This window comes from Camellia sinensis, chromosome 1 (assembly GCF_055761805.1).
Source record: "Camellia sinensis isolate YWXY chromosome 1, ASM5576180v1, whole genome shotgun sequence".
NCBI classification, from domain to species: Eukaryota; Viridiplantae; Streptophyta; class Magnoliopsida; order Ericales; family Theaceae; genus Camellia; species Camellia sinensis.
Genome location: NC_138961.1, coordinates 67,619,719 through 67,691,807, shown reverse-complemented (window position 1 = coordinate 67,691,807; position 72,089 = coordinate 67,619,719).

The window sequence follows — 72,089 nt, the reverse complement described above, 5'->3', positions numbered from 1 at the left end:
TGAGTTCTAAACATTGAACAGAATTATGGATATAGATTCTGTGGTGGGTCCACAAAACCCCACAGCACACTCTAATCTAATTTCAAACTGAAGACAAGCCTGAATCTTTCCTTATTGATTAAATACACAAGTTGAATAAATAAATTGAGTCAAACACCTTCTCCTACTCTTTTTTTTTTTTTTTTAATTTTATTTTAACTATCATCTTAATAATCTAACTTAAAAATCTGTTTGGATGGGTGTGAATTTTAAATAAAAAAATTTGAGATTAAAAATATTCAAGAGTTAGCAATTATAGATGAATTGAAAAATTATAGAAAAAGATAAGTTGAGATAAAGAGATGTATTTCAGTAGGATTATTTTTTTTTATCAAATAGTTATTTTTTAGCTACTTCAAATTAATCATTATAAAATTATTTAATTTATTTTTAGAATTCACGTATCAACCTTAAAGAATTATTAATATGAAATTCATATATTTCAAATTCAAAACAGATTCTAAAAAAAAAAATTGTCAAACCGAACAAAAAATTATAAGTTCAGAGTCAATCTTTTAGTGAGATCAGTTTTGTTAACTTTTTTTTTAAAGGGAGAATTAAATATCAGTAGTCCATTTCTAAAATAATTACAAATTCATGATACAATTTAATATTTTAATTATTAAATTTTGTCTTTAATCTTTTTTTTTTATTTATCAAATTTACACTAAAATGTTATTTCCCCTTTCTAAAATAAAAATTATATACATCATGGCCAATGGTCTTCATTCCACAGTGCTGAATTTTCAGTCTGAATACTTTTCTCATTTTTATTATTATTAATGTAGTGCTTGGTTCATGAATTTTGATAAAAATTTAAAAAGAAAAAAGAAAAAAAAAAAAAGGTGGATGAAACATGAATCATGTATAGCTAAATTTCATACACTTTTTTTCCTTTTAATTTCTAAATTCTGACCAAAATCTATGATCTAAACACATGGTAAGGGTAAATCACACTGAACACTTATAAGGTTTAGAAAAATTATAATAAGTCCTACAATTTTAACATAATTATATTGACAATTTTTTGATAAAGTTAAAGAACCTAGGATGATGTGAAAATACATTAATCAACAATGTAAAATATACATTTTGTTGACTGGTTACCCCTTTCTGGTCGCCTTTCGTTTCAGATTATGGGCTTTACAAGCGCTGTTTGAATGCGTTCAACCGTCAAAGTATGCTCCTGTGTTTAAGGAGTTGGATTTTCCCATAATTGGGTATATAGAATTTGAGTATCTTTGTGGAAATCTTTATAAAATTCAGAAATATAATTGAGACTCCCTAGGAACCTTTGTAATTATGTTTGTATATATGTTTACTATGTTGGGAAACAGAATTCGAGTAGACCAATACGTCATCGATATACACAATTGGGGTTTGTAAGAATAAAAGTGATATATTTTTATAATTGAAAAGGTCAAAATGTACATATTCATAGATTGAAGGAGTAAAGCGATATTCATTAATTATTAAGATCATTTTGGTGTAAATAACCTCAAAAAAAATGTAAAAAAGGAGGATTTCAAAGTTCAATTTCTCTGTTATGTGCAAAATCATCATTATCTTTGTGAAAGGTAATATTTGTTTTTATAAAAACAAATATTATAAAATATTAAAATTTTGTAGTCATATATATATTATTAAAAATAGTATTTTTTTCATGTTTAGGTGACACATTATAAGGGCCTTTTTTTTCCTAAGAAAACCAGGTTAGCAAGTATTTGTTTTAATTACATATAGAATTCTACACAAATCGATACCTAATTTAAATTATACTAACTTTACTTATTATATATGGACTCTATTTGATAAATATTTGTTTTTCATATATTTTTCATGATAAATTGAGATAATCCCTCTAACTTTAGAATTTATGATCATATTAAACCTTTTCAAAGAAGATTTGTCCCTGGTTGGTACACGCTTGCAGTCTCAGAGGCACTTCCCGAATATCTTCAGATTTGCAATTTATACTTCCTGCAATTCATAAATTTTGTTCTCTCAGAATGTAATTGTGTTCTGTGAAGTTGGTCAATATTTACCTTCGCAATGTATAAGTTTGAACCAAATTATTCATGATTGTTGCATTTTTATAATCTTCTCAAGGCTCAAAAAAATTAATATATAATTTAGATTCATTTTATTAATATATAATTTAGATTTATTTTAATTGTAGATTTTGTTATATAAGAGTTATATTTAAACCGCAAGTAATATTTCTCATAAAATTTTAAATATAAATTTTGAACCATTAGCTTTATTGTTCTGCTACAAATGAAAGGCATGTCTATTTTGGGAAGTAGGTTCAAAATTGATTTTTTGATTTTTTTTTTGACTTTTTTATGAAAAAATGCAGGGAAAAAATAGAGAGATGATCTGACCCAGTATTAGGATTTTTTTTAATGCTAATTCCCCCCCCCCCTACTAATTATATATTATTTTATATTATGGATTTGTTGTTTAAATTTTATAGTGATTCTATTGTTAGCAAAATTTTGGTTTAACCCAATCGACATTGATTGATTGACATGCTTCAACCAATTTTAATAAACACAAAAAGATCAAGCTTCGTGGTTGAGTTTTATGACTTAAACAGATTAAGGACTTCCCTGAAGGTAATTACGTAAAGAGGGATTTGAACATAAAAGAATATGTATTTATTCAATTAAATTGTCACTTGCTATCAGTTATAAGAGCTCAAACAAGAACAAAGAACTGAAAAATACATCAATCGACGAAAAGAAGAGAAGTGGGGATTGGAAAAAAGCTATTTCTAATCTACTCCTAAAATAGCTAATTTAGAACTATTCCCAAATAATTCTTCACTAGTCTAATTGAGGGTTGTTGTTCATTTCTCTTTGTATCTCTCTTGGCCTATTTATAAGCTCAACCACATGAGAGAAAGAGGTAACCTAAGTCCACGATTTCCATAACAAGTCTATGATTTCCTCAACATTATCCATATCCCATGTTTGATAGGAACCATCTTGTAGATTTGGTGCTTGATTTGATCTTAGCTCCTTAATCTCAGCAACTAACTCTCAAATTGCTACAATTGCAAACTTTTTGGCCCTCCATTTAACATGTCATCATGCCATGTCCTTAACACATCTATCATGTCATGTTAGTATGTCTGTCGACAGAATAACAATAAAAACAAAAGTGATCAAAGTTATTCTTTGAAAATAGATTATGATTTCAATCGACATATCATAAAATCATAATCGAACTTGGCCACAATTAATAGACCACAATCGACAGAAAAATAAAATGTGGTGCAAACAAGGCCCCCCCCTCATTAAATGGATTGAAGAATGAAATCCAATTAAATGATTTATAAGGTGGTTTACCACAATTGATAGAAAATATTTTATGATACAAATAATTCGAATTCTTGAAAAGTTATATTATACCCATAGTAATCTATCACTGTCGATTTGTGAACACTCCATGTTTGTCTCTATTGAGTGACATAACAAAGAGCCACATCCCTTATTTTTAAAACAAAACAAGTTTATGTTAACCATATTTTGGCTAATTAAAGAGAATTCACTACATATTGCATTTTTCAACCATTGTTGTTTTTCAAACCATGTTATGAAAATTAATTTTTGGTGTGATCCACAAATCCAAAGCGGATGTTGGATCCCAAAACTTACATAATTGAATGTTATGAAAACTTCATAAATTTTGGCACTTTGAATAATGTCAAAAAATTCACATTCAATAAATGTGGGTTCATAATTTTCAGCCATCTTTGGCTTAAAATCATGCCCCCCAAGTGAATTTTTATCATCATTTTCCGATGATCTTTTAACATTTTTCGAGAGAAGAAATTGTTTTTCTAATGACTAGTCATTTTTTGCCACGTTTGGCACAACATCATGCCCCCCAACCGAATCATAATTCTCAATATTTTTTGAGAGAAGTGGTTGTTTTTTAATTTTAGTCATTAATGGCCTATGAAAATTCTCTAAAGTCATATTATCTTTATGACTTGGTGTGCTAACCCTCCAAGCCGCATACCTTGGCTCTTTATGAATGATTGGCTCTTAAAAAATATGTGAATTAATCGTATGAGCCATATTATTTTCATATATTAATTTTTTATCGGCTATTATGCCTTCTAATTTTTGCTTCCAATATAGAATCTCTTCATCAATTACACAAATTTAGCTTTCAAGTCGATAAATTTTTCCATCACAGTAATTTAAATCACTTTGCTTAAAATAATACGGGGATGATGAAATTATTTGAAATCTTTGCCTAGAAAGAGAATTAATTTTTTTAGGGCTAAAATTTCCCTCCTGCACCAATAAATTTCATTGTCACAAAGACAAATAATTTTTTCACATCATTTGTCATGCCATTATGTTGACATTAAGAGGTAGAACCACTACCATAACACTAGCAATTTTCAGAATATGAGGCATTCTACTGATAATCTATTTCCATGGAAACATTGCCACTCCATTGATGGTTTGTATCCATAGGTGCACAAGATGTAAGCATACCTGTTGAAGGCATGATTTCATAAGAATAAGTCTACTTTTTCATCATCATCACTCCAAGTTAGAATTGTCCCACTGGACGTGCCAATTTATGTTAGCAAAAATTCGGTTTAACCCAATCGACAGATATGCTTCAACTAATTTTAATAAACACAAAACGATCAGGTTTTGTGGTTGAGTTCTATGCCTTAAACAGATTAAGGACTTCCCTAGAGGTAATTAAGTAAAGAAAGATTTGAACAAAAAAGAATATGTACTTAGTCAATTAAATTGTCACTTGCTATCAGTTACAAGAACTCAAACAAGAACAAAGAACTAAAAAATACATCAATTGACGGAAAGAAGAGAAGTGGGGGTTGGAAAAAGCTATTTTTAATCTACTCCTAAAATGGTTAATTTAGAACTACTCCTAAATAATTCTTCACGAGTGTGATTGAGGGTTATTGATTCATTTCTCTTTGTATCTCTCTTGGCCTATTTATAGACTCAACTACATAAGAGAAAGAGATAATCTAAATCCATGATTTCCTCAGCATTATCCATATTCCATGTTTGATAGGAACCATTTTGCAGATTTGCTGCTTAATTTGATCTTAGCTCATTGATCTCAGCAACTAATTTTCAAATTGCTACAATTGCTAACTTTCTGGCTCTTCATTTAACATGTCATCATGCCATGCCACGTTAGCATGTATGTTGATAGAATAACAATAAAAACAAATGTGTTTAAAGTTATTCTTTAAAAATAGTTTATGATTTCAATCGATAGATCATAATCAAACTTGGTCATAATTAGTAGACCACAATTGACAAAAAAATAAAATGTGACGCAAACATCTATATATAAAATTATACTTCATTTCCTACATTATTTATATAATCATGACTTACAGGAGGAAAAACCTGCACAACAATGATACTCTCGAGAAACCTCTAAAGTTCGGATTTATTGCTTGAGATGTATCTATCGTTTGAATGTTTTAATTATATTTTCTTTTTGGATTTTGATGTTGTTATGTGACTTTTTCTTAATTAATCGTTGTTGAATTTCTTTTATATAGTTGATATTTTAATTTAATTAAGAGTGTTTATTTTATAATATTATAATTTGATACATATCATATAAAATCATTATATGATCATTTAACTGCAACATATTTATATTTAATTTTTTAATAAACTTTATATAATTTCTATTTCTACATATTTTTATTTTTTAAATGAATATAAAATAAAATTAAATAATTAGAATTACTTTCAATTTTATGTTGCTAATTCTTCTTCTAATTTAACTATTATTTTTAATAATGAGTATTTATTGTACTATTTTATAATTTAATATATATCATACAAAATTATTATATAATAATTACACTTTTATAATACGATAGAACTAAAATTATCAAAATACACAAATAATTTAACTAAAATTAATATATATAAGTATTCAAGTAACAATTTTATGGAACGATAGCTCCAATATTATCAAAATAAATAATTAAAATCATACTTTAATTTTAATTTTAAATTAAAATTAAAATTATTTATTTATAACACACATTGTACCATCAAATATTTAAAAAAAAATAAAAAATAACATGTGCATTACACGGGTCAACTATTAGTTGAGTAATATATAGCCAAACATCTTAGATATAATTGAGGAAGCGTATTTTATATCTTAGGTGCATTTTTTATTTAAAAAATTTAAAATAAATAAATTATATGTGTATATGCATATATATATATATATATATATACATACATAATATAAAACTCATATGGTATAATTTAATAAATAAGTAACTTAGGCTACGCTGCAAGTAATATTTTAAAGCTATTCTAAAAAGAATGGCAATAATGCGTAAATGTAAATCGTGCATATCAGTTTTAAAATTGCGAATTTTATTTTGCAACTCTTGGATTGATAGTGTATTGAGAGGAATTGAGACTTTATTTACCTTGTCTAGAACATCTTTCAAATTATATATATCATATTTTAATTCTTGGACAATGTTTCATGATGTAGTTGCATTATGTTTGGAATTTGAGTATTTAAACATAGCTTGTTATTTTTTCTCGGGATCATAAAAATTAACTGTCTTGCAATATATAGGAGAGATAGCTTACCCCTTTCTTGGTGTGAATACTGTGCAAGTGTGAGACAAATTTGTGATTGTTTCTATGTCACGCCCCGAAAATAATCCCGACATGAGTAATACATCTACCACATACATTCATTAATTACAACCATCCTCCATCTTTTATATCAAAAAAAAAAAAAAAAACAAACTCCATGGTTTATACAAGGGCTCCACATGCAAATGTACATTCAATGATGAGAAGAAACCTGAATCTATAGCATGCGATACATATAGTCTCAAAAGTAAAAGAAATGCCCTTATGGGCTTACATCTTCCAAGGCAATACCCCGGTTGCACAGAATGGCCTCTCGGACCCATACCAAATTAGCCCTAGGCTTTACAAGGATTACAACAAAAGAAAGAGTGATCTACTCTTCACCAAAATATATCCACACCCTTAGCTTGGCGGGATCATAACATCTTTACCTGCACCAAATCCCATAGGGGTGAGCATAAAGCCCAGTAGTGAAACCTTAACAAAGTATATACATTTATGTAGGATGCCCAATGTTAATTGCAATTGTAATGTATATGCCATTTAAAAATAATCACGAGCCATGCCTTTCATGTAAAATCTCCATGTTTTTCAATATCATTTTTGTAAATCCATTAATTTTCAAACTTCCAATTTAATCATAGGGGCGGTAAATACGACTCTGGTAATCCCTAGGCTGGTGTCTTCAAGTAGACTATACAAGTACTACCAAATTATCATTTTTACCGGTATTAACTGGAAGGCTCGACACCTATTCGCACGGTTTCTGGTCTTTCACCATGGATACTCAGGCCAACTTAACAAGTTCAACTACACCCCCTATCCGGACTTAGCATGTATTTACCCCGTATACATTATCATAATTCCCATTACAATATAATCTTTCTCAAAATAAATGTTTTTCCAACACATGTTAAGATGCACAATAATGATAATAAGTCAACTGAAACATGATGGCATAATTACCATTTCATAGAATTTTCTATTCTCAAGATATCCCTACAACAATATCAATCAATCCCATTTCTCATTTCTACTCTTCAAAGCCATTTCACAAAAAAAAGGAAAAAAAAAAACCCCATGTGTCCTCAGCACACAATAACAATTTCCCATCATGCACAATTCTACTCAATTTGTCTCTTCAAGGCCATATGTGATGTTTCTCGAACATGGATCTCCAATGGTTATAATTTTCACAGTCTATAGTGCACAAAGATTTACCACTCCTCAACTATACATATTCAATTATTTACTAACAATGCAAAAATAATTCTCATAGCTCATATATGAAGAAGATTTGTTATTAAACAAAAAAAAAAAAAAAACACATAGCACAATCTACCTTCCATCATTCATCCTCCCATTTCATGGTGAAACCCAATCAAAATCACAATTTCTTGAGTTTTGTCAAAGAACATTCTCATAGATATGAAAAGATTGAGATCAAAACCATTTCTTCAAAACTTTCTCTATATTTGGAGTAAAATCAAAATCAACCCAAGGATTACAAGAAAGCTTTTAAATCAACAGGTATATATATAGTATCAACATGAAGCTTCACCCTCATTTATTTAAGAAATCCCCAAATTTCTAGATTTTCACACACAACCCCAAACATTTTTCTATCTCTTTTGTAAAATCTCATCTTACAATTTAACCCTCACCCATATTATCCAATACTTCAAGAAGATCTTTAAAAAAACACAAGATAAAGATTATTTCATAAAAATCATTAACTTTCTCGAACCACCAAACCCATTTTCAAAATAGCAAAGGAAACCCACAAAATCATCTTAAAACTTACATAAATATATACATATAACTCAAAGGAAACCCTACCTCAATGTTTGATAAAGAAACAAGAGATGAAACCCTAGCTTTGATGGTGCTAAAATAAGATCTCCACCGCACACAAGGAAGTTCTTGAGATGTTCTCTATCTTTGATGAAGGAGTCAAGGTTGGATCTCAATGGATGGAAGAAGATTAAGGGTTTTAATCTAGCTTTGAGGTTGAAATGTAGAGAGAGGGGAGAGAGATATATTTTTATAGAGAGAGAGAGGTGTAATGAAAATGATATACAAATAGCCCCAAAAGAAAATAAAAACAGAGCCTTGGATCTGGGCTCTCCCGCAGGTGAGGCTTCCCCCTCCCGCACGTGCGGTACCTCCCCGCACCTCCTCACGTACGTGCATTTATTTCAGTATGCACTGGCCAGCCTCCCCTGTTTCCCGCACGCGCAGCCTGGCCTCCCGTACGTGCAGCCCCCATCTCGCACGTCTGGCCCTCACTCAGCAGCTTAGAAATTCCAGATCCCACTCTCGGGCACTCCGAAGTCAACCGTGCACTCCCCAGAGCAGGTGAAATTCCACACCGAACATGACGAGACTAAGAACTTAATTTGAAATTTTTTTTCTAACATTTTCAAACTCAACGAGAGCAAAAGAACGGAGTGAAGACGAAGTTGCAGACCTCTGCTTCCCATTCCCAAGTTGCTTCCTCAATCCCATGGTGTCTCCATAACACTTTCACTAACGGTAAGGTCTTACCTCATAACACTTGTTCCCAGGTATCTAGGATTTGAACTAGCCGCTCATCGTAGGAGGAATCCTCATCTACCTCCTAATCTATCCAATCTAACACATGAGAAGGGTTGGGTTCGTACTTCCTAAGCATAGACACGTGAAACACGTTGTGAACCCCTGAAAGTTGTGGTGATAAAACTAACCGATATCCCACTTCCCTAATCCTCTTCAGTATCTCGAAAGACCCAATGAATCTTGGAGACAACTTATCACTCTTACCGAACCACATCAAGCCTCACCTAGGTGAGATCTTAAGGAACACATGATCACCCACTTCAAAGAACAAAGGTCGTCTCCTCTTATCGGCATAACTTTTCTGTCGGCTTTGAGCTGTGGCTAACCTCTTCCGAATGAGAGCAACTTTCTCGGTTGTCTCTCTAACGATCTCCGGACCCAATAACGGTGCATCTCCCACCTTGGCCCAACAGACTGGTGACCTACAAGGTTGGCCATACAAGGCCTCAAACGGTGCCAAGGAAGACCCCCCCCCCAACCAAGGAAACACAACACCAACTTTCGGCCACAACCAAATTTGGAATACTACCCCGACTCTAGGAACGCCAAGGATACCGAATTAGTCAAGAACACAAGGAAAGGGTCACAGACTTTCCCTCAATTCACACCACACACTGGGTCTAGAGACAAGAATAACAAACAACCAACGGCAACCACACGCATGCCCCGGGTATCCACCACCACTAGCCCAAACACTCTCCACGCTTAGCACTCCAACAAGATGGAAACTAGATTTTCACCATAAGATCCTTGGTTACCACATTTAAGGAAAATGTTACAACAAAACTCGGCTCAAGACAAGACTCCGGTCTAACAAGTTTTTGCAACGCCCATCAATCCACATAACCGAACATACAATACTCAAGCTTTATAAATACAATTAAAGTGGTTACACCATCACAACCATAAGGGTACAATAATTAACAACTCAATTCCAAAAGAAGGTTTTCATTTCTTTTTTTTTTTTTCTCAATTATTGGTAAAAGTCATCTATTTACATGCAAAACATTTTCTCAAAGGTATTCCAAACTCACACCGGTCAGATGTCAAAAATGTATTTTCTTCCTTTCAAGCAAAAATTCAAAATTCGTTCATTTTAATTCCCGCTCCACCGTAACAACCAGCGGATCTCTGCCGTTAACCAACAACACCCATCACCCACATGGTGATGCCACAAACTTAACAACATAACATAGCATTTCCACAATATTAATTAACAGAATACAACAATTATACCGTTCCGTTCGGCCAATGACATTATTATTTCCGCGCAAGTTATTATTCACAAAAGATAGCGACATGATCACATAAACTAGTTAAAAAAAGGATTGTTCTCGTCATCTTGAAAGAAAATCTTTTTCTGATTTATACATTTTCTCCAAAATTTTACTTGAATTCGTGCTGTTTTGCAATGAAGGATTCATGTTTTAAACTTAGAGTAAAAGCAATTTATTTTGTAATTATTTTCCCCAAAACAAGCTTTAAAATCTCACCCCATGAGTTTTAGTTGAAATAGAAATGCCATGAAAGTTTTCAAAAGCCAACAATCACTTACCAATTTATCTTCTCAACAACACCTAGTGAATTCCCACCATCACCCAATGACACTTACAGTGTTTTTCACAATGAGACAACCACATCTTCCAATACAACAACAATTATAAATAATCACGGTGTTAAATGGAACAATGCAACACATATAACTTTCCAATCTCCGAAAGTTCCGTACCAACACAAACATTAGCCAAAAAGAGCATCGGTACCCAAAAGCCTATGAGTATTCCCAACCCAGAAGCTAACACTCTACCTCGATTCACGACTTCAAAAACTTACATATAGATGCACGCACCGATAACCATGCACAAACGCAAGGCCCAACGCCCTAGGCACAACCCATGGCATTACGCCGCCTTCTAGCCAAATTGTACTAATTTTCCAGAAGCTCAACTTTACAACCCACATCTAAACCATTCTAAAGTGACTATTTGTCACCCACCTTGATACCACTCAACTTAACTAATCACCCGAGAGTTTCCCCTCCCTGTCTTTAAACACCTACATATCATTCCCAAAAGAATTCTATTCACACGAATAAATGGTCAACACACTCTTACACCCAACACCAGATTGAGTAGGTCAACGGCAATCACACAATCCGAGTTACCCAAGACAATTCTTACCAATGGTACACTCGTTACCTCAAAACACCAACCATCCATCACTTCCCTGAGATGCGGATCTCACACTCCCTAGACATTCCCACATCACTTCCACCAATCTTCACAAAACTCTAAGGTCTTACACTTCCTCAAACTTAACACAATAAAACTTTTAAAATTTTGGCCCTCATCCGAACACTACGTTTGTCGCAAAAATTCCACAGACTTCTCAATCCCCGTCAACAATTTCTAAACTAGTCAAGAATCAAAGGCCATCACAAGACCATCACAAAATTCAATAGTTGATATACAATAGTACTAGGATCACCAATTCCATTTACACATACATAACAAGGAATTCAAGTTTCATTAGCAAGCACCAACACGTGAGGGTAACAAACAACAATACATTCACAACACATAACCATGGTGCCTTAGCATCCTACAACACACCGATTAATCACAAAAGTTTCACAATTTATAACATAGATGCCTAAAACAAAAGTCCCTCTCAAGGGTGATACTACCATGCTGGCTTAAAAGTCGACTGTCGCGAAACTGCTGAAGCTTGGCTCCTTCGGGTCTGATACCGATAACGTCCCCGACTGGATTGATGGGACAACGTTTGACTGGATTCTGAAATATCGGAAGGATCTATACGTAAAGGGAAAAAACGTCTAGCATGGCCCCGCTAACCATAATAAAAAAAACACAATGACCTTCCAATTCTGAACCCAATTCGGAGCCTGAACCTTACTGAATCCCCCAACGGATGAGCTCGAAACCCCTAATGTAAATAAGGACTGAGTCTGGGAGTGAGCATGCGCTCGCCTCCACCTCTTACTAAGCCTAGAGTGCTTACGAACAGTAGGAGTTACCGAAGTGGCCTCCTCACTAACCCGACCAACACTGCTAGCTGTGGTCTCCACATGGGCCGCCGCCTCAACTAAAGTAAAATAATTCTTCTACATAGATCCAATCACCTTCTCCCGAATATCATCACTTAATCGCCTCTCAAACTCGTAACAACGACGCTCCTTTGTTGCCACCAACTCTGGAGCAAACCGTGACAAACTAGTGAACCTCATCTCAAACTGGGCCAAAGGAGTAGTACCCTGGGGCAACTCAACAAACTGTTCCCTCAACCCTTCCAGAGTAGAAGGAGGAAAATACTTGGCCGACATGGCCTCGGTAAACGTAACCCACGTGGCACCTACAGTACCCTTCACATACTTCCACCAATATTTTGCATCTCCTTTCAATTGGAAGGTCACCAAAGAAACCCTCAACCCCTCGTCCTCGACTCTGAGCATATCAAGAGTCTTGGTAATCTGTTCCAACCAACTCTCCACCTTCAGTGGTTTTGCCTCCCCCAAAACTCCAGTGGATTGGAGCAAAGAAACACCTTAGTAAGCTTGAGGGTACGCCCGTTGTCCCGCTCATTGCGAGCTAGAGCATCTTGCAACACTCTCACAACCTCGCGTGCAAATTCCTCGCCGATAGCCGATGCTGTAACAACAAGTGCTAGGGGAACCGCCATGCACCTATCGACACTCCTATTACACATCCATCCTCTATTTCCTCGTGTGGACATCCTAATTAAAGAACAAAATATATAACTTAGCACATAATTCCAAATGTGCTCGCAACTTGCCTCACACGTTGGACTAAAGCAATTACATATATCCTACCACACAAACGATTTAATTCACTCCACATAAGCACGTAGTCACATAAGCAAATACGAATTATCCTTTCGTGAAGGGATTCGTCCCATGAGAAACCAAGAATTCTTAGTAGAATGAGTATTGATCAAGTACCCTTCTAATAAGACCTCAAGGAATCTAAAAGGCACAAATAACAACCCAAAAGTCTAATCCTATACCCACATAGTCATGTAAGCATGCTATCACACAATCACAATTTAAACAAAATATTTCCTAAGCATGCGAAATAAACCCATTGTGGTATAACAACCACTTCCCGTGAGCCCCAAGTATTCAAACGCGGTAGCTCTAATACCAAGTTGTCACGCCCGGAAATAATCCCGACATGAGTAATACATCTACCACATACATTCATTAATTACAACCATCCTCCATCTTTTATATAAAAAAAAAAAAAAACAAAACTCCATGGTTTATACAAGGGCTCCACATGCAAATGCATATTCAATGATGAGAAGAAACCTGAATCTATAGCATGTGATACATATAGTCTCAAAAGTAAAAGAAATGCCCTTATGGGCTTACATCTTCCAAGGCAATACCCCGGTTGCACAGAATGGCCTCTCGGACCCATACCAAATTAGCCCTAGGCTTTACAAGGATTACAACAAAAGAAAGAGTGATCTACTCTTCACCAAAATATATCCACACCCTTAGCTTGGCGGGATCATAACATCTTTACTTGCACCAAATCCCATAGGGGTGAGCATAAAGCCCAGTAGTGAAACCTTAACAAAGTATATACATTTATGTAGGATGCCCAATGTTAATTGCAATTGTAATGTATATGCCATTTAAAAATAATCACGAGCCATGCCTTTCATGTAAAATCTCCATGTTTTTCAATATCATTTTTGTAAATCCATTAATTTTCAAACTTCCAATTTAATCATAGGGGCGGTAAATACGACTCTGGTAATCCCTAGGCTGGTGTCTTCAAGTAGACTATACAAGTACTACCAAATTACAATTTTTACTGGTATTAATCGGAAGGCTCGACACCTATCCGCGCAGTTTCTAGTCTTTCACCATGGACACTCAGGCCAACTTAACAAGTTCAACTACACCCCCTATCCGGACTTAGCACGTATTTACCCCGTATACATTATCATAATTCTCATTACAATATAATCTTTCTCAAAATAAATGTTTTTCCAACACATGTCAAGATGCACAATAATGATAATAACTTAACTGAAACATGATGACATAATTACCATTTCATAGCATTTTCTATTCTCAAGATATCCCTACAACAATATCAATCAATCCCATTTCTCATTTCTACTCTTCAAAGCCATTTCACAAAAAAAAAAAAAAAAAAAAACCCATGTGTCCTCAACACACAATAACAATTTCCCATCATGCACAATTCTACTCAGTTTGCCTCTTCAAGGCCATATGTGATGTTTCTCGAACATAGATCTCCAATGGTTATAATTTTCACAATCCATAGTGCACAAAGATTTACCACTCCTCAACTATACATATTCAATTATTTAGTAACAATGCAAAAATAATTCTCATAGCTCATATATCAAGAAGATTTGTTATTAAAAAAAAAAAAAAACATATAGCACAATCTACCTTCCTTCATTCATCCTCCCATTTCATGGTGAAACCCAATCAAAATCACATTTTCTTGAGTTTTGTTAAAGAACATTATGATAGATATGAAAAGATTGAGATCAAAACCATTTCTTCAAAACTTTCTCTGTATTTGGAGTAAAATCAAAATCAACCCAAGGATTATAAGAAAGCTTTTAAATCAACAGGTATATATGTAGTATCAACATGAAGCTTCACCCTCATTTATTTAAGAAATCCCCAAATTTCTAGATTTTCACACACAACCCCAAACATTTTTCTATCCCTTTTGTAAAATATCACCTTACTCTTTAATCCTCACCCATATTATCCAATACTTCTAGAAGATCTTTAAAAAAAAACACAAGATAAAGATTATTTCATAAAAATCATTAACTTTCTTGAACCACCAAACCCATTTTCAAAATAGCAAAGGAAACCCACAAAATCAACTTAAACCTTACATAAATATATATATATATATATATAACTCAAAGGAATCCCTACCTCAATGTTTGATGAAGAAACAAGAGATGAAACCCTAGCTTTGATGGTGCTAAAAGAAGATCTCCACTGCACACAAGGAAGTTCTTGAGAAGTTCTCTATCTTTGATGAAGGAGTCAAGGTTTGATCTCAATGGATGGAAGAAGATCAAGGGTTTTAATCTTGCTTTGAGGTTGAAATGTAGAGAGAGGGGAGAGAGATATATTTTTAGAGTGAGAGAGAGGTTGTAGACATCCCATTTTTGACCGACCTTAAGACTCTGACGTCATCGATTGAGCGCTCGGTGATGGTGCCTGTTGTGGTCGTTCTGAGGTTCCAGAGTTTTGGCTGAGAGCCTTGCCTCCAGGCCTCTGAACTTTTTGTGCTTTGGCTCGGTTTGTGGACCGAATCTTGTTTTCTCTTCCTTGAGGGAGGGAGAGGTCTTGTAGACCATCTCTTTGTGCTCATAGACCAGTTTTTGTGGTCGTAGGCCACTTTTTCCGTTTGGAGATTAGTTTTCGATTTTTGGAGCCTTTGGTCGCGCCTCTTGTCTCGGGACTGCTTAACGTTCTCTGTTTGGCGTGGTTTTTGAACCACACCTTGTTGCCTCTACCTAGAGGAACAGTGTGGTCCGGGAGACCACTTTTGTGGTCGCATACCACTTTTGATGCCCATAGACTAGTTTTCGAGGCTTTCGGTCATGTGCTTTGCCTCTTGATCTCTCGTCTTTCATCCGTTTTGGTTTGTTTTTGGTACAAACCTTGTTTTCCTTGTTTGGAAGGTGGTGCAAGGGTGGGAGACCACTTTTTCTCCTTGGAGACCACTTTCCTTCCCGTTAGCCAGTTTTCTGGTCGGATAACTGGCTTTCTTGGTCTTTGGGCCACCTTTTCTGGTCGGCCACCTCACCACTTGCTTGTTTTCGTGCTCTAGACCTCTCCCACCCATGGCCGGCCTGTTGTCTTCTTGGGAGACCACTTGAAGTGGTCGGCCGACCACTTTAAGTAGCTGGCTGACCACTTTAAGTGCTCGACTACTTTTTGACATCTTTTTGGAGATATTTTGCTCCAGCTCAGCTGGAGGGCACTAGAGCCATCCTCCATACACGTTTATGGAGGGATTGCCTTGAAGCTTAGCTTCTCCAAGAAGCTTTGGCTTTTGTTCTCTATAAGAGGGAGGCTCCTCCTCCCTCCTCTAGGTTCAGAAAAATTGGTTTAGAGTTATGCATATAGCCTTGTATCTATATCTCTCTTTTGCTCTTGTTTTGTGCCTTAAAGTGTAGATTTGTCTTACTTTAACACACAAACACACATTTAAACACCATCCTTTTGTTGCTGAGGTGCTTAGGAGCTGGTTTTGGTGTTCTTGGGCTGGTTTGAGCTTGAAAAACATGCTGGAGTTGCAGCCTTGAAGAAGTTCTACAAGGGTGAGCTTTTAACCCTTTAAATCCCTCTTTTTGCTTAAGCTTTTAGACCAACTTGCATGCTGTTTTAAGCTTAACTCTTAACTGGAAAACGTTTTGATTTTGTATGCTTAAGATCTTTGTTTAAGGTCACTTTTGTGTTGGGGGTTGTTTACCCCCTCTTAGGCCTTGTTCGGCCTTGCTTTTGTGCCTTCTTTTTAAGCCTTTGGGACCACCTTGTTTTGGCCTTCTGTAGACGTCCCCGAACGCCCTAGGAGGATGAGTCCCGTTCTGTTCATATTGGGTTCACTACGGTTTAGGACTCTCAAATTGTCACGGTTCTTAATCTAAACCAAAGAGTCCAAATCCGGCAAATCGTTTTTGAGAAAAACAGATTTTTAGAAAAGAAGTGCCAACATGGACTGCTTTGCCAGATACAGAGTCGCCACCTAAATATTTTATTTTGGAAAATTTAGGAAACTCTGACTCGGTGCCAAAGGCCACGTGTCCGTCATCACCAAAGTTGCCTCGGCTCGGGAACTTGGGTACGATTGGGGAAGGTCAGCTATGAGCACCCCCTCTCGCCCGATCAAAGATCGGCCTCTACTAACCGTGATATCTTGTTTTGAAAGCATTATGTGTTCCTATTCCGGTTATTAGCCTAGAATTACTATGTTATGCGCACAGCAAACAAGTATAGACTAGATCGCCTAATTTGGAACAAAGCATCGCATATCCGTTTGTTTGGAAAATGTTTTGAAATTTGCTACTCGCGAGTAGGCTAAAACACGGATTTTGATGAGTTGTTCCAACTCAAGCAATCCAACCTTCACCCACAGGCATTCAGGCAGTTCATATCACATAAGCATCTAGCCACATGGTAAGCATGCTGTCATGTTAACATTCACACTCGTGCGAGATGCTAAAGCACAAAATACTTACAAGGTACTCCAAGCCAAAACAAAGAACTCGTTAGCAATCAATGTATGATCCAAGTCCATGTTAAGTGCCGAATGCAACGCATACAGAATGCAATTAGGATAGGCCCGGCTAATCCTAGGATGTCATGTGAAATGCAACCATTTGATGCACATATTCAAGTTTAGATTTGAAATACTACGCAGTTAGTATGGTGCGCCGAGCCCGATGTATGCAATACTGATGAATGATGCATAGCATAAGGATGCTAAATTAAATATGTCCTAGTACAAACCATCAAAGCAGGTAAGTAAAAGGGAGAAAGAAGTGGGGGTTGGAAGACATGCACACACGCACCCACACTTATTACAAATTTGCCCTCGCTCGGAGGGACCAAAAGAATAATACAATTAATTAACCTACAAGCTAATTAAATATTACAGACCACCTAATTAATTAACAAATCAATTAAGTAAAGAAATCGATAAAAGTCCTCGGGAAGAGGGTCCAATGCATGCGCGCTCAGTTTTGCTCGGGAGTCCATTGCCATGTACAAGTTGCCTCTATTTTCCCTGCTCTGCTCCTCTGAGAATGGCACAATTCCCAAGGAACACTCTCTGGACATTGGGGAACACCACCGGCCAAAAGGAATTGTCACCGGCCATGGGGAATGATCACCGGCCACTGGTTAAGCTCTCGGCCATCCATACTTGGTCGGTTGGCACTAAAGATGGCCAGCCGGCCAAAGCTTCCTGTAGAATCCTGTTTTGACAGCAGCAGAGGGCAAAACAAGGCATGACAATGCATTCGAAGCTAATGTGTGCACCAGCACATCCCTTATCATGTTTATGACTCAAAGGGACATGGTTCTTGGTTCTCGGACCACCAATTGCGCATTTCAATGTGTGATGGCCCAAGGGACCAAGTGTGCCATTTTGATTTCAAATGTAATGCAATGCATATAAACATACAAGGGAGCCTTCAACCTTTATCATGGCTTGATCAAGAGGTGAGGCATGCATGCCAATGTAATGCAACCTAGGCATGTGAACTAGGAATGCAATATGAACATGCAAGCAAGTAATGATGCTAGACACACAACCTAAGGAATCAATCATGCAAGGCATGGAAAGACAAGCATACAAAATGTAATGTGGGCATGCAAGTAGGCAAGGCATGTGACAACATGTTAGGCAACTTAACCAAGATAAATGCATGCCAAATGCAAAGCCATTTAAACATGCAACAACACATGATAAGCCAAGTATGCAATCAACACACAAGGTGAGCATGCCACAACATGCGAGAATGGACTTAGACTAATTTAGGCAGCCCTCAAACAAGCCTAAAACAGTGGCCAACATGCTCAAGGATGGAAGCCAAAACACATACAAATAGGCATGCATGCAAGGTCCAACACTTAGGCACGTAGAGACAACTTTTAAGCACACTTAAAAGAGAATAAACATGGACCAATGACATGCATTATAAGCTCTGAAATTGCATGGAAAAGAGGTGCCAAACCGACCAATCAACACAAGCAAAGCATGCAAGCATGGCCAAAACTCAAGGCAAGCTAAAAGGGTACTGAGCTACACTTAGCAAAACCAAACATGGTAGGATTTAAACAACCAAAATCAGTGTCTTAGCATGTTAGAACAAAGCCAAAAACACATCTAGATGGCATCTAAATGGTCTAAACATGTAAGCATGCAAAAGAGGCCAAACATGGAGCATATGATGACAACCTTATAAAGCATTAAAGGGACATCAAACGCAAGCATACAAGCATGCCATGAGGACTGAAATGACATGCTAAGCGGTTCTAAACCACTGAAATGATGTAAGCAATGCATGCTACACACTCACACACCCAAGGCCTACAAACCAAAATGCAAGGTGGCTATACTAAGCATGTCATGGTCGACCAAAACAATCAAAAACAGAGCTTAAGCATGCTAGAAACAAGGCTCAAAGCACAAGGCATGTTAAGGCAATCCATGGCATTACAAGACATGTATGCAAGGCAAGCATGGTGTGTCCAAAACAAATAAAAATAGAGGTAATATATGGCAAAACACTACCAAATAATACTTAAGAAATGGCCAACATGCACCTAGAAATGATGCTCACACATGAGGCTATAATGGCTATTATTGAAGACAATAAGGAGAGGGGATGGCCCTTTTCTTCTTAGGACCTCAAGGCACCATCCTCACCACTGAAATCCCTCAAGTTTTCAGTGGTGAGGAGGCCCAAACAAAGTGGTCCCAGAGCTCACCAAAATAGCACAAAAGTAGGGCTAAACAAGGCCTAAAAGGGGTCTAATAACCCCAAACAACAAAACACTCTTAAACAACTATTTAGAGCAAGAAAAAACAAGACTTTTATATGTTATAAGCTAAGCTCGAAAACAGGTGTAAGGTAGTCAAAAAGCTATGCAAAAATGGGGTATAAAGGGCAAGGACACTCACCCTTGAAGAACACTTCCAAGATCACAAGACCAGACCTCTTCTTGGATCAAAACTAGCTTAAAAAGTTCAAGATCAACCCTCTAATGCCTCAGCAACTAAGGAAAGGTGTAATGGTAGGTGTTTGTGTGCAATAGTAAGAACAAACACACACGAATACACCAAAAGGAGGAAGAGATATAGAGATAGAGTATACGTAAACCCTAACCCTAAAACTCAGAGCTCTGGAGCTTTTTTTGTCAACCCTAATGGAGGGAGAAGAGGCTCCCTCTTATAGAGCTCACTCTTGCAAAGCTTCTCAAGTAAGCTAGTCAAGAGGGAGATCCCTCCATACACGTGTATAAAGGGGAGCAAAGTGGGTGCCAACTATCACAGCTGGCACAAAATATCTGCCAAAAGCAGATGCACAGTAGTCGGCCGGCCAGAAATGCAATTTGACCAAAATAGATGGCTGGTCGACCATCCAGAGTGCCGGTCGGCCAAACATTTGGCCAATGGAAACAAAACACAGCCGGTGGCCTCAAGCCATGGCCGGTGGAGTGTGGGGATGGCCAACAAGCCATTCCCTGTACCTCAAAGGCAAAACATAAGTGTTTGGTGCAAAACCAAGTACAAAATAGTCGAGTCGAGAGATCATGAGGCAGGGTGCGTAGCCGAGACCTCCGGGAACTCAAGACGAACACAAACAAGGATGATCACCGAGTGTTCAAACGGTGATGTCCAAGTCTTGAGGACGGTCAAAAATGGGGTGTCTACAGTTGCCCCTCTTTGACAGAACTCGCATGTCATAAGAATGACGGGAGTGAGTCTCAAAGCCGAGAGACGATCTATTTTTGACAAGGCCGAAGACTTAGACAAACATGTAAGACAATAAAGATATGCACCCGAAGGCAGGGGCGAAATGCAACTGAAAATGCAAGAAGCCGAGCATAACTTATGATTATACAAAGAAAGCTGTAACGAAGCACATAACATGCGACAGTTTTAAGCTAACAAACACAAATCCAACTACTTACAATGCAGAAAGGATGTAAGAGAATTATGTAATTCTCGATACGTCTCACTCAGAGAATACAATACCTGTGCGGTTCGTCTGGTTGCACCCGCTTCAAATGAACCGTTCAAACAATATCATGCTTGTAAAAGAAAGCAACTTAACAGGTACAATATTGTTAGCAACATGCATAACATGCAAAATGAATGCAAAATGATATGCAATATATACAAAACTATGTATAATAATGCAAATGAAAATGCAATGCAATTGAATCATGATCAAATCATGAGCGGTTCAAAACCACACAAATGTCAAAAGGATGATGGAGATGCAAAGTCTGTCTACCATAGAAAAGGTGCCGCAACCCTCAAACCAACATACCAGTGTGGAATAGGCGCGTACACATGCAGAACTATGAGTGATGTAGACGGACACAAGAATAAGTAATTGGGTGGAATGACATAAGTGGGGAAGTGTCCCACTAACGAAAGAACATGATCCTAATGCTGGATGCAAAAATTACACTACAATGTGATATATACAATGGATATGGCATGCAGCCAAACCAAATCTTGCCTAAGAAAGGCATGGACACATACAAACCGCGTCTATCACAGATACGGTGCCGTCACCCTCAAATCAACATAACATGGAAAGGCGCGAGCCATAGATGGGGGTGATGCAATGAACGCATGCAGGCTACAATGCAATATATACAAATATGCAATGGAATGGAATATTTACAATGGATAAGGCACGCGGGCCAAACCAAATCTTGCCTAGGAAAGGCATGTACACAAACAAGTCACATCTAACACAGAAACGGTGCCGCAACCCTCAAACCAACATACCGGCGTGGAATAGGCGCGTACACATGCAGAACTGTGCTTCGATGTGAAAAGATATGGGCACATACCAGACCAAGCTCAACATGGAAAGGCGCGAACCATAGATGGGGGTGATGCAATGAACGCATGCAGGCTACAATGCAATATATACAAATATGCAATGGAATGGAATATATACAGTGGATGCATGACATATGCAGTATATACAATGATGCATGACATATGCACTATTTACAATTGAATGCATGACACATGCAATATATACAATAAAATGCATGACATATGCAATATTTATGATGAAATGCATGACAAATGCATGAAAATGCGTAATAATGCATGCTATTTACAGTGCATGACATATGCATATATTTTTTGTTGTTTGTTGTTTGTTTTTGTTTTTTGAAATGCAAATGATGCATGTTGTCTGGAATGCGTGACAACGCAAGTTGCTTGAAATGTATGACAGTGCATGTGAGGAAGATACATAACAACACATGTAAGGTGCGTGTAGCAACGCGTGATGGGGATCATGCATGACAATGCAGACGCCAAAGGTTTTGCACCTTCGAAGGATTTAAGGTCTCCTAGACCGATAAGGGAAAAATGCATGGCGATCCAAATTGTGCATGTTACAATGCGTGTAGACATGCATAACAACAAATGATAACGTGTGCAATGCACAAGGTGTGTGCATAACAATGCGAGAGAGGGATGCATAACAAATGTCGAAGGAATTGCACCTTCAGAGGATTTAAGGTCTCCTAGACCGGGCGTATTTAAGGTCTCGCCAGACCGTCTGAAAGCATACAATGCGAGCACAATGACGTATAACTCAACACGCGTTCACGTCAAAACGTTGTAAAGCAACTATAGCACGTCCGCGAGGGGGGACCTCGCTGCTACAGCTCGGACTCGATTTGTGTCGCGGTCCTTAATCTGAACCAAAGAGTCCAAATCTGGCAAATCGTTTTGAGAAACAGATTTCTAGAAATGAAGTGCCAAACATGGACTGCTTTGCCAGATACAGAGTCGCCACCTAAATATTTTAAAATGGGGGAATTTAGGAAACCCTGACTCGGAGCCAAAGGCCCCGTATCTGTCATCACCAAAGTTACCTCGGCTCGGGAGCTTGGGCACGATTGGGGAAGGTCAGCTATGAGCACCCCCTCTCGCCCGGTCCGAAGACCGGCCTCTACTAACCGTGATATCCGATTTTGAAAACGTTATGTGTTCTTCTCCCGATTATTAGCCTAGAATTACTACGTTATGCCCACAGCAAACAAGTATAGACTAGATTGCCTAATTTGGAAATAAGCATTGCATATCCGTTTGTCTTGGGAAAATGTTTCGGAATTTGCTACCCGCAAGTAGGCTAAAACACGGATTTCAACGAGTGTTTCCAACTCAGGCAATCCAACCTTCACCCACAGGCATTCAAACAGTTTATCACATAAGCATCTAGCCACATGGTAAACATGCTATTATGATAGCATTCACACGCATGCGATGTGCTAAAACATGAAAATACTTACATCGTACTCCATGCCAAAACAATAAACTCGTTAGTAAACGATGCATGATCCAAGTCCATGTTTGAATGTCTAATGCAACACATACAGGATGCAATTAGAGTAGGCTCGGCTAATCCTAAACATGGTATGTGAAATGCAATCAGTTGATGCACGTATTCAATTTGGATTTGAAATACAAATGCAGTTAGCATGATGTACCGAGCCCGGTGCATGCAAGACAAATGTATGGATGCACGCATGCATAGCATAAGGTATGCTAATTTAAATATGCCCTAGTCTACCATCATAAGCAGGTAAATAAAAGGGAAGAAAGAAGTGGGGATTGGAAGACATGCACACACTCACCCACACTTATTACAAATTTACCCTCCCTTGGAGGGACCGAAAGAATAATACAGATTAAATAACGAATTAACTAACCTAGCTAATTAATTATTACAAATCACCTAATTAGTTAACAAACTAACTAAGCTAGGAAAAACAGTAAACCGCTTCGGGAAGAGAGTTCAATGCACGCGTGCTCGGGTCTTGCTCGGAAGTGCACTGCCATGCATAGGTTGCCTCTGTTTTCCTTGCTATACTCCTCTGGAGACTGCCAAAGTCTTAGGATTGCTTCCCTGGACATTGGGAGACACCACCGGCTGAATAGAATGGCCACCGACAGTGGCATGTGATCACCGGCTGTGAATACCTCCATCGGCCATGGGAAGATTGCCGGTCGGCACCTAGCACTGTCGGTCGGCAGAAAGTTCCTGCAGGATCTGCAATTGACAGCAACAGAGGGCAAGGCAGAGCATGGCAATGCAATTTAAGCCATATATGCACCAATCATGTCTCTTATCCTGTTAGTGACTCAAAGGGGCATGCTCCTTGGTTCTCGGACCATCAATCCCGCATTTCCATGTGTGATGGCCCAAGGGACAAAGTGTGCACATTTTGATGTCAAATGCAATGCAAACCAACAAACCAAAGTCCAATTCCTATAACTAGATCAAGGAACAAGACATGCATGCTAGATGCCATGCAACCTAGGCATACAAGCTAAGGATGCAACATGTAAATGCAAGATGTACATGAAAGCATGCAAACAATCATGCAAGGTAAGCATGCAAGCAAGCAAGGGATGGATTTAAACATGATTTGGACAGCTCTAAATAGGCCCAAAACAGTGGCCATAGTGTCCAAAATGGAGGACTAAAACATACACACACATGCATGCAAAGGATGTCCAATACTTCAAGCATTTAAAAGCAATTCTCAAGCACACTTAAGAGGATGCCAACATTGATGAATGACATGCATTAAGTTCTGAAAATTATGCAAGAATATGGTGCTAAACCAAGCAAGCAAGATAGGCTAAGCATGCAATAAATGGCCCAAGTACTTGAAGCAAGTCAAAGGGATTTGAACCATGGCTAAGCGAACCAAGCCTCACAAGGCCTAGAGGGCCTGAAACAGGTCCAAGGCAGACCTAGACCATGTAAAGGGGCCCCCCTAGATGGCATCTAAGTGGCTCAAATTCAAAGGTATGTACAATGGCCCAAACATAGAGCATATAACACAAGCTCATAAGGCATCAAAGAGACAACCAAGGCAAGCATACAAGCATGCAAAGGGGACTGAAATGGTGCTATAAATGATGCCAAATCATTAAATCAAAGCAAGTAATACATGCTATTCCCTCACATACTTAAGGCCGACAAGCCAAAAATGCAAAGGGGCTATACTAAGCATGCCAAAGTCGACCCAACCAACTATGGACAGACCTCAAACATGGAAAAATAAGCACAAAAGCTTCACAAGGCTAAGCCTAAAACATGCTAGAACAAGGGTTTACAACCTAAGGCATGTTAAGGCAACAAAGTGGCATTACAAGGTAGGTATGCTAAACATGCATGGTGTACCAAAACCAACAAAAAATAGAGGCATATTATGACATAATAAGCCCAAAAAACAGCCAAGGCATGGTCAACATGAAGCTTAGGTAGGTGCTCCCTCAAGAGGCCAAAAATAGTCCATTTCAAGGACAACAAGGAGAGGGGGTGGCCCTCTCCTTCTTGGGACATCAAGGCACCATCCTTACCACTGAAATCCCTCAAGATTTCAGTGGTGAGGAGGCCCAAACACCAAAGTCTCAGAGCTTACACAAAAGAGCACAAAAATGGAGCCTTACAAGGCTTAAGAGGGGTCAAACAACCTCAAACAACAAAACACCCTAAACAAACTATTTAGAGGGCCTAAAAACAGAACTTTTTTGTATTATACACTAAGCTCAAAAACAGTTCTAAGATAGGCAAAAATAGAATGCAAAAATGGGGTAAAATGGGACTAGTTTCTTACCCTTGTTGACTTTCTTCAAAGATGAAGCTCCAGCAGCTTCTATGAGCTCAAAACAGCTCAAGAACCTTAAGAACAACCTCTGGCCCTTCAAGAAACCAAGGAAAGGTGTAACACTACGTGTTTGTGTGCAATAGTAAGACACAAACACACTTAAACACACACAAAGGCTAAATGAGAGAGAGGTATAGAGATAGAATATATATCAAACCCTAAACCTAAAACCAGAGCTATCACAATGTTTTTCTCTCTCAAGTGTCTAACCTAGAGCCAAGAGAGGAGGGCTCCTCTTATAGAGGAGCCAATCTTGTAAAGCTTACAAGGTAAGCTAACAAGGAGTCCATCCCTCTATACACGTGTATGGAGGGGAACAAAATGCCATACAGCTGTATTAAAATATCTGCAAAAGCAGATGAACAGTAATCGGCTGCTCAAAATTGCCATTTTGTCAAAATTGAGTGCCGACCGGCAACAAATAATGCCGACCGGCAATATACATTGTCGATGGCACCAAAACACCAGCCGGTGGCCTTTGGCCATGGCTGGTGATGTATGGGGATGCCTCACAAGGCATTTCCTGCCCCTCCAAGGAAAAACACAAGTGTTTGGTGCAAAACCAGGCACAAAATAGTTGAGTTCGGAGATCCTGAGGCAAGGCGCGTAGCCGAGACCTCCGGGAACTCCAAATGAACACAAACATGGATAATCACCGGGTGTTCAAACGGTGACGTCCAAGTCTTGAGGACGGTCAAAAATGGGGTGTCTACAGTTGCCCCTCTTTGACAGAACTCGAAAGTCATAACAATGACGGGAGTGAATGTCAAAGCCCAGAGACGACCCATTTTTGACAAGACCGAAGACTTAGACAAACATGCAAGACAAACAAGGTATGCGCCCGAAGGCAGGGGCAAAATGCAAGACAATGCACGAAGCCAAACATAACTTATGATCATGCAAAGAAAGCTGTAACGAAGCATAACATGCGACAGTTTTAAGCTAGCATACACTAAACTGCATTACCATGCAGAAAGGATGTAAGAGAATTATACAATTCTTGATACTTCTCACTCGGAGGATACAATACCTGTGCGGCTCGTCTGGTTGCACCAGCCCCAAATGAACCGTACATACAATATCGTGCCTGAAAAGAAAGCAAACTTAACAGGTACAATATTATTAGCAACATGCATGACAATGCAAAAATGGATGCAAAATGATATGCAATATATATACAAAACAATATACAAACAATGCAAATAAAGATGCAATGGAATTGAAACAATGCAAACTATATGCAAAGCAATTGAATCATGATCCAATCGTGAGCGGTTCGAAACCACTCCTATGTCAAATAGATTGATGGAGGTAACAAGTCCGTCTACCATAGAACGGTCTACTGGACTATGAGTAATGTAGACGGACACAAGAACAAGTATTGGGGGGGATTGACACAAGTGGGGAAACGACCCGCTGGGGAAAGGACTACGATCCTAATGCTGGATGCAACAATTACACTACAATGTAATATATATACAGATAATGCTGGGGAAATGGCAATGGATATGGCACGCGGGCCAAACCAAATCTTGCCTAGGCAAGGCATGTACGCATACAATCCATGTCTAACATAGAACGGTCCACTGAACTATGCTTCGACACGAGAAGTATGGGAACATACCAAACCAAGCTCAACATGGAAAGGCGCAAGCCATAGACGGGGGGCGATGCAATGAATGCATGCAAACTACAAGGCAATATCTACAAATATGCAATGGAAATGGATACAATGGATATGGCCTACGGGTCAAACCAAATCTTGCCTAGGAAGGGCATGTACACGTACAAGCCGCATTTAACATAGAACGGTCCACTGAACTATGCTTCGACATGAGAAGTATGGGCACATACCAGACCAAGCTCAACATGGAAAGGCGCGAGCCATAAAGTTACAATGCAATATCTACAAATATGCAGTGGAATGGAAATGCAATACAATGGATATGGCCTGCGGGCCAAACCAAATCTTGCCTAGGAAGGGCATGTACACATACAAGCCGCGTCTAACATAGAACGGTCTACTGAACTATGTTTCGATGTGAAAAGTATGGGCACGTACCAGACTAAGCTCAATCATGGAAAGGTGCGAGCCATAGATGGAAGTGATGCAGTGAATGCATGCAAACTACAATGCAATATGCACTATGTTCTAATGATGCATGACAATGCATGTGTTTTTTTGTTTTTGAAATGCAAATGATGTATAAAATGCATGTTGCATGGAATGCGCGACAACACGCGGCTTTTGAGATGCATGCACAATGCAACTTGTCAAAAGTCGTTCGGGCACAACAAACACCGAAGGACTTGCACCTTCAGAGGATTTAGGGTCTCCTAGACTGTACAATACCTATGCGGCTCGTCTGGGTGCACCAGCCTTAAATGAACCGTACATACAATATCGTGCCTGAAAAGAAAGCAAACTTAACAGGTACAATATTATTAACAACATGCATGTTAATGTACTTAGAAATGCATGACAACGCAAAGCAAGTGGAAAGCATAACGATGCTGTAAAGGCATAGACATGTAAGTGGAGCACGCGGTCTACACAGGCAACGAAATTGATCATAAGCATGCGGTCTACGCAAGTAATGAAATTGTACATAAGAATGCGGTCTACGCAAGTCATGGAATTGATTACAAATATGCGGTCTACGCAAGCAGAACATGCGGTCTACGCAGATAATGAAATTGAACAAACATGCGGTCTACGCAAGCAAAACATGCGGTCTACGCAGGTAATGAAATTGAACAATCATGCGGTCTACGCAAGCAAAAGATGCGGTCTACGCAAGTAATGAAATTTGAACAATCATGCGGTCTATGCCAGCAAAACATGCGGTCTACGCAGGTAATGAAATTGAACAATTATGCGGTCTATGCAAGCAAAACATGCGGTCTACGCAGGCAATGAAATTGAACAATTATGCGGTCTACGCAAGCAAAACATGCAGTCTACGCAAGTAATGAAATTGAACAATCATGCGGTCTATGCAAGCAAAACATGCGGTCTACGCAAGTAATGGAATTTGAACAATTATGCGGTCTACGCAAGCAAAACATGCGGTCTACGCAGGTAATGAAATTGAACAATCATGCGGTCTACGCAGGTGATGAAATTGAAAAATTATGCGGTCTACGCAAGCAAAACATGCGGTCTACGCAGGTAATGGAATTGAACAATCATGCGGTCTACGCAAGCAAAACATGCGGTCTACGCAGGTAATGAAATTGAACAATCATGCGGTCTACGCAAGCAAAACATGCGGTCTATGCAGGTAATGAAATTGAACAATCATGCGGTCTACGCAAGCAAAACATGCGGTCTACACAGGTAATGAAATTATTACGAACATGCGGTCAACGCAAGCAATGAATTGATTGAATGTATGCAAAATGCAACGAGATGCGCAAAACCGCGCGATGCGTTAGGCAACGCGAGTGCACAAGACAGTGCAATGCGCAAGATAGTGCGAGGGAATGCATGTAAAAATGCAATGAGATGCGCAAAACAGCACGATGCGTTAGACAACGCGAGTGCACAAGAGAATGCAATGCGCAAGATAGCGCGATTGATTTTGAAATGCAGAAGGCAGTGTGATAGATTTGAAGTGCACTAAACAGTGCGATACGCCAAACAGCGTGAGTGATTTTGAAATGCACAAGACAGTGCGATAGATTTGAAATGCACTGAACAGTGCGATTGATATGTGATGCACAGGGGGGCAACTTTTGAGTTTCGTAAAAGTCAAAAGGATACGGAAAGGATACACCTTACGAACTCGAGTGCCACGCACAGAAGACACTACCTGAGGTCAAAACGGAGGCCGGTTGAGCGTCGAAAGCGCACTGTTTTGCACTGTTTTGAGCAATGAAGGCCCTGAACCCCACGAATAACCCAAAAAAGGGTGTAGGAGGCTCCAAAATCACTGTAGGAGACCACCGGATGCCCACCGGCCATCAGAATACATCACCGGCCGTCCACCGTCCATCATAAAAATCCATCGGCACAATATATTGCCGACCGGCAAAGAATTCCTGTATCGGGGCAGTACCGTCATTTTGCTACGGGTCTTTTAAAATAGGGTTTCCAACCCTATTTTTTTCACTCCTCCTTGGTCGAAAATTGCCTCTCTCTCTCTCTCTAGAGCATTTTCCTCCCTTGATTCTCTCATTTTCTTGCGTTCTAGCTCCCATTTCGTTGTTCGATTCGCGATCTCCTCCGCGTGTCGGACATTTTCAACCGAACGAAACTTCGTTTCAATGTTTCTTTTTTGATTTTCACTACTCGGGGCTTGTTTCCCTCGAGTTTTTCTCGATACCCGTGCCTTTTCCACACTCCGGCTTTTTCGGCCTTTCCCGACCCTCTCGGGGTTTGACTTTTTGTTGACTTTTTACCTTCTCGCCCGATTTTCTGCCTTCCGGCCATTTTCAGATTCTCTTCGAGATGGCGGATGATCTTCCACAGGGCGGGGCTCCTTCGGAGCTTGAGATGGACCCTGAGGCCGAGCCCTTGCCACTTCGTATCCGGCCGTTCAATCCGGAGACCTACAGGCCTGCAGTTCATGAGATGATCCCCGACGGACTATGCCAGTTCCGGAGCTTCGAGAGGCACGTGCCACGCGAGCTACTATTGCGTGAGCCTACCTCCCACCTGTCCTTCGGCGCTTCCGAGGTAACTTTCCTTCTTTGCTTTACTTTCTGCAATGTAGGATGCAAAACTGCCGTAGCTGGTTATGCTCTTTAACTGCTTAATTCTGATACACTGTATACTGTAGTTGATTGTAAACATACATGCAACTGATATCTGTTTGAGACTGACACATGCACACACACTGCGCTGGCTTCGAATCACCCAAACACACGGCGCACACTGTATTTCACTGCCCACACACTGGTACCCGGTATTGGCTTGAGTCTGAAAATATGCACGCATGCTATACTGTACTGAACTACCCAAACACGCTGACACATCACACGTTGTAGTTCGCTGTAAGCACACCGGCACCCGGTATTTGTTTGAATCTGTTAAAACTTGCAGGCATGCTACATCTACCCTGAACCACCCAAACATGCTGACACATCACACATTGTAGTTCACTGTAAGCACGCCGGCACCCGGTATTTGTTTGAATATGTTAAAACTTGCACGCATGCTACATCTGCTCTGAACCACCCAAACATGTTGACACATCACACGTTGTAGTTCATTGTATGCTTCTTAGAATTGCATTTTGAATACTGCCTTGCAATTGTTGTTTTTTATTACAGGGGGATTCCCATACTATCTGCGGGTATGGGAACACCATTGCTCGGGACTGGTACCTCGAGCTGCCAGATGCTGTTCGCGACATCATCGACGAGGCCGGCTTTGGCATCTTCTGCAGGGGGCCCTCTCGATTGACTACCTGCAAGCCCTTGCTTGCCGCTCTGGCGGAGAGGTGGTGGGATACCACCGACTCCTTCCACTTCTTCGTCGCAGGGGATATGACGATGACCCCTTATGACTTCTCGATGCTTACTGGCATTGGGGTAGGCGGTGATCCGATCCCCTTTGACACGGATATGGACGAGTGGGACGCTGCCCAGCTGTACCTGCTTGGTACTCAGCCTCCTCTCGCTCGAGCGGGGTTTCAGAGCCACTTCCGGATCCAGCCGGCCTTGGTAGAGGAGGCGTAGATGTCCCCGGAGGAGGTGGACCAGTACGCGCGAGGCTTCATCATGTTCCTCTTCGGGATGACTCTCTTCGCCGATCGGGCGAACACCGTGCCCTTATGCTTGTTGAACGCACTGGTGGACGTCAGGCAGATCCGCCACTACGACTGGGGTGGCGCCGCTCTGGCCACTTTGTACGGTTATATGAGCTCTTCTTCCCGCCTCAGCAGACAGCTCCTTGGTGGCTACTGGCGAGCCTAGGAGGTACGTCTACTTCCTATTTTACATTCTTGTCTTCTGCTTTCTATATTCTGTACACTGCACATATACTGTACACTACCCCACACTGACTGTACACTGCACACCCGGCACACATATACTCTGCTTTACACTGACTGTATACTGCACACACTATACACTCCGCACAGTACACTGCACAACACACGGTTCTGCTATTTCTACTTTATTCTGTATTCTGCCTTATCTGATAGTCATACTGATATCTGTTTCGCAGTTGTGGGTGTATGCCTACTTTCATAGGCTTGCCCCAGTACCCGATGAGGAGATCCCACTTGGCGTCCCCTTCTCTCATCGCTTCGATGCGCGATGCGTGCGGAGACCACGGGAGTCTCTTATTTTCTTCCGCTGATACTTCGACACCATCACCGCGGCGGAGGTATGTTCACCTTTAGAGTTTATTTATTTTTTTTGGCTTTGCTTTGCACCGTATATTTTCAATAACGGTAGATAATAAACTGCATATTATTTTCAGATCACCTGGCAGCCCTGGGCTCCGTTGCCGGCTGTGGTGAGAGATCACTATGAGGGCGCGGAGGAGACTGCCCGTTGCCGGATTCTGTTGGAGGGCTCGGTCTGTCGGGCTTGGTACCTGGGCGAGCGTTTCTTGCGTCAGACCCTAGGTTTACCGGAGCAGATAGTTCCGGGTCCACCTCCTACGCATATGAGGCATACAGAGAGGTTCTCTCTCCAGTAGATGAGGGACTACACCGTTGGCTGGGGTACAGAGCATCACAGAGGCGAGGGCGACTACGCAGAGTACGTCCGAACCTATATTATGCGACCCTTGAGCGGTGGTCGCCGAGCTGAGGGGGAGAGGCCAGCGGCGCCGGCAGCTGGAGCGGGAGCTGGGGCTGGAGCGAGCACATCGAGGAGGGCCCGAGTGCATGGCAGGAGCGGAGCTTAGGGAGGACGGGGGACTGGCTGGCCCGCCTTGCCCACTGTACTGTCATATAAAGGGCAAGATGGGGCGACCTACCAGATCCCCTTTGCTCCTCCCCCGGCTGGTCATGAGTTAGCCGATATTCCTGACTTGCCTCCGGTGTGTATTACTTTATTTTGCATCTTGCATCTTGCATCTGCATTTCGTTTCAGTTTATTTGATATTCCGCAGAATACTAATATATCTTATACTCTTGCAGGCGTCCTCCGAGTACACCCGGCAGTCCGTGGAGTTGAATGCCTCCATGATGGGGATGCTGCAGCGGACCTTTGACCTCCTGGCCCTCTACAGTATTCCGGTATGCCCTTCTGATGATGGTATCAAACCACTCATAAGCTGATTCACGTAATCTGATGCACGACACAACACCTGATACACTGGTCTCACCGTATCTGATACACTGCATGCACTGCATTTATACACTGTACTCTACAATGATAAACTGCCCACGGCATTCACACACTGTGTACAACATTCTGCACTGATAAACTGCTCACGGTATTCTCACACTGTACCCATACACTGCATTCTGCACTGATACACTGCTCACGGCATTCTCACACTGTACACTGCATTCTGCACTGATAAACTGCTCACATTATTCTGATGTATTTGCCCTTTTATGCTTTTCAGCCTCCCTTCCAGATCCCTCCGGTGGGTGGCGCTCCGGCTGGGCCTTCTATTCCTGCTCGAGGATGGCGTGGAGACACTGCACGTCCCCGTACCAGGGGTGGGCATACTCATGTAGGGAGTAGTTCTCGGGCACCGACCCCCGATGATGATGATGATGATGATGACGATGACGGGTCCGAGGCAGAGGCAGAGTCGAAGGCGGAGTCATCGGAGGAGGAGACCGGAGGCGGTTCTAGCCCGGGCTTTGATGACGATGCTGATGATGCTCTTGGACCTTCGTCCAGGAAGAGGACTAGGACAGACTGATAGCCCTCGGAGCTGCTTGACACGGATACAGATTTTTGTTGTTTTTCTTCTTTCTTGTACTTTTTCCTTTTTGTTGGTAGTTAGGATACTTTGTACTGCCGCAGGCAGATTTTTGTTTCCAAAACTTGTGTACTTGAAAAGATGATGAAATGAAACAGGCTTTTTATCTGAAAAAGTGTTTACATCCGTATATCTTTACATTTCATGCTTTCCATTACATCATACCATATTACACCTCAATGTAAATGAAATTGATTGGTTGTCTGAAGATTGAACACTTGCACTGTAATAATCAGATAACTAAACAACCAACAGCAAAAATAACCCAAGCAATCCACTGCCTGATTCTGGACACACAACCCTTACTCTACTGGGGATTAATCTGTATACAGCTCGCAACATAGCATCTGGTTCATTTTGCACACAACAAATCCTGAACAAACAGCCCAATTTGACAAGACGGACTTCGAAGGTGAAACCGACTAGGGTTAAAACATGCTCGGATGCCCCAAATTTTCCCTTCCTTCTTTCGGTTCGCCTAGTTGTAGAGAATGGCACAGCATTCCGAGCACAAACGATTAACTTTCGGAAAAGGGGTTTTCTTACCCGGGGTGTCGAGCCTACAACTGGATACAGCGGAAAAGGACTCAACAAAGGTACACGACCTAAACACGACGAGACACGCTCGGAAAGGACACAAAACAAAGGTTGAGGTAAACAAAACAAAAGACACAACATACAGACGCGTTTAACGAAGACGGGGGACCTCAAATCATGAGGAGCCAGTTTCTTTGGGTATTGTTTCCCACCCTTTTCTCACTTGTGATTCTCACATCACTCTGGCACTCAAGCTCGGTTTTTCTCTCAAAAACCCTTCGGCTTGCTTTTTCTCTCGACTTACACCTCTCTATTCTTTATTCTCTCATTTTTCGTCCCTCCCCGAGGTGATCAATGAATGAATAGGAAATTGCGGGTTAATGACCGATGCCGTTAGCTCACAGCTATTTCTTCTGGTGGGTAGAGTGCCCTCCTGGTAAGTATGTTGACGACGGGAGAAAGACAGAACGCCTGATTCAACTGTGCCCCTAGTTCATCATTTTAACCATTCTTTGTTTTTGCTTTCTACTAAAACAATTTTGATCAAAATGAGAGTTAGATTAACACACTTGTTCGATTTTTGATTTGAAAATCATGCAAGTCAGGCTATGAGCACTGAAAATTTTCCTTTTTGGGTCCAAGAAAATGGTCCAGTTTTGGAAAATGGAAAAGTTTTCGAGAAAATAGTCAACCTCGGTAAAAATTTTCAAAAACTATTTTTCAAACAGTCAATGCTCAACGAGCATGGAACTTGCTCTTTAAGATGCACAACCCCGGATCAGAGGAAATGGAAAATTGCCCCTGGCTTGAGAGGGGTGGATGGCAACGGAAAGTTGCCCCTGGTTTGAATGGTGTCTCACGACGACTCGTGGCAACGGAAAGTTGCCCTTTGTTTGGATGGTGCTGCAGCAGTCCGCAAACAGTCTTCATTGGTGGTGGTCGAACTCTTGGACACAGAGATGACGAAGACGGTTATAACAAATATATGGACACAGTCACCTTGGAAGGTGTTGGCGACTGGACTTTGGGATGAAGTCGAAACCATTGCATGGACCGAGACGCTATGAAAGCGTTGGGAGCTGGACTTCATGATGAAGTTGCCTACGTATCCCAAACATGGGAATCAAGCCTTACGTAGTTCCGGTTAAGGTACACTCGGGTATTTTAACCTTCACTTTTCAGGCTCTAATTTTTGCCAAGGTGCCCAATGCGGGTTTTCGACCTTGCGAGCTTCCTTTCATTTCCTTCTTTGTTCATTTCTTTTTCTTTTCTTTTTCTCATTTTTCTTTTCTTTTCTTTTCTTTTTTGTACTTTTTGCTTTTTGCTTCTTTTTGTATTTTTCTCTTGCTCTAACTTTTGCCTGGGTCGCCCTTCCGGGTTTTCGGCCCAGCGAGCCTCTCAAAGGGTAAAAGTGTAACAAGTCCATGCCAAATGGTTTTTGAAGTTGAAGCCTCTCTATATTCAGGAGAACGGCTGTTGCAATGATTTGTAGGAGAATCAATCATGGTTGCTCCACGAGCTTCTTTTGGTGAGATCTAATCCTTTCGACTCGTCTTCGGTGCCTCTTGCTCGAGGGCTACTTCAAAACTGGCCACACGAGCCTCCTCTGACAGTTGACTGTTGAATGTTCCGAATGAGTTCGAGGTTCAAGACAACAGGTCGAATCTTGAGGCTGAGAGCGATCCTAGGCTGCATAATCTCAAGAGCGATCCCACACAGGTCCTCATAGGGCCGCGTAAAACATTTGTTTCTGAAAGTTTTTAAGAAAGCGACAAATTGCTCGCGCCGAAGATAGTGTGGGACCAATCTGGATCAAGCCAGGGTCCTTCTCAGTACTCAAGACGACAAGCGTGATTTCATTCGTTAAGGGCTTAGCATGCCTCTCCTTTTCTCAATTTGATCAAAGTTTTGCAAAACCCGAGGAATTCCTTCCTCTTTGTTTTCGTCACCGCAGTGTTCAAAAAGGGTTTTTTTTTTTGAAAAACTTAGGTTAATGCAATGAGTTTGGCGCGCAGGAGAGCAGGTGAGATGTACTGTCAGCCCAATCAAATCCTCTGGCACAACTAACTTATACTGGAAGCAAGCATGAAAATGAGATAACCACAGCTGTTTCATTCAGATTTGTTGGTATAACTGGCTCCAGGCAGAAACAGACTCAAAAACAAAAACGCGTAATTACAAGACAAAACGGTGTTCGAGGCAACAACCCCGGAATCACCTGGTGTTCTATACAAAAGGGGACTGACTCGATACAACAAGACAGACCCTTAAGCAAAAAAGACTGACTCAAGACAAAGAGACAGACTCAAAACAAAAGACTGACTCGATACCCAAGACAAAATTTACAAAACTCGGTTTCACTGATGCTCAAAAATGCGTGCCAGACGCCACATCCAAAATATACCGAATGCCGCCTGCAGGTGGTTCACTTTCTGATTACATACTTGCAGTATCTGTGTCCTCAAAATCCAATAACTGGGTGGTAATGGACTTGGCTGAGGTGGGCAGGAGGATAACCTCGTTGTTAATCAAATCTTGCACCTCATGACGGAGGCGGAAACAATTGTCGGTAGCATGGCCTGTCTGCTGGTGGTACGCGCAGTACTGAGCAGCATCATGCGTAGCAGGAAGATTCTTCGGGAGAGGCCGAGGCTCCAAGGGTTTAAGGTGTCCCCTCTCGGTAAGGATCTGAAGTGCCTTAGATAGAGGCATGTAGAGAGCATGAAAGGTCCTGCGCCCTCGGGGCAGGTACTTTGAAGTCTGAGCGTTCTTACTAGCCGCACAAGCAAAAGGGTCGGCAGACGCTGCCTTGGCTTTTTGATCTTTCCCAGGTGCAGGGGCGGGAATAGGAGAAACTGTTCTGGCATGACGGGGCCTATCCCGATTTTCCGACTGACTCGAACTCCCCTCTGGTGGAGTGGGGAAAGCATCCTCCACAGCTCTTGCCACAGCTGCGGATATCTGTTGCTTGTTCATCCCCGCGGCTTTTGAAGCCTCGACTGCCCACAGCAGTTGTTCAATGGGATCGGCATCTGCCTTCATTTTGTCTTTTCCTCTGGCCTCAGCCTGATCGAGGGTTTGGGTTGATGTTGATATGTCATTACCATAGTTGGAGGCCATCTCTGGTTGGCTAAGTTCAATCACAATTCACCCCAACAGCGGGGGCTCCTGGGGTACAAAACTCCCGGCATATGGTGCGGCTGGAGGTGAAGCCGACATTCCGTAGGCGAGATCCGCCATAGACCTCTGGAGATCACCTATCATCCCCATTAGTTCAAATGTAGTAGGCTCGCGAGCCTGGTATAGTTGGGGGGCCCAGACCGGGTGCGCGATAGGCGACCTGGGTGGATGTGGCATATCAGTATCGGTCTCACTTTGCAGAGTGATCCCTTGCTCTAATGCAGCTGTCATAACCACGATCTCTTCTGAATTCTGCGTCATCATAAGTCCTGCCTCAGCAAGAGGAACACGAGCTATCCTGTACCAGCTGTCCGAACTGAAAGAGACAACAAGAAGCATTTCAGCCCAAATAGATCAAACACGGGTGTAGCTGAACAACTACACTCTACTGCTGATCACGGTTCCCCAGAAATCACTGTCCCCAAAACTGAACCTGATACCCGCAGATAACTGATTCTCATAAACTGATACTGATGCCCTCAGGTCTAATACTCAATCTTGCAAACTGATATGTATGTTCCATGCAGAGATACATTCTAAAAGCACATAGCAAGTAAAGAGAGCCAAAACACCCCTATGTTGGGGTAAGGTTTCCTTGTCCTATTTTGTCAGGAGCTAGGGTTTCACTACGCACGCAGCGGTTTTCAAACAACCTAACATCGGGTAAGCAGCCTGTCCTAATTTGGAATGGTCACTATGGATCCGAATATGCACTAGGTCGAATGGTCGAAAAAGGGTGCCCCGGTAAAACCGGAGTTTGGGTTCCCATACTGTCAAAGCCCATAACCGGTCAGCCTTATGGTCATGCCTTGACAAGACAAGCCTCCGGCAAACCGTTCAGGAATGTCAGATGGCAAACACGGTGTCCTAGGCGCACCAATGCACATGCAATGCAAAGAGACACATAAATGAAATCAAAACAGGATATCACGAGTTCGAGTCAAGCTCTCTAAGCCCCCAGTAGAGTCGCCAGAAACTGTAGCACGTCCGTGAGGGGGGACCTCGCTACTACAGCTCGGACTCGATTTGTGTCGCGGTCCTTAATCTGAACCAAAGAGTCCAAATCCGGCAAATCGTTTTGAGAAACAGATTTTTAGAAAAGAAGTGCCAAACATGGACTGCTTTGCCAGATACAGAGTCGCCACCTAAATATTTTAAAATGGGGGAATTTAGGAAACCCTGACTCGGTGCCAAAGGTCACGTGTCCGTCATCACCAAAGTTGCCTCGGCTCGGGAGCTTGGGTACGATTCGGGAAGATCAGCTATGAGCACCCCCTCTCGCCCGGTCCGAAGACCGGCCTCTACTAACCATGATATCCGATTTTGAAAACATTATGTGTTCTTATCCCGATTATTAGCCTAGAATTACTACGTTATGCGCACAGCAAACAAGTATAGACTAGATTGCCTAATTTGGAAATAAGCATTGCATATCCGTTTGTCTTGGGAAAATGTTTTGGAATTTGCTACCCGCAAGTAGGCTAAAACACGGATTTCAACGAGTGTTTCCAACTCAGGCAATCTAACCTTCACCCACAGGCATTCAAACAGTTTATCACATAAGCATCTAGCCACATGGTAAACATGCTGTTATGATAGCATTCACACGCATGCGATGTGCTAAAACATGAAAATACATACATCGTACTCCATGCCAAAACAATAAACTCGTTAGTAAACGATGCATGATCCAAGTCCATGTTTGAATGTCTAATGCAACACCTACAGGATGCAATTAGAGTAGGCTCGGCTAATCCTAAACATGGTATGTGAAATGCAATCAGTTGATGCACGTATTCAATTTGGATTTGAAATACAAATGCAGTTAGCATGATGTACCGAGCCTGCTGCATGCAAGACAAATGTATGGATGCACGCATGCATAGCATAAGGTATGCTAATTTAAATATGCCCTAGTCTACCATCATAAGCAGGTAAGTAAAAGGGAATAAAGAAGTGGGGATTGGAAGACATGCACACACTCACCTACACTTATTACAAATTTACCCTCGCTCGGAGCGACCGAAAGAATAATACAAATTAAATAACGAATTAACTAACCTAGCTAATTAATTATTACAAATCACCTAATTAGTTAACAAACTAACTAAGCTAGGAAAAACAGTAAACCGCTTCGGGAAGAGAGTTCGATGCACGCGTGCTCGGGTCTTGCTCGGAAGTGCACTGCCATGCATAGGTTGCCTCTGTTTTCCTTGCTATACTCCTCTGGAGACTGCCAAAGTCTCAAGATTGCTTCCCTGGACATTGGGAGACACCACCGGCTGAATAGAATGGCCACCGACAGTGGCATGTGATCACCGGCTGTGAATACCTCCATCGGCCATGGGAAGACTGCCGGTCGGCACCTAGCACTGCCGGTCGGCAGAAAGTTCCTGCAGGATCTGCAATTGACAGCAATAGAGGGCAAGGCAAAGCATGTCAATGCAATTCAAGCCATATATGCACCAATCATGTCCCTTATCCTGTTAGTGACTCAAAGGGGCATGCTCCTTGGTTCTCGGACCATCAATCCCGCATTTCCATGTGTGATGGCCCAAGGGACAAAGTGTGCACATTTTGATGTCAAATGCAATGCAAACCAACAAACCAAAGTCCAATTCCTCTCACTAGATCAAGGAACAAGACATGCATGCTAGATGCCATGCAACCTAGGCATACAAGCTAAGGATGCAACATGTAAATGCAAGATGTACATGCAAGCATGCAAACAATCATGCAAGGTAAGCATGCAAGCAAGTAAGGGATGGATTTAAACATGATTGGGACAGCTCTAATTAGGCCCAAAACAGTGGCCATAGTGTCCAAAATGGAGGACTAAAACATACACACACATGCATGCAAAGGATGTCCAATACTTCAAGCATTTAAAAGCAATTCTCAAGAACATTTAAGAGGATGCCAACATGGATGAATGACATGCATTAAGTTCTGAAAATTATGCAAGAATATGGTGCTAAACCAAGCAAACAAGATAGGCTAAGCATGCAATAAATGGCCCAAGTACTTGAAGCAAGTCAAAGGGATTTGAACCATGGCTAAGCGAACCAAGCCTCACAAGGCCTAGAGGGCTTGAAACAGGTCCAAGGCAGACCTAGACCATGCAAAGGGGTCCCCCCTAGATGGCATCTAAGTGGCTCAAATTCAAAGGTATGTACAATGGCCAAAACATGGAGCATATAACACAAGCTCATAAGGCATCAAAAAGACAACCAAGGCAAGCATACAAGCATGCAAAGGGAATTGAAATGGTGCTATAAATGATGCCAAATCATTTAATCAAAGCAAGTAATACATGCTATTCCCTCAAGAGAGGAGGGCTCCTCTTATAGAGGTGCCAATCTTGTAAAGCTTACAAGGTAAGCTAACAAGGAGTCCATCCCTCCATACACTTGTATGGAGGGGAACAAAATGCCATACAACTGTATTAAAATATCTGCAAAAGCAGATGAACAGTAATTGGCTGCTCAAAATTGCCATTTTGTCAAAATTGAGTGCCGACCGGGAACAAATAATGCCGACCGGCAATATACATTGCCGATGGCACCAAAACACTAGCCGGTGGCCTCTGGCCATGGCCGGTGATGTATGGGGATGCCTCACAAGGCATTCCCTGCCCGTCCAAGGCAAAACACAAGTGTTTGGGGCAAAACACAAGTGTTTGGTGCAAAACCAGACACTAAACAGTCAAGTTCGGAGATCCTGAGGCAAGGCGCATAGCCAAGACCTCTGGGAACTCCAAACAAACACAAACATGGATAATTACCGGGTGTTCAAACGGTGACGTCCAAGTCTTGAGGACGGTCAAAAATGGGGTGTCTACAGCAACGCAAGCGGGTCAACATTCGAATCTTGAAAGAGACAAAAGGACACAAAAAGGATACACCGCACCCGTATTCAGGTGCCACGCACAGAAGACACGGTCTGAGGTCGAAACGGAGATCGGCTGAGCTTCGAAAATGCACTTTCTTGCACTGTCTTGAGCAATGAAGGCCCCAAACCACACATCTGACCCAAAAAAGGTAGTAGGAGGCTCACCGGCCATCAGAGGAGGTCATCGGCTGCCCACCGGCCAAATATTTGGCCGACCGGCCAACAGTGTGGCCGACCGGCCAAAAGTGCCTGAATCGGGGCAGTTTGGTCTTTTGGCCTCGAGTCTTTTAAAATAGGGCCTCTCGCCCTATTTTCTTCACTTGTTCTTGGTCGAAAATTGCTCCTCCCTCTCTCTAGGTTATTTTCCTCCTTTCCATTCACCGTTTCCTTCGGTTTTCGTGCCCGTTTTGTCGTTCGATTCGTGAATACCTTCACGTTTCGAACATTTTGAACCGAACAAAACTTTGTTTCGGTGTCTCTTTTTTCGATTTCTGCCACTCGGGGGCTTGTTTCCCTCGAGTTCACCTCGATCCTTGTGCCTTTTCCGCACCTTGACTTTTTCAGCCATTTTTCACCCCCCGGTGTTGACTTTCTGTTGACTTTTCACATTCTAGCCCGGTTTCCACATTTCCGGCCATTTCCACACTCTCTTTGAGATGGCAGATGACCTTCCACAGGGCGGGACTCCCCCTGAGCATGAGATGAACCCCGAGGCCGAGCTCCTCCCCTTGAGCATCCGCCCGTTCGATCCGGCGACCTACCAGCCGGCGATTCACATACTGCCTCCCGATGGACTTCGCCAGTTCAGGAGCTTTGACAGGACGGCGCCTCCAGAGCTTCTCCTGCATGAGTCGGAGTCACATCTATCATACGACGCTTCCGAGGTATATTCTTCCCCGTTTCATTTTTCATAATGTAGAACATTTAACTGCCAAAGTTGATCCTGTTCTTTAACTGCTTAACCCGGATACATCGATACACTGCATGCTATAGTTGACTGTGAATACATTTGCACTTGATATCTGTTTGAATCTGAACATGTGCACACACGCTATATTGTCACTGAACCACCCAAACACACTGGCACATCGCATGTTGTAGTTCACTGTAAGCACACCGACACCCGATGTTTGTTTGAACTTGAAAACGTGCACGCACGCTGTATTGTCACCAATTCTGAATGCTCTTCAAAACTGCACATTTTATATTGCTTCGCAACTGTTTCGCTTGAACAGAGGGAGATTCCCATGCCTTCCGGGCGTATGGGAATGTCGCCGCCCGTGATTGGTACATGGAGTTGCCCGATGCGGTCCGACACATCGTAGACCAGGCCGGCTTCGGCCCCTTCTGCAGAGGACTCTCCCGGCTTACTGCGAGCAGGCCTGTTCTCACCGCTCTGGTGGAGAGGTGGTGGGACACCACCGACTCGTTCCACCTCTCTATCGTGGGAGACATGACAATGACTCCCTATGACTTCTCGATGCTCACCGGCATCGGGGTAGGGGGTGATCCGATCCCTTTCGACACCGACATGGATGAGTGGGACGCTGCCCAGATACACTTGCTTGGCACTCAGCTGCCACTCGCTCGGGTAGGGTATGTCAGATATTCGTGGTTCGAGAACCACTTCAGGGTCTAGGCGCCTATCACTCAGGAGGAGGTGGAGCGGTACGCATGTGGCTTCCTCATGTTTCTGCTGGGGACGACTATTTTCGCCGATCGGGCGAACACCGTGCCCCTCTGCTTGCTGAGCGCTCTGGTGGACGTGACCAAGATCCTGTGCTATGACTGGAGTGGAGCAGCCTTGGCCACCTTATACGGATACATGAGCTCGGCTTCCCGTGGCAGCAGACAGTTGCTCGGGGGTTACTGGCGAGCTTGGGAGGTACATCTCTTTCTTTGTTTTACATTTCTGCTCTACATTTTCTATACTCTGTACATTGCACACACTGTGGTCTACTTCACGCTGATTGTACACTGCACACACGGCACACATATACTCTGTTTTACACTGACTGTACACTGCACACACTGTACACTCTGCACAATACACTGCACAATACGGTTCTATAATTTCTGCTTTATTCTGCGTTCTGCTTTATCTGATAAGCATTCTGATACTTACTCTACAGTTGTGGGTCTACGCTTACTTTCCGAGGCTTGCACCAGTGCCTGATGAGGAGACCTCCCTCGTCGTTCCATTCTCCCGACGCTTCGACGTGAGATGCGTGCGGAGACCGCAGGAGACATTCATCTTCTTCTGCCGCTACTTTGACACCATCACCCCCGCAGAGGTATGTTCAGCTTTAGAGTTTATTTAAACTTTGCTTTACACTGTATTTTCAATAACAGTAGATAACAAACTGCATGCCATTTACAGATCACCTGGCAGCCTTGGGCTCCATTGCTAGCCGTGATGCTGGAGCGATTTGCCGGTGCCGAGGAGATTACACACTTCAGGCTCCTGTTGGAGGGCCTGGTCTGTCGGGCTTGGTACCTGGGTGAGTGTTTCCTATGCCAGACCCTCGGTTTACCGGAGTAGATAGTCCCGGTTCACCCTCTTGAGCACATGAGGGATACCAAGAGGTTCACTCCTGAGCAGATGGCTGACTACACGATCGGTTGGGACTTGACGCGCTTCAGAAGCATAGGCGACTACACAGAGTATGTCCGGACCTTCATTATGCGGCCTTTGAGTAGCGGTCATCGGGCTGAGAGAGAGAGGCCGGCGGCGCCTGCGGCTGGAGCCGCAGCAGGGACATCGAGGATGGCTCGAGTCTGTGGGAGGAGTGGAGCTCAGAGAGGATGGGGGGCTAGTTGGTCAGCACTGCCCATGACGATGACATAGAGAGGGCGGGGTGGGGCGACTTACCAGATCCCCATTGCTCCCCCTCCGGCTGATCATGAGCTAGTCGGGTTCTACGGCTTGCCTCCGGTATGTACTACTGTATTTTGCATTTTGCATCGTTATTTCATTTCATTTCACTTGATGTTCCGCAGAATACTGAGACTTCTAACACTTTTGTAGGCTTCCTCCGAGTACACTCGCCAGTCCCTGGAGTTGACCGCCTCTGTGATGGGGATGCTCCAGCAGAGCCTCGACCTTCTGGCCATTTACAGTATTCTGGTATGTTCTTCTGACCATGGTCTCAAACCGTAAACTGTTCCACACAATCTGATGCACAACACAACACTTGATACACGGCCCTCACGGCATCTGATACACTGCTCACAGTATTCACACACTGTATTCTGCACTGACACACTGTTCACAACATTACTCACGGCATTCACATACTGCATTCTACACTGATACACTGCTCACAGTATTCACACACTATATTCATACACTACACTCTGCACTGATACACTGTTCACAGTATTCACGCACTGTATTCATATACTGCATTCTGTAGCATACTGATGCGTTTGCCATTTGTACTTTTCAGCATCCTTTCCAGATTCCTACTGTAGGAGGTGCTCCAGCTAGACCATCCGTTCCTGTTCGAGGGGGAGATGGAGAGGGCAGAGTATACCCCTGCAACAAGGCGGGGCGCACTCATGTTGGGAGTAGCTCACAGGCACCAGTCCCCGATGACGATGAGTCCGAGGCAGAGATAGAGGCGGAGATGGAAGCAAAGTCATCTGAGGAGGAGACCGGAGATGGCACTGACTCAGGTTTAGATGACGGTGCTGATGACGATGCTCCTGGACCTTCGTCCAGGAAGAGGACGAGGACAGACCCTTAGACCTGAGGCCGCTTGACATTGATCCGGATTTTAGCTGCTTTTCTTCTTCTTCTCTTTTTATTTTTTTTTTGTACTTTCCCTTTTTGCTGGTAGCTAGAGTACCTTTTACTGCCGCAGGCAGGTTTTGTTTTTTCCAAAACTTTGTACTTGAAAAAGATGATGAAATGAAACAAAGCTTTTTATCTGAAAAAGTGTTACATTTTGGTACATTACATTACATCACATCACATAACAATGTAAAATGGAATTGATCTCCCGTCTGAAAGTCAAATGTTTGTATTGTAATAACCAGGTAACGAACCGCCCAATGGTAAAACAACTCAAACAAACCACTGCTTATTTGGAATACTCGGCCCGTACTCTGCTGGGAATTAATCTGCATACAGGCCATTTTGTTTATTCTGCACACGGCAAACCCTGAACAAACAGTCCAATCTGACAAGACGGAATACAAAGGTAGAATCGGTTGAAGTAGAAGCACACTCAGACGCCCCAAATTTTCCCTTTCCTTTTTGCTTCGCATAAATGTGGAGAATGGCACAGCACTCTGAGCACAACATGATTAAAATTTTTGAGATTGGAAAAAAAAAGTTTTTCAAACCGGGGTATTGAGCTTACAACTGAACTCAGTGAAAAAGACTCAACAGCGGAAACAAAAAGGGTAAACAACCTAAACACAACAAGACACGCTCGGAACGACTCAAAGTAAGAATCGAGATAAACAAAACAAAGGACACGACATACCGACGTGTTTACAAAAATGAGAAACCTTAAATCATGGGGAGCCAGTTCCTCCGGGCATTATCTTCCACCCTTTCTTATTTGTGATTCTCACATCACTCGACTCTCAAGCTCGGTTTTTTTTTTGAAAACCCTTTGGCTCGCTTTTTCTCTCAACTTACACCTCTTTATTCTTCATTCTCTCATTTTTATCCCTCTCTGGGGTGTTTGGTGGATGAATAAGAAGTTGTGGGTTCATACCCAATACGGTTAGCTCGCGGCTATTTCTTCTGGTGGCATTTGGTCGATGCCCCAGACAAGGGAATGGAGTATCTTGATCCTTTCCAATTTGTGCTTCGCACTTGGCTCGATACCTTGTCGCTTGGAGTTGTTGAGAGCTTTCGGCCCTTTATTGATAGCTTCAGTTGTGTCTTTTTCTAGCGAATAGAGTGCCCTTCTGGCAAGTATTGACAATCGGGAGAAAGACAGGGAGCCTGACTCAACTGTGCCTCTAATTTCATCATTTTGACCACTTTTTGTTTTGGTTTTCTACTAAAATAATTTTAACCAAAATGAGAGTTAGATCAACATACTTGTTCAATTTTCTGACTTGAAAATCATGCAAGTCGGGCTATGAGCACTGAAAATTTTCCATTTTTGGGTCCAAGAAAATGGCCCGATTTTGGAAAATGAAATAATTTTTGAGAAAATGGTCAACCTCAGTAAAAATTTTCAAAAACTATTTTTGCAAACAGTCAATGCTCAGCGAGCACAGAACTTGCTCTCGAAATGCGCAACCTCGGATCAGAGGCAATGGAAAATTGCCCCATGCTTGAAAAGAGCTGCACGGCAACAGAAAGTTGCCCCTGGTTTGAACGGCGACTCATGGCAACGGAAAGTTGCCCCTTGTCTAGATAACGCCGCATCATTTTGTAAACAGTCCTCATTAGTGATGATCACGACCAAACTCTCAGACACGGAGAAGATGAAGATGGTCAAAACCAATATATGGACACAGTCACTTTGAAAGTGCGAGGTACTGAACTTCAGGACGAAGCTGCCTACGTATCCCAAACATGGGAATCAAGGATGATTAAAACCATTACATGGACTTAGTCGCTATGAAAGCGTTGGGGGCTGGACTTCAGGATGAAGTTGCCTACGTATCCCAAACATGGGAATCAAGCCTTACGTAGTTCCGGTTAAGGTACACTCGGGTATTAACCTTCACTTTTTTAGGCTCTAACTTTTGCCAAGGTGCCCGTTGCGGGTTTTCGACCTTGCGAGCTTTGTTCCTCTTTCCTTTTTCAATTCTTTTCTTTTTCTTTTTGCTCTCTCTCTTTTTTTTTTTTCGTTTTTCTCTTTTCATTTTTTTTTCTTTTCATTTTTTTGTATTTTTTCTTTCTTTTTTTGTATTTTCTCTTACTCTAACTTTTGCCTGGGTCGCCCTTCCGGGTTTTCTGCCCAGTAAGCCTCTCAAAGGGTAAAAGTGTAACAAGTCCATGCCAAATGGTTTTGAGATCCTAAAGTCATCTTTATCCAGGAAAATGACTATTGTATTGATTTGCTGAAGGACCCATCTTCGGCTTTTCGAGCACATCGGACGTTTTTGCCCCTAGTTGGGGGGGGGGGGGTGCTTCTGTTCTAGCTTCACAAGCTTCTTCCGGCGAGATCTGATCTTCTTGATCTGACTTCGGTGCCTCTTGTTCGAGGACTGCTTCCAGTTTGGCTACGCAGACCTCTCTCAATGGTCGATCGTTGAACACTCCAAATTGTGGTTCAAGGTTTTAAAGCGAGGGCTCAAGTCTTGAGGCTGAGAGCGATCCTAAGCTGCATAATCTCAAGAGCGATTCCACACAGGTCTTCGCAGGACTGTGCAAAACATTTTGTTTATGAAAGATTTTTAAGAAGCGATAAATCACTCGCGTTGAAGATAGTGTGGAACCATTCTGGATCAAGCCAGGGTCCTTCTCAATACTCATGCTGACAAGCATGATTTCAATCATTAAGGGCTTAGCATGCCTCTCTTTCTCTTAATTTGATCAAAGTTTTGCAAATCCCGGGGAATTCCTTCCCCTTTGTTTTCACCGTAGTGTCCAAAAAGGTTTTGAAGAACTTACGTCAATGCAATGATTTTTAGGGCACAAGAGAGCAGGTGGAATGTACTACTATTCCATTCAAATCCTCTGGCACAACTAGCTCAAAATAGTAGTAAGCACGAAAACATGATAGCCGCAGCTGTTTCATTCAAATTCCCTGGTTGCAACTGGCTCCACGGCAGAGACAGCCTCAAAAGAAAGCAAAATGGTAATTACAAAATAAAAGGGTGTTCAAGGGAACAACCCCGAAATTACCCGACATTCTATACAATGGGACTGACTCTACACAACAAGACATCTATACAATGGGACTGACTCGACACAACAAGACAGACTCTTTAAGCAAGAGGACTGACTCAAGACAATGAGACAGACCCAAAATGAAAACCAAGAACTGACTCGACACCCAAGCTAGAAATTACAAAATTGCATTTGCAAATGCTCCCAACAGTGCATGCCAAATGCCACATCTGAAATACACCGGGCGCTGTCCGCAGGTGGTCCAACCCCTGATCACATACTTGCAGTATCCTCGAAGTCCAATAGCTCAGTGGTAATAGACTTTGCTGAGGTAGGTGGGAGGATGACCTCATTGTCGATCAAATCTTGCACTTCATGACGAAGGCGAAAACAACCATCAGTGCTGTGACCGGACTGTTGGTGGTACGCGCAGTACAAGGTAGCATCATGTGAAAGAGAGAGATTCTTCGGGAAAGGCCGAGGCTCAAGGGGTTTAAGATGTCCCTTTTTAGCCAAAATTTGAAATGCCTTAGACAAAGGCATGTAGAGGGCGTGAAAGACTCGGCGCCCTCGAGGCAGGTACTTCGAAGTCTGAGGGTTCTTGCTAGGTGCACTAGCAAAAGGGTCGGCAGGCACTGCCTTGGCTTTCTGATCTTTTCCTGGTGCAGGGTTGGGAATGAAAGGAGCTGTCTTGGCATGGCGGGGCCTATCCCGATTTTCCGCCTGGCTTGAACTGCCTTCGGTTGGAGTGCGGAAAGCATCATCCACAACTTTAGCCACAATTGCGAATACTTGCTGCTTATTCATCCCCCCGGCTTTCAAAGCCTCGACTGCCCACAGCAGTTGCTCAACAGCATCAGCATCTGTTCTCACTTTATTCTTACCTCTAGCCTCAGCCTGATCAAGGGTTTGGGTTATTACATCAGAGCGAAACCCGGTTGTTATTGACACGTCGTTGTTGTAGCTGGAGGTAATCTCTGGTTGGCTGAGCTCGATCAGAATCTGCCCCAGTAGCGGGGGCTCTTGTGGTACAAAATTCATGGCATATGATGTGGCTGGTGGCGAAGCCGACATTCCATAAGCCAGATCGGCCACGAATCTCTGGAGGTCGTCGATCATTCCCATTAACTCAAGCGTGGTGGGCTCACGAGCCTAATACAACTGGGGGGTCCAGATCGGGTGTGCAGCAGGCGACCTGGGCGGGTGCAGTACATCAACATTGGTCCCATCCTGCAAGATGATCCCTTGGTCTAACGCGGCTGCCATAACCACAATTTCCACTGAACTTTGGCTCATCATAAGTCTGTTGAACTTGAACGGAGATTATGCAACCGGCAATTGACAAATCAGACGTCTGCCTTGCCTCAGTGAAGGAGAACACCAAATCTCTGAACCCAAATCTCTGAACCTTGAAAGGGAAAACAAGCAAAGCATTTCAGCCCAAATGAAACAGACACAGGCGTAGCTGAATAACTGCACTCTACTACTGAACATTGTTCCGCAAAATCACTGTCCCAAAAAACTGAATCTGATACTCGCAGATATAATCAATTCCCCAAAACACTGATACTGATGCCCTCAAGCCTGGTACTAAACTTGCAAACTGATATGTGCGTTCCTGTAGAGATACACTCTAAAAGCACATAGCAAGTAAAGTGAGAGCCAAAACACCCCTATGTTGGGGTAGGGTTTCCCTGTCCTATTTTGTCAGGAGCTAGGGTTTCGCTACGCACGCAGTGGTTTCAAACAACCTAACATCGGGTAAGCAACCTGTCCTAGTTTCGAATGGTCACTACGGATTTCGATATGCACTAGGTCGAATGGTTAGAAAGGGTGCCCCGGTAAAAACCGGGGTTTGTGTTCCCATACTGGCAGCCTTATGGTCATGCCTTGACAAGACAAGCCTCCGGCAAACCGTTCAGGAATGGCAGATGGCAAACACGGTGTCCTAGGCGCACCAATGCACATGCAATGCAAAGAAACACATAAGTGTAGTCAAAATAAGATATCATGAGTTCGAGTCAAGTTCTCTAACTCCCCAGCAGAGTTGCCAGAAACTGTAGACGTCCCCGAACGCCCCAGGAGGATGAGTCCCGTTCTATTCATATTGGGTTCACTACGGTTCAGGACTCTCAATTGTCACGGTTCTTAATCTGAACCAAAGAGTCCAAATCCGAAAAATCATTTGGAGAAAAACAGATTTTTAGAAAAGAAGTGCCAACATGGACTGTTTTGTCAGATACGGAGTGGCCACCTAAATATTTTATTTTGGAAAATTTAGGAAACCCAGACTCGGTGCCAAAGGCCACATGTTCGTCACCACCAACGTTGCCTCGGCTCGGGAACTTGGGTACGATTGGGGAAGGTCAGCTATGAGCACCCCCTCTCGACCGATCCAAGATCGGCCTCTACTAACCGTGATATCTTGTTTTGAAAGCATTATGTGTGTCTAGCAATCCAACCTTCACCCACAGCATCGCATATCCGTTTGTTTGGAAAATGTTTTGAAATTTGCTACTCGCGAGTAGGCTAAAACACGGATTTTGATGAGTTGTTCCATCTCAAGCAATCCAACCTTCACCCACAGGCATTCAGGCAGTTCATATCACATAAGCATCTAGCCACATGGTAAGCATGTTGTCATGTTAACATTCACACTCGTGCGAGATGCTAAAGCACAAAATACTTACAGGGTACTCCAAGCCAAAACAAAGAACTCGTTAGCAATCAATGTATGATCCAATTCCATGTTAAGTGCCTAATGCAACGCATACAGAATGCAATTAGGATAGGCCCGGCTAATCCTAGGATGTCATGTGAAATGCAACCATTTGATGCACATATTCAAGTTTAGATTTCAAATACTATGCAGTTAGTATGGTGCGCCGAGCCCAATGCATGCAATATTGATGAATGATGCACGCATGCATAGCATAAGGATGCTAAATTAAATATGTCTTAGTACTAACCATCAAAGCAGGTAAGTAAAAGGGAGAAAGAAGTGGGGGTTGGAAGACATGCACACACGCACCCACACTTATTACAAATTTGCCCTCACTCGGAGGGACCAAAAGACTAATACAATTAATTAACCTAGAAGCTAATTAAATATTACAGACCACGTAATTAATTAACAAATCAATTAAGTAAAGAAATCGATAAAAGTCCTCGGGAAGAGGGTCCAATGCATGCGCGCTCGGTTTTGCTCGGGAGTCCATTGCTATGTACAAGTTGCCTCTATTTTCCCTGCTCTGCTCCTCTGAGAATGGCATAATTCCAAGGAACACTCTCTGGACATTGGGGAACACCACCGGCCATAAGGAATGGTCACTGACCATGGGGAATGATCACCGGCCACTGGTTAAGCTCTCAGCCATCCATACTTGGTCGGTCGGCACTAAAGATGGCCAGCCGGCCAAAGCTTCTTGCAGAATCCTGTTTTGATAGCAACAGAGGGCAAAACAAGGCGTGGCAATGAATTCCAAGCAAATGTATGCACCAACACATCCCTTATCATGTTTATGACTCAAAGGGACATGGTTCTTGGTTCTCGGACCACCAATCGCGCATTTCAATGCGTGATGGCCCAAGGGACCAAGTGTGCCATTTTGATTTCAAATGTAATGCAATGCATATAAACATACAAGGGAGCCTTCAACCTCTTTCATGGTTTGATCAAGAGGTGAGGCATGCATGCCAATGTAATGCAACCTAGGCATGTGAACTAGGCATGTAATATGAACATGCAAGCAAGTAGTGATGCTAGGCACACAACCTAAGGAATCAATCATGCAAGGCATGGAAAGACAAGCATACAAAATGTAATGTGGGCATACAAGTAGGCAAGGCATGTGACAACATGTTAGGCAACTTAACCAAGATAAATGCATGCCAAATACAAATCCATTTAAACATGCAACAACACATGATAAGCCAAGTATGCAATCAACACACAAGGTGAGCATGCCACAACATGCGAGAATGGACTTAGACTAATTTAGGCAGCCCTTAAACAAGCCTAAAACAGTGGCCAACATGCTCAAGGATGGAAGCCAAAATACATACAAATAGGCATGCATGCAAGGTCCAACACCTAGGCACGTAGAGACAACTTTTAAGCACACTTAAAAGAGAATAAACATGGACCAATGGCATGCATTATAAGCTCTAAAATTGCATGGAAAAGAGGTGCCAAACCGACCAATCAACACAAGCAAAGCATGCAAGCATGGCCAAAACTCAAGGCAAGCTAAAAGGGTAATGAGCTACACTTAGCAAAACCAAACATGGTAGGATTTAAACAACCAAAATTAGAGTCTTAGCACATTAGAACAAAGCCAAAAACACATCTAGATGGCATCTAAATGGTATAAACATGCAAGCATGCAAAAGAGGCCGAACATGGAGCATATGATGACAACCTTATAAAGCATTAAAGGGACATCAAACGCAAGCATACAAGCATGCCATGAGGACTGAAATGACATGCTAAGCGATTCCAAACCACTGAAATGATGCAAGCAATGCATGCTCCACACTCACACACCCAAGGCCTACAAAGCAAAATGCAAGGTGGCTATACTAAGCATGTCATGGTCGACCAAAACAACCAAAAATAGAGCTTAAGCATGCTAAAATAAGCACAAAAGCTTCACAAAGTTAAGCCAAAAGCAGGCTAGAAACAAGGCTCAAAGCACAAGGCATGTTAAGGCAATCCATGGCATTACAAGACATGTATGCAAGGCAAGCATGGTGTGTTCAAACCAAGTAAAAAAATAGTTAATATATGGCAAAATACTACCAAATAATACTTAAGAAATGGCCAACATGCACTTAAAAATGATGCTCACACATGAGGCTATAATGGCCATTATTGAAGACAACAAGGAGAGGGGATGGCCCTCTTCTTCTTAGGACCTCAAGGCACCATCCTCACCACTGAAATCCCTCAAGATTTCAGTGGTGAGGAGGCCCAAACAAAGTGGTCCCAGAGCTCACCAAAATAGCACAAAAATAGGGCCAAACAAGGCCTAAGAGGGGTCAAATAACCCCAAACAACAAAACACTCTTAAACAACTATTTAGAGCAAGAAAAAACAAGACTTTTATATGTTATAAGCTAAGATCAAAAGTAGGTGTAAGGTAGTAAAAAAGCTATGCAAAAATGGGGTATAAAGGGAAAGAACACTCACCCTTGAAGAACACTTCCAAGATCACAAGACTAGGCCTCTTCTTGGACCAAAACTAGCTTAAAAAGTTCAAGATCAACCCTCTAATGCCTCAGCAACTAAGGAAATGTGTAATGGTAGGTGTTTGTGTGCAATAGTAAGAACAAACACACACTAATACACCAAAAGGAGGAAGAGATATAGAGATAGAGTATTTGTAAACCCCAACCCTAAAACTCAGAGCTCTGGAGCTTTTTTTGTCAACCCAAATGGAGGGAGAAGAGGCTCCCTCTTATAGAGCTCACTCTTGCAAAGCTTCTCAAGTAAGCTAGTCAAGAGGGAGATCCCTCCATACATGTGTATGGAGGGGAGCAAAGTGGGTGCCAACTATCACAATTGGCACAAAATATCTGCCAAAAGCAGATGCACAGTAGTCGGCTGGCCAGAAATGCAATTTGACCAAAATAGATGGCCGGTCGACCATCCAGAGTGCCGGTCGGCCAAACATTTGGCCGATGGAAACAAAACACGGCCGGTGGCCTCAAGCCATGGCTGGTGGAGTGTGGGGATGGTCAACAAGCCATTCCCTGCCCCTCAGTGGCAAAACAAAAGTGTTTGGTGCAAAACGAAGCACAAAACCGTCGAGTCGAGAGATCCTGAGGTAGGGTGCGTAGCTGAGACCTCCGGGAACTCAAGACGAACACAAACAAGGATGATCACCGAGTGTTCAAACGGTGACATCCAAGTCTTGAGGACGGTCAAAAATGGGGTATCTACACCTTCTCACCACTGAAACTCAGAGGAATTTCAGTGGTGGGAAGGGTGTTTTGAGGTTCCAAAAAGGAGAGGGTCATCCCCTCTCCTTGTGTCTTCAATACTTACTTTGAATGCCTCATGTGTGAGCATGTTTGTTAAGCTTATGTTGGCCATATCTTCGCTTGTATTTGGTGTTATTTTGCTGTCGCATACCACTATTTTTGCTTGGTTTTGTCACTCCATGCATGCCTAATACACTTGTAGTGTAAATCTTACAAACTAGTCTTGTATGCTTTATGAAGTAGCATGTCATTCTAGCTTGTGTTGAATCCATTTCAGTAGGTTTTTGGTGATGTTTTGCCATGTCATACCTCTGTTAGGGTTTGGTTTGGTTGGCCTTTGCATGCTCCATGCACTTGTAGTGCATTTCCATGAAGTAGCCTAATGTGTCTCATGCTTTGACATGTCATTCTAGCATGCTTTTGGCTTAACTTAAAGAAGACTTTGTTCATGTTTTACCATGTTTAAGGTCTGATTTGTGTTGTTTTGGTCATGCATGCCATGTGTATAGCTATAATGCATTCTAGCTTGTTAGCTTTGTGTATCAAGTCCACTAGCATGCTTTGCTTGGCCTATTCAATGATTTGGCATCATTTGTAATGTTATTTTAATGCTTGTAGTGTGGCCATACACTCACATTTGTCACTTATTCAATGCGTTGGACGGTTGGTCCTTTATGCCTTAACATGAATCATTGTGTATGCCTTCATGCCTAAGCTTGCGAGCTATCATTTCAATGTATTTTTGGGGTTATTTTGCCATGATATAACTCTGATTTTTGTTGGTTAAGTTATCCCATGCTTGGTCTTAATAGGTGTAGTGTAATCCACCTTATTTGCCTTGTATGCAATATGCCTTATGCCCCTCATGCTAGCTTGTTTTGGCTTCCTTCCATTCATGTTTTAGACTCATTTTGACATGTTCTAGGGCTGTTTTGGGTTGCCTTTGTCATATGCTTCATGCTTTGTATAGCTGTAGTGCAATTAGCCTTGCTAGCTTTGTGTTTTGATGACTCATGCATGCTATCTTTGAGTTACTTAGATGATTTGGCATCATTTAACATGACATTTCAGAGCATATAGCACTGCCATGTTCCCACTTCACTCACTCTTTAAGTGTCTTCGGGTGTTGTGCATTGTTGCTTAGTTTATGGCTTAGCATGTATGCCAACTTGCCTAGGTCCTTGAGCCTCCATCTCAGCATGTTTTGATCTTTGTTTAGACCTATTTAAGCTTTGTCCATGTTTGGTTCAAGCATTTGTGCCATGTATTGCATGCCCTTTGTGTAGTCCCTTTAATGGCTTTGTGCCTTAGGCCCTCTTGCATGCTTTACTTGTGTTGTTTGAATGATTTGGCATCATTTCACACTTGATTTCAGAACCTTTAGTGTTGTTACACTTCCATGTTTATCACTTCTTCATCATGTTTGAGAGTTGTGTTCTTAGGCCTACTTGGTAGGCGAATGCATGTGCATGTACACCTTGCCCATTTTGTGCCTTCATTTTAGCATTATGGCCACTGATTTGAGCATGGCTGAGGTCTGTTCATTTTGGTTTAAGTCCATTGAGCATGTTTATTTGCATGTTGCTTGCATGCTTATCTTGTTTTGCATTGTGTATGCTATGTGGTCCTTTGCATTGTGCATGCCAAGTTGTTCCTTGCATTGAGTATGCATGTCCCTAGCATTGATAGGTTGCCCTTGTTGCATTGCATTGGGCATGCATGCACTACATTGTGTTTAGAACCTTATGATTGCCTTGCATTGAGTATGCCATCTAGTTCTTAGCATTTAGCATTGTGTATGCCATGTTATTCCTTGCATTATGCATGCTAAGGTTGCATTACATTGCATTGAGCATGCCATGTTATGTGTTGGATTATTGTTTGGATTAAGTGTTAATCTGAGCACGAGGAACGAGGGACGTTTCATACTTAAAGTGATGAAATGTGCCTCAATTCTCGGTCACCGACGCTCTTGATCATGCATGATAGAGTTTTAGGCTTCATGTGTTTAGTTGTGCATTCATTTTATATTGAATTATGCAACTTCGTCTCTCGGCCATCACGCATTGAAATGAGCGATTGCTGGCCCGAGGGTCAAGAAACACTCCCTTGAGTTCATGACATGATAGGGAGGGTGGTTGTGCACACATATCTTGCAAATACATTGCCATGCCCTTTCTTGCTCTCTATTGCAGCAAACTGGAATTTAGCAGCAACAACTGGCCGGCCAGCCAGAAAAACTAGCTGGCCGACCACTTGTTCTAGCTTTCAACGCAAAAAGTGGTCGGCAGGTGGCCTTTCTCACCAATAAGTGGTCGGCAGCCCTCCCACAGGTTCCCATGATGGAGTTTCAGCTTTCTAGAGCTTGGTGCAAAGTTCTGAGGACAATTACAAACAGAGGCAAATTGGGGCATCGCGTGTGTTGCATTAGCCATCTTAACATGAACTAAGATCATGCATGATTTCTAACTAGTCCCTTGTTTTGGCTTAAAGTACACTGTGAGTGTTTATGCTTTAGCATACTGCATGTGTGTTAATGTTGCCATGAAAGCATGCTTGCCATGAGGCTAACTGCTTATGTGATATAACTGCCTGAATGCCTGTGGGTGAAGGTTGGATTACTTGAATTGGAACAATTCATCAAAATTCGCATTTTAGCCTACTTGCGAGTAGCAAACTTCAAACCGTTTTCAGACGAATATGCAATGTTTTGTTCCAACTTAGGTGATCTAGTCTATACTTGTTTTCCATGCGCATCACATAGTAAATTCTAGGTTAATAACCAGAATAAGAATACATGTGTTTTCAGAAACAAGATATCATGCTTAGTAAAGGCCGATCTTTGATCTGGTGAGCGGGGGTGCTCATTGCATGACCTTCCCCTCTTGTACCCAAGTTCTTGAGCCGAGGCAACTTTGGTGATGACGGACACGTGCCCTTCGGCACGAGTCAGGGTTTCTTAAATTTCTCCCAAAATAAAATATTTAGGTGGCGACTCTGTATCTGGCAAAGCAGTCCATGCTTGGCACTTCTTTATAAAAATCAGTTTTCTAAAACGATTTTCCGAATTTTGACTCTTTGGTGATTTATCAGTCTCACATTGCACATTGTGAGATTAGATTCAGAACCGCGACATTTGAGTCCGAACTGTAGTAGCTAGAGAACAAACGAGATTCCGCGCCCTTCGCAGCGCGGAGCTTGGGAGTCCTTGGGGCGCGTCTACAGTTTCTGGTGACTCTGCGGGGGACTTAGAGAACTTGACTCGAACTCATGATATCTTGTTTTGATTACACTTATGTGTCTCCTTGCATTGCATTTGAATTGGTGCGCCTAGGATACTGTGTTTGCCGTATGCTATTCCTGAATTGTTTGCTGGAGGCTTGCTTTGAGGAGCGTGCCATAAGGCTGACCGGTTGCGGGCTCTGCCATGACGGGAACACAAACCTCGATTTTTACCGAGGCGCCCTTTTTGACCATTCGACCTAGTGCATATCGGAATCCATAGTGACCATTCCAAACTAGGACAAGTTGCTTACTCAATTGTAGGTTGTTTGAAACCACTGCGTGCGTAGTGAAACCCTAACTCCTGACAAAATAGGACAGGGAAACCCTACCCCAACAGAGGGGTGTTTTGGCTCTTACTTACTTGCTATGTGCTTCAGGGAGTGTGTCTCTACAGGGAACACATATATCAGTTTGCAAGTCTGGGTATCAGGCTTGAGGGCATCAGTATTTGAAGAATCAATTTTACCTAAGGGAATCAGTTTTGGGACAGTCATTTGGGCACAGTGATCAGTGTTGAGAACAATGTGTTCAGCTTACAAGTGCCAACTGTGTGTTGTCTTTAATTTATTCAGCTCAGAACATAGCGCACTGCGTGTTCTGGTTATTTATTTTCTTATTACGCTTTATTTATCTTTTTGCAAGGTAGTTTAGCACTATTGCGTCCGACCAGGTAGATATTCCCCGAGCACTCTGGGTTAGAGGTCGAAGACTTAATCGATCTGTGGATCTGATAGACGGATAACCAGTGTTTCATTTTCTACCCCCGATTATTAGACGGAGGTTAGTAAGGTGCAGTGTATTAGTACAACTGTTGCCAAATCAGTGGTCCTTGGATAGTCAGGTTGAGATTTCTGGGTCTACCACAGAAACAGAAATACCAGTTGTTCAATTAGATTGAGATAATATGGAAGGTATGGAAGAGATGATGCGTCAGCTCCAGGAGAGTATGCAAACCATGCAGCAGGATGTTGCCCGCCATGCTGAGGTTGTAGCCCTGTAGACAGAGTTAATTGCCAGACTGCAGCAGCAAACCGGAGCATCTGCTTCACACCCAGCTCCACCCCCACCAAGGGTTCCGACACCCGGGGAGACAACCACTGTCCAGGAAAATACGGACGTACCAACGGGGCCAGCTCCACCCCCAATCCTACCCCAGCTTTCCAAAGCACCCACCAACCTAGTGGATTCACCGTTTGAGTTCGAGGTGGATCCAACGGCGTTAAAAGTGAGCAAGTTAGAAAAGCTCTTCAAGAATTCTCAAGGAGTTCATTCCATTCCAAATATGGAGGATGGATATACAGACTCAGTCGTGACGTTGGCAGACTGGTTTGAGATGCCGCACATAGACCGCTTTGATGGGTCTGGGGATCCTGTGGTGCACCTGTGGCTATTCTTGGACATCCTAAGGCCGATGGGCTTTTCCAGATTGCAGAAGCTTTCTTTGTTTGGCCGGACCTTGTCGGGTGTAGCGGCTATTTGGTATACAAAACTAGAGGACTCTATCAAGAGAAGTTTGGAGAAGATGGCTGAGGCCTTTATAGCTCAATACTCCTACAATACGCAGATCGAGGTCACAACTCGTGATCTCAAGATAACTAGGCAAGAACCGAAGGAGAGCTTCTCCGACTTAATAGCCCGTTGGAGGGCCAAAGCCTCGATGATGACCATCAGGCTGGTTGACAAAGATCAGATACGGATGGTTGTGCGCAACCTCCAGCCCAAGCTTATGCAAAAGATGATTGACCCCCCTTCCTACCTTTACAGATCTACCTGAGATTGGGGTGCAAATCGAGGACGCCATGAAACAAGGCCTCATTGATCATGAGAGAGAGCAACCCAAGAGGGCATTCAACCGCGGTACGAATACAGGCACGAGTAGTGCTGCAGCTGCCAGATCTTCAGATGTGGGTATGGTCACCACCACCACCCCAAAAACCCTTACAGCTACCCCATTCACCGGTGCGTCCGGTAGTAGCTCGCAAACAGCCAGATATGCACCTAGAGGCCAAAGAACCTTCACTCCATTATATATGCCCCTGTCCAAAGCTTTAGGGGTTTTGATCAAGAAAGGGCACTTGAAGCTCCTAAAGCCGCGACCATTGCCAGAAAAACTTCCTCCCTCTCATAAACCAGCAAAGTACTGTGCCTTCTACCAACAGCATGGTCACGACACCGACCAGTGCTTTAGATTGCGTCAGGAGATCCAAGTTCTCGTTGACAATAAGGTGATCGCACCTCCGGAAAAACCAAACGTCACAACCATCCCTCTCCCACCACATAACCAAGCTTCACCTCCCAAACACATTAACCTGATCCAAACTGGGGTTGTGTCATACGACCCTAGCATATATCTCACACCCTCTCACCTACCCAAACCGGAGGTGTCCATTCCAGGAAGCACCAATTTGTGCATGTTGAGCACCTCCCTAATCCAACCCGAACCTATGGTGGTGACTATCGAAGATAGAACCGGGATGATTCTGGGAGCCGATAGGAATGATCATTCAGAGCCTGAGGGGTCTGCAGGATTTGGGTACAACCCGAGCGGTCACATTACACCAACAGGTTAGCCTAAGCCAAAGGTGGAATTGCCAGCGGGGGCAGAGATTTGTGTCGTACGGGAGGATGGACCTAATCAGGGGCTAGATGACCTAACAGAATTGGAAGAGGACATAGCCAACCTTCAATTCTTCAATGAACAGGATCCGGGGGACGTGACTGTCAACTGGTTTGATTTAGATGGGTCGGCAGAAGCTACCGGATGGCAAAGTGATGAACCAGATGCTGTTGAAGAACTTGAGCCAGACTAGGGGCAATCAGGAGCTGGAATATCATTAGCAGTGGCCAGAGTGGCTGAGGATCAGGAAGCACTGCCGGAGAGCTCCGGTGTAAAGAATGTGCCTCAGAATATGGGCAATTTGAGTACCGAAGATACTGAGCAACAGGGTGCATTGAAGCAGTTTGAGCAGGAAAAGGTTGAAGATTTGGAAAGAGTTAGAAAGGCCAAAGCCCCTGAGGGGACGAAATGTGTTGTGCGCGCAGAAGTAGTTGTAATAGAACCGTATAGCTGCTTGTCGATGGCCGACGGAATGTGGTGGGAAGACGATGACCTATGTCTTGCCTACACAGACGAAGATTGTGGATGAAGCCAACCGGATGATACCTGGTATGTGGGGGAGGTTGATCGCATGACCAGGAGTGGGCGGTATTTCAAGCTGTAGACACCCCATTTTTGACCGACCTTAAGACTCAAACGTCACCAATTGAGCGCTCGGTGATGATGCATATTGTGCTCGTTCTGAGGTTTCAGAGTCTCAGCTGCGAGCCTTGGCTCCAGACTTCGGGGCTCTTTTGTGCTTTGCCTCGGTTTGCAAACCAGGTCCTATTTTCTCTATTTTCTCTTCTTGAAGGGAGGGAGAGGTCTCGTAGACCATCTCTTAGTGGCCGTAAGCTATGTTTCGTGGCCGTAGGCCATTTTTCCCGTTTGGAGATCAGTTTTCGATTTTCGGAGCCGTCGGCCATGTGCCTCAGTTCGGGACCGCTTAACTACCTCCGTTTGCTCCGATTTTTGGTACACACCTTGTTTCCTCTCTTTTCAGGGACACTGTGGCCCTAGAGACCACCTTCACGGTCGCACGCCACTTTTGGTACGTAACAGCCTGTTTTCGGGGCCCCAAGCTGGGCGTTTTGGCCCCCGAACCCTCGTTTTGCATCGGTTAGGGTTCATTTTTGGTATGGACCCTATTTTCATTGTCAGGAAGGTGGTAGGATGGTGGGAGACCAGCAATTCTTTTGAAAATTATTTTCTCTCTCCTCCAGCCGGTTTTCTTGACAGAAAGCTGGTTTTTCTCACTTTTGGACCTTAATTTCTGGTCTCCCACACCACCATTGTGTTGTACTCACCTGGGAGGCCACAAATCTGGTATGGCCGACCACCTTTTCAACTTGACCTTTTTGACCCCTGGTCGGCCGACCAGGGGGAGGGGCCGGCCGACCACCTTAACTGGTCGGCCTGTTTCCCGCTTTTTGGTCTCTTTGAGTGTAAACCAACTGTGCTAGTTGGAAGCCTCAGAAGTGATCCTCTATACATGTGTATGGAGGATCTTTGAGCTTGGTTTGAAGCTTCTTAGAGAAGCTTTGGCCTCTCTTCTCTATAAAGGGAGGCCTCCTCTTCCATTGCTAGGGTTGAACCCTTTGGTTAGAGCATACATACACTTCCCTCCATATCTCTCTCTTCCAGGCTCCAAAACCCCTTTGTCCTTGCACCATTTACACTACACCTCCTAGCCTACCACCTCCACCATCCATTCAAGCACCTTGGAGCTAATTTTTATAGGTTGAAGACTCACTTTTTTGGTCCAGAAGCTGCTGGCCTTCTTCTCTTCAAGGGTAAGTCTCCATTTCCCCCATTTTGACATTGTTTTGTTCCATAGTTTGGCCCTATTTTCAAGCATTTTTGGACTTCGACATAAACTAAAAAAAGTATTTTTTTGAGCTCCTCTTCAAGTTTGTTCAAGGTCATTTTTCTGTTCGGGGTCATCTACCCCCTTTCATGCTTCATTTCCTCATGCTTTGAGCCATGCATTTGAGCATTTGCATTGGCCTTGGTTTGGCCTTTTAGCCACTGAAATCTAGTGGATTTTTAGTGGCTTAGATGTGTTTTTGAGCCCTAAAGTCAGAGAGGGGTGACCTTCTCACCCCTTGTTCTCTTTACTAGCTTTGTTGGCCTTCCAAAGGAGCTCCATTTTGCATGTTTCAAAGTCACATTTCAGGCCCTATTTGGTTAGTTTTAAGGTCTGCCTTGACTCTGTCCAAATCCCATTTTTCCATATTTTGTGTCTTTGATGCATGTATAGAACAATCCCATTCAAGGCCTTTCAAAGGGGCCTTTATTTGCATGTTTCCTAGACCCCTTTCAGGCTCTTTTTAGTGGGTTTTCAGACCCTCAGAACCTCTGTCCAGAGGTGGTTTTACCATTGTGTGTGTCCATCATGCATGTGTAGAACAGCCCCCTTATTAGCCTTTCAAAGGAGCCCATCATTCTTGCATGCATTGACTGAGTTTCAGTGGTTATTTGGGCATATTTTGGCATGGCATACTTCTGTTTTTGGCTGGTTTGGTGAGCCTTCATATGCTCCATATAGTTGTAATGTAACTCATGGTTCACTAGCTTTCTTTGCATGCTTTGTTGATCCTTGATTTTGACACTTTTTGGCCATGCCTTAAACTGATATTGTGCTTATTTTGGACTGCCCTAGCTCTATTTTTGGGTCTCATGGTTGAATAATGTTGGTTTTGCATGCTTGTAGTTCAATACCCATGCTTAACTTTGAGTTTCGAGGTTCATTACATGCATCTACTGAGGTGTGTTCATGTTTTGGGCTCATTATACATCATATTTCAGATCTTGTTTGAATGCCATATTTCCATGTTTTGTACTCTTTAAATGTGTTTGAGAGTCGGACTTGTATGCCTTGTTTACCGACCATTGAATGAGCTCCATTTCGCTGCATTCTGAGCCATCATTTTAGGCCATTTCCCCACTGTTTCAGACCTACCTAGGGTCTGTTTGGGGTTAGTTTTTCCTTTGGTGCATTGCTTTGGGTACCGCTAGTGTAACGCACTTCACTAGTTTCGGTACCCGGGCCCCTAGCTTGCATTGTGTGCCATATTTCCATGATTCGGGACCATTGAGCATCTCATTTTAGAGCTGGAAATGCATGTCTGTATGTCATCTTTCATCCCTTGCCATGCTTTGGTAGAGTGGCATTTGATGCCTTAGGAACGGTCTCTTGCATCGTGTATGTTTGCATCTGTTTCGGTTGTCTCATTTCCATCGCATGGCCACTGATTTGAGTGTGGCTGAGGTCCACTCATATTGGTTTAAGTCCACCTTGCATTGTGTATGCCATGTTGCAATGTGTTGTGCATGTTATGTTGTTCGCATTGTGTATGCCATATAGTTTATAGCATTGTGTATGCTAGTAGCATGTTCGCACCTCATCCTTGCATGTTTGCATAGTTAGGTCGCATTGCATTAGGATTGCATGCTAGTTGCATTCGTGCATGTCATGCATATTGCATTGTGTTTGGAGTAGGAGTTAGTCCAAACATGAGAAACGAGGGACGTTTCATACTCCAAGTGATGAAATGTGCCTCGATCCCCGGTCGTCGGCATTCTTGATTACCCATGATAGAATTGTTGGCTTCATGTGTTCATACTTGCATTCATTCCATTGAGTCGTGTAATTTGACTCCTCGGCCATCATGCATCGAGATGCATGATTGATGGCACGAGGATCGAGGACCACACTCCCTAGAGCTTGTGCAATGACAGGGAGAGTGGTCGTGCATACATATGTGAAAATATATTGCCTTCTCTCTCTCTTGCCTTTGTTGCAGAAAAAACCAGAATCCAGGGGCAGAAAGTGGTCAGCCGACCAGGTTTTCTGGTAGGCTGACCACCTTTTTTGGTTCCCACCACAAAGGGTGGTCGACAGGTGTCTCCCAAGCCAATATCTGGTCGACAGTCTTCCCAGGGTGGAGTTTCAGCCTCTTGAAGCCTTGTGCAAATTTCTAAAATCAGTTGCAAACAAAGGCGAGACGAGGCATCGCGATGGAATTTCCCGACGAGGCGACTCGAGCGTGCATGCATCCATCGTCACCCAAAACAGAGCCGAGGCAGTCACATTCATGTAGTTTACATGCTTACTTAGCTAGTTTGTTAATTAGTTAATGTTGTGTAATAATTAGTTGTAGCTGTTATTTATTCAGACTCCGAGCGAGGGCAATGTTGTAATAAGTGTGCGTGTGTGTGATGTATGTCTTCCAACCCCACTTTTTGCGCCCTTTTATTTATCAGGTTAAGTTGTTTAGATTAGGGCATGTTTCAATTAGCATACTTACGCTCGCATGTTTGCATCCATTCATTTGTCTTGCATGCACTGGGCTCGGCACATCATACTAACTGCATCGTATTTCAATTCCAAGTTGAATACGTGTTAGCAGTAGCATTTCACATGCCATTCTCATAATAGCCGAGCCTATCTTAGTTGCATTTTTGCATGTGTTACATTAGGCATTTCTGTATAGCTAGGATCATGCATGGATTTCTAACATAGCTTCTATTTTGGCTTGGAGTACTAGGTAAGTGTTTATGCTTTAGCATCCTTGCATGTGTGTGAGTGACTGCCATGATAGCATGCTTACCATGAGGCTATTTGCTTATGTGATATAACTACCTGAATGCCTGTGGGTGAAGGTTGGGTTATCTGAATTGGAATAATGCATTAACTGTGAGTTTTAAGCTCACTAGCTAGTGGCAAAACCATCTTTTCTAAGCTCACCCGAGGGTGGCAAAATCTGCATTTTAAGCCTACTTGCGAGTAGCAAACCGCTTTCAAAAACAAACATGAAATGTTTTGTTCCAATTCAGGCGATCCAGTCTATACTTGTATCACATAGTAAATCTAGGCTAATAACCGGAATAAGAACGCATAATGTTTTCAAAACTAGATATCATGGTTAGTAGAGGCCGATCTTTGATTGGGCGAGCGGAGGTGCTCACAAAGTGACCTTCCCCAATCGTAACCAAGTTCCCGAGCCGAGGCAACTTTGGTAATGGCAGATACGTGGCCTCAGGCAACAAGTCAGGGTTTCCTACATTTCCCAAAAATAAAATATTTAGGTGGAAACTCTGTATCTAGCAAAGCAGTCCATGTTTGGCACTTCTTTCTAAAAATCTGTTTTTCAAAACAATTTGCCGGATTTGGACTCTTTGATGATTCATCGGTCTTGCATTGCACTATGCGAGATTAGATACAGGACCGTGACATTTGAGTCCTGAACTGTAGTGAGCCCAAATGAACAAAACGGGATTTCCCTCCCAGGATGTTCAGGGACGTCTATATAAGTCCCCGCACTTGGATCAACCAGAGGCATCCGGAAAGGACAAAGAGGCAGAGAAACAGAAAGAAAGATTGCTTGAGGAGGAGGCTGCGTTAAAACAGCTTAAGAAGATACAAGCAAACATCTGTATCTGGGGACTGCTGATGGCCTCAAGAGTTCATAGACAGACTGTCCTTTCTGCAATGGACAAGGCCAAACTCTCAATCGATACCACACCTGAGTAGCTGGTAGGGTTGGTCTTTCCGGGAGGAGCTTCCCCGATGTTGACCTTTACTGACAAGGAGTTGCCGCCTGAAGGGGCAAATCATAACGAACCGCTCTATATCTCTGTCGAGTGTAGAGACAAATGGGTACCGGTGGTTTTTGTTGACACAGGATCTGCTATCAACGTGTGTCCGTCGAGGACGGCATATGCAATCGGGTTGAAGCTCGCCAACTTTGTGCCTACTGCCCAGGTGATACGGGCGTATGATAACACTAGCAGAGAGGTGATGGGGACTGTACAAATTCTGACTAAGGTTGGTCCAGGACAACACGATATTGACTTTCATGTCTTGGACGTTCCTGCAACCTTTAATCTACTCCTGGGGCGGCCGTGGCTACACCAGGCAAAGGCGGTCTCTTCCACCCTGCATCAGATGCTCAAATACCCCCATGGGAAGAGGGTGGCCATTGTTTTCGAGAATTCGTCAATCTATCTGCCGCCAGAGGTTTCTACACCGGTCCTGGAAATTGAAAATGGCGCGGAGGATGTGTTCCTATTAGGATTTACCTTAGTTAAGGCTCGGGTTGTACAGATTATCTTAGCTGCTGATGTGGGGATCCATGTCAGCGCACAATCAATCTACCTTATGAACAAGCTACAGCATATCCTCGGGATGGGATTAGGGCGCAGTGACCGGAAAAGCATTGCAACATTGGCCGAAGTGCCGCATAACCCACATACCTTTGGCTTAGGTTATCTGCCTACCAAGGAGGACTGCGTGAGGAAAGGGAAAGAGATGGCTGGAAGAGCCAGAGCCAAGCAGGCAGGGAAACATTTTCAGTTGATGCACCGCCCAATCCAGGGTACCCTAAATGGACGCTTTGTTCGGGAAGGGAAGGACTTCTCGTTCTGCGGCTTCCCTGAGCCATGGCTAAATGCAGAGAAGAAGCGCTTGCTGGGGTTCAAGATTTTCTTCGACTTGCAATTGTCCGGGGATGATGTTGCCGAGGAGCAGACAGACCCGATAGCTGAGGCTAAGCAGTGCAAAGAGGAGGTTTCTGAGAGCACAGAGTTTGAAACGGGGGTAGCGCTGGCTTGTCTACTCTCAGATCCTCAGATCGCACAAGAGTGCTTGGGGGATGACCTCTCAGTGTCCATGATTGGGAATGAAACGGCTGTGAGCCCATCTTCAAACATTTTGGATACATCCATCACACCCTCCCTCGTCTAGCAATATGAGGAAGGCTTCTTGTCAAGCAGCACCGGGTCAGGTAGTGAGCCGGAATCTGATTCCACTGAGTCTGTAGAGTCAGAATCAAGTTCCAGCTCGTCTGAGTCTGAGTCCGGTATTCCTGGGGGTGACAACCAGGATGCCACAGTCTTGTCTAGGTTGTCTTTTTTTTTTTTTCTTCTTTCCAGTCTATTGTAACAGAGGAATCAGATGGACTGGATGAAGTGACTAATGAGAATTGTGTGGCTATGGCCTTTGATTTTTTTTTCTGTGCCCTTAATTTATTGCATGAATCAAAATTTTCAAAATTTTGATGAAAAGGATGAGGAAGAAATTCCTCCAGTTTTGTAATATTTTCTTGATCAAGAGTAGGAGAGGTTTGTTAAACCCTTGGTTGATGAAATCACTCAAATTAATGTTGGTATTGAAAAGGACCCGCTGCTGGTCTAGATTGGGTCCACGTTGTCTTCGGAGGAGCGCGAGCGCTTAGTCACTTTGTTAAAAGATTTCAAAGATGTTTTCGCGTGGTCTAACGAAGACATGCTTGGAATCGATCCTGAGATTGTACAGCACTGGGCCCTCTTGACCCAGAGGCCCGACCTATTAAGCAGAAGCTCAGAAGTATCCGCCCGAACTGGGCTCTCAAGATCAAAGAAGAGGTCACAAAGCAAATTTACGCAGCGTTCCTGCTGGTGTCTGAATACCCAACTTGGTTGGCCAATATCGTTCTGGTGCCGAAGAAAGACAGTAGAATTCAAGTATGTGTGGACTTCAGGGATTTGAACAAAGCCAGTCAGAAGGATGACTTTCCTCTGCCGCATATCGATGAATTAGTGGATTTCACTACTAGGCATGGGTTGCTCTCGTTCATGGATGGGTTTTCAGGCTACAATCAGATATTGATGGCACCCGAAGACCGAGAGAAGACTGCTTTTACCACCCTGTGGGAAACCTATTGTTATAGGGTAATGCCGTTTGGGCTGAAGAATGCTGGAGCTACATATCAATGGGCTGCGACCACAATATTGCACGACATGATCCACAAAGAGGTCGAGGTGTATGTGGACGACATGATTGTCAAGTCCAAAGAAAGAGAGGGCCATTACACCGCCTTGCATAAATTCTTCCAAAGGATCAGAGAGTATCGGTTGTGGCTGAATCCTCAGAAGTGTATGTTTGGTGTTACAGCAGGGAAAATGTTAGGGTTATTCATCACACAGAGAGGTATCGAGGTCGATCCTTCCAAAATCAAGGCCATCTTAGAAATGCCACCACCAAGGGCTAAAAAGGAGGTACGAGGCTTTCTAGGTAAAGTGCAATTCATAAGACGATTTATCTCAAAATTAACCTTGACTTGTGAACCACTTTTTCGTCTCCTGAAGAAAGGAAAGAAGTTCCAATGGGACGGCCGATGCCAAGTAGCTTTCAAGCAGATCAAACAATATCTACAGAACTCGCCTGTGTTGTCACCGCCTGAGCTGGGGAAACCGTTGATTCTGTATCTTTCAGTTACTGAAACTACAATGAGCCGCATGCTCACACAGGAGTCTGAGGACAAAGTGGAGAGAGCTATCCACTATCTGAGCAAGAAAATGCTGGATTACGAGACCCGCTACACTCCGCTGCAGAAGGCTTGTCTGGCCTTGGTGTGGGCTACCAGGAAGCTGTGGCACTACTTATTAGCTCACTCTGTAATATTAGTTTCAAGATTAGATCCTATCAAATATCTCTTTGAGAAACCAGTACTTACGGGTAGGCTAGCTCGTTGGTTGCTTCTACTTTCCGAATTTGATCTGAAGTGCGTGACGCGCAATTCAGTGAAAGGGAGAGCGGTAGTAGAGTTCCTAGCCGATCACCCAGTCGAAGGGGATGAAGCAAATGAGTACCTATTCCCAGACGAGGCCATTCTGCATGTCGAAGAAGAAACTTGGACGATGTACTTTGACGGAGCGTCAAACCAATATGGGTATGGGATAGGGGTGTTGCTGATAGCACCCGACAATTCCCTCATACCTTTAGCATTCAAACTCCGGTTCAAAGTATCGAACAATGAGGCAGAATATGAGGCATATATTGCTGGACTAGAAGTCGCCCTAGAACTAGGGGCAAAACGGTTGGATGTCATCGGGGACTCGAACCTTGTTGTATCTCAAGCTAAAGGAGATTGGAAAGTTAAAGAAGAAAAGATGAGAATCTATCACTAGACCTTGGACGTGCTGATTCCTCGGTTTGAGAAACTGAATTTCGCCCATCTGTTAAGAGAGAACAACAGGTTCGCTGATTCATTAGCAACTCTATCTTCTATGATAGACATCCCTTTTGGAGTCCGGATGCGTCCGATCATCATTGAACAAAAATTTGTGCCGGTCTACGAGTTGATTGCTGCCATAGATGAGGTACAAGATGAAAATTCTTGGTATTACGACGTCTAGAACTTCTTGGAAAAGGAAGCATATCCACCAAGGCAAATGCCAAAGATAAGAGGGCAATTCGAAGAATGGCTGCTCAGTTCATTGTCTGCGGGGGTAAACTGTACAAGAGAGGTCATCTGGGGATGCATAAGTTATTTGTTGTACTGAAGAATCCAAGCGCCATATGGAGGCCATCTATGGAGGAGAGTGCGGAGCGCACATGAATGGGGTGATGCTAGCCCGGAAGATCCTTAGACAGGGTTATTATTGGTCCATCATGGAGGAGGATTGTATTGGCTTTGTTCAGCGATGCCACAAATGTCTGATCCATGCAAACCGCATGAACATTCCACCATCGAAACTGTACAATATGACATCGCCATGACCGTTTTCAGTCTGGGGGATTGATGTGATTGGAGCTGTCACTCCGAAGGGGTCCAATAAGCATGCGTACATTCTGGTAGCAATAGACTATTTCACGAAGTGGGTTGAGGCTCAATCTTACGCGGTGTTGAAGGCATCACATGTTGCAAAGTTCATCAGGAACAATATCATCTGTCGTTACGGGGTCCCGAACGAGATTATTTCGGATAATGGTTCCGACTTTAAGAAGGAGGTGGTCGACTTGTTGGAGAAGTACAACGTGGCATTTCATAAGTCATCTACATATCGGCCGCAAACCAACGGAGCTATTGAGGCTGCCAACAAGGCTGCCAACAAGAACATCAAACACATTCTGCAAAAGATGGTGGAAACCTACCGGGATTGGCCAGATAAGTTGCCATTTGCTCTGTGGGCTATCGGACTTCAAGTCGAACTTCTACTGGAGCAACACCGTATTCCTTGGTTTACATGATGGAGGCTGTTCTGCCTATCGAAGTTGAAGTTTTGTCATTACGGGTATTGGCTGAGTGTTGGATAGCTGAGGCAGATTGGCAGCAAAGCAGGTTCGAAGAACTCATGCTCTTTGATGAGAGGGGGCTGAAAGCACTGTATCATGTTCAGGGTTATCAACGAAGAATTGCTAGGGCTTTCAACAAGAAAGTTAAGTTCAGGAATTTGAAGGAAGGGGATCTTGTGCTCAAAGACAACCGAGCTTCCATCCATGACCCTAGGGGCAAGTTCAGACCCAATTGGACTGGCCCTTACATCATCAAGTCTGTCTGGTCAGGTGGAGCTGTCGTTCTGATGGACCTAGATGGCCTAGAGTTCTCCCAACCGATCAACATGGACAAGTTGAAGAAATACTTTTCCTGAGTGGCTCACTAGGCCAAAAACCCGAAAGGGCGACCTAGCCAAAAGATAGAGCATGAAAAATTTGAAATTATAAAAAACTGAGCTCGCAAGGTTGAAAACTCAGAAAGGGCGGCCTTCGCAAAAGTTAGAGCACAAAAGGAGAGAGTTAATACACGAGTGAAACCAAGCCAAACTACGTAAGGCTTGATTCCCATCTTTGGGATATGTAGGCAACTTCATCCTGAAGTCCAGCCACAAACACTTCCCCGATCAACTTTGTCCATGTGATTATGTTTGGTCATCTTTATCTATTTTGCATTCAAGAGCTCGGTTGTGATCTCCAGTGCAGTGCTATTCAGACTAGGGGAAACTTTCCAGTTGATGGAATCCGGGGTTGTGCATCTCAGTGATAGATCTCAGGCGTGTCCAGTTCTGATCCATATTCGAAAATGGTTTTGAAAAGTTTTAATAAAAGTTGATTTTGCTCAAATTAATCTTTTTACAACTTAGACCATTTTTGGACCAAACGGAAAATTTTCAGTACCCACAACCTTCAATTGCATTGATTTCAATACAGAGTTCTCCTACTCTTGAATACAAATCAAAGTTGCTTTTTATTACATTTATAAAGAAAGCTTGAAAGACTGATAAAGCAATAAATTCGGGGCATGGATAAGTTAGGTGTTCCTGCGCCCCCCTCCCAGAGCTGGTCGAAGCCTCTGATGCCAAAGTAGGCCCAACCTGCACCACCTCAAAAAGCCAAGCTATGCACTCATCAGAGAGGGTGCAACTGTAAGTGGGAGCGAGGGCCAGAAGCTCTCTTGTCCTCCAGGCTGTGGCATACCGAGTTAGCTGTGCGCCTCAGACCGAAAATGCAGCAGGGTACTCTATCCCTATTTCCGAACAAGTTTGATCATGACCGAACTGGCGCCGGAATCGGAACGGGAAGTAGAAGACACAGTGTGTCAGGCCGATCAACTGAATCCTGGGCTGACGGGTCATGCTATAACTCATCGCCGGGAGATTGAGCCAAGGACAGTGCCAAGCAATACTGGTAGCATATAGACTGCACATCCAGTCACACCACCATCCCTCGTTAGGGGCATCGACTAGACATCGTCGGAAGAAATAGCGGCGAGCCGAATATGCTGGGCATGGGTCCACAACCTTCAACTTGTCCATCAACCATATCTGGGGAAGGATGAAAAATGTGAGATTAAAGAATAGAGAGGTGTACGTGGAGAAAAAAGTGAGAAATTGGTTTTGAGAAAAAAACCGAGCCTAAGGGCCGAGTGATGTGAGAAATATATGTGAGATAGGGTGGGAAACATTACCTGCTGCAGGAGTGGGCTCCTCGTGAATCTAGCTATCTCTTGGCGACCGAAAGCGTCCAAGCCCATCAATGCCTCAGCCAGTGTCATGGCGATGCAACTCTGGCCTTCTTTTAGGACCTCCGCAACTTTAATCAAATGAGTGCTAAACCCACCGGAGCCTGGGGTAAGCAAGAAATGAGACCACATGCACAAGCAAAGCGCATGTCGCCTAAATCCCTGCCAATCATGATCACCGGCATCAGAAAATCGATGAATCGAGCTAGGGATATCCAGTACTCCGTCGCGAGTCAATGACCAAGCATCATGTAAAGTGAGTTCGCACATCCGTCCCAAGGTTTGGACATGGCCGAAGCGGAATTGTGGCAAAATCTCTTC